The following is a 66,010-nucleotide window of genomic DNA, read 5'->3' on the forward strand; positions in this document are numbered from 1 at the left end:
TTACTCGGCCCTCACCAACTAAATTGACACAATAAAACCCCTCATTTTTGGAAAGAATCCAAGGGGACATCTGTGGGCCTATACATCCTCTTTGTGGTCCATTTCGCTATTTCTTAGTCTTAATTGATGCCTCATCGCGATGGTCACACGTGAGTCTTTTAGCTACTCGAAATGTAGCGTTTTCCCGACTATTAGCACAAATCATACAGTTGAGAGCTCATTTCCCTGAAAATCCAATTAAAACCATACGAGTGGATAATGCAAGAGAATTCACATCCCAGGCTTTTAACGATTATTGTATGTCGATTGGGATAAAGGTTGAACATCCAGTGGCTCATGTTCATACACAAAATGGTTTAGCTGAATCATTAATTAAACGATTACAAATAATCGCTAGATCTCTCCTGATGAGATGCAAATTGCCATCTTCTGCATGGGGACATGCTATTTTACATGCCGCTGCACTAATCCGATTAAGACCAACTGCCGATCATGAATATTCCCCATTACAACTGGTCTCCGGAAGAGAACCAAATCTGTCCCACCTCAAAATATTTGGTTGTGCGGTATATGTACCGATATCGCCACCACAACGTACCATAATGGGACCACAGAGAAGACTGGGCATTTACATTGGTTTTAATTCCCCTTCTATTATTAAATATTTAGAACCATTAACGGGTGACATGTTTACAGCACGCTTTGCTGACTGTCAGTTTAATGAGACAGTATTCCCAGTCTTAGGGGGAGATAAGACTAAAGAAAGACTGGTAACACAAGAGTTAACATGGAATGCATCATTATTATCGAATCTCGACCCCCGAAGTGGTCAATGTGAATCTGAAGTCCAAAAGATTATACATTTGCAAATAATCGCAAATGAATTACCAAATGCATTCACGGACACAAATATGGTGACAAAGTCACATATACCAGCATCAAATGCACCTGCTCGAATTGAAGCACTCCCAGAAGCGATTACCATACAAAGAAAGCGTGGGAGACCAATAGGTTCCAAAGATAAGAACCCACGTAAACGGAAAGAGCAGAATAAATCAGTTGGTGAAAACTTAGTAATTGAAACCCTAGAAGAGGTAATTGTCCTAGAAGAGACAAATATAATTCCAGAGGAGAATGAAAATCCAGAAAACGCACTGGTACCAAACGAAAACGAGATCTCTATCAATTATGTACAAAATAGTACAATATGGAACCGAAATGAAACACGTGTTAATGATATATTTGCATATGCTATAGCAACAGATGTAATCAATGAAAATGATTACATACCTAAAACTCTAGAAGAGTGCATGCACAGAATTGATTGGCCAAAATGGCAAGAGGCTGTAAAGGCTGAGTTAGATTCACTTGAAAAGCGAAATGTTTTCGGACCTGTAGTCCGAACACCCATAGACGTCAAACCAGTAGGTTATAAATGGGTGTTTGCTATAAAAAGAAATGAAAAGAATGAGATTGTACGATACAAGGCACGTCTTGTAGCACAAGGGTTTTCCCAAATCCCAGGAGTTGATTATGAGGAAACGTATTCCCCTGTAGTGGATGCGATAACCCTTAGATTTCTAATTGGCCTTGCAATCTCAGAAGGACTTCAAATGAGACTTATGGATGTCGTCACTGCATACTTGTACGGGACACTTGAAAATGATATCTACATGAAAATACCTAAAGGGTTAAAAATGCCCGAAGCATTAAAATCAATACCTCGAGACATGTGTGCTATAAAGCTAAAAAGATCTTTATATGGTCTTAAACAATCTGGCCGCATGTGGTACAATCGGCTCAGTGAATATCTCGAAAAAGAAGGATACAAGTCTGATGTAATCAGTCCATGTGTTTTTATAAAAAGATCACTCTCAAAATTCACTATTGTAGCAGTCTACGTTGATGATATAAACATCATCGGAGCTCCTGAAGAGATAGAAAAAACTACTAATATATTAAAGAGAGAATTTGAGATGAAAGACCTTGGCACAACAAAATTATGTCTCGGCCTGCAGTTTGAGCATTTACGAAACGGTACATTCGTCCATCTGTCAAACTACATCCAAAAGATGTTAGTACGTTTTAATATGGACAAAGCTCATCCGTTTAGCATACCCATGGTTGTCCGACCGCTAGATCCTCAAAAGGATCCTTACCGCCCTCAAGAAGAAGGCGAAGAAGTACTTGGTCCAGAAGTACCATACTTAAGTGCGATCGGTGCTCTTATGTATCTTGCAAATAACACGAGACCCGATATTGCATTCTCGGTACATGTACTAGCAAGATATAGTTCAAACCCAACACGTAGACACTGGAATGGAATAAAACACATATTCCGATATATTTGCGGGACACAAGACTTAGGTCTTTTCTACCAGAAAGATCAAAAGTCCCAGCTTGTTGGGTTTGCCGATGCTGGATATCTATCAGATCCACATAAAGCAAAATCTCAAACAGGTTATGTATTCACATATGGTGGCACAGCAATTTCTTGGAAGTTAACTAAGCAAACACTTACAGCAACGTCATCAAATCATGCCGAACTAATTGCACTATATGAAGCTGGTCGAGAATGCGTGTGGTTGAGATCAATGATTACTCACATACCAGAAGCATGTGGATTAGAACAGATCAAGAAGGAGCCGATGATTATTTATGAAGACAATGCTGCTTGCATAGCTCAGATCAAAGAAGGTTATATCAAGGGTGATCGAACAAAGCACATTTCACCAAAATTCTTCTCAACATATGACTTGCAGAAAGAAGGGGAAATTGATGTTTGCCAAATCAAGTCAAGTGAAAAATTTAGCGGACCTATTCACAAAATCTTTACCAAGAAACAGTTTCGAGCAACTATCACACAAGATCGGTCTCCGTAGATTGAAAGATGTTTGTTGAATTCAGGGGGAGAATTATACACGTTGTACTCTTTTCCTTGACTAAGTTTTGTCCCATTGGGTTTTCTTAGTAAGGTTTTTAACGAGGCAGTATAACTGGTCCTGCAGTATTAGTTTATCTCATAGGTCCTGAAGTATCGTTTTAACATCATCCTGAAGCATGATGTTAACAGTGTATAATGAACAAGTAATGTATATCTGAGGGGGAGTGTTATGAATCAGATATACATACATAATACTCCTTATGGGTTTATCTCCCACTAACCGTTTTGGCTTCACAATAATGTTTGGCAGTTACATTGACTGTAATATAAATATACTTGTACTCTTGATACAAATGCCTATGAGATATAGAGTGAATATGAAATACATTCTCTGAATAGATTCTACAGAATTTTACCATTGTTTTATATCAGAATCTAATATTTATTAACTTTCTTTAGTCACGTGCAAGGCATATGCTAATGCCCCCCATCAATTTAAAACATACATAACTTTTTCATACGATATTTGTTATATAAAAATAAAATTAAAAAACATTTATTTTTACTGGGTTTTCTTTGTATTGTGTTAAAGGTTCTGGTCATTGTGTCTTTCATCTGGTTTTTGGTCTTTATTTTTTTTTTCTAAGATTTCTATACATTATGTTATTATTAAAACTTATAACACAATGTTAATTTGGGTTATGTCCATTACGTTCTTGTCAGAACCTATGACACCATGTATGACACAATGAAGATAGTGTTTTGAAGTAGATTTTTAGATTATTGAGTTTTGAAATCGTAAATAATCAGTTTTGAGTGTTTGGGTAAAGAAATTAAAAAATTGATTATTTGCGTTTAGAAAGTTACAAAACGCAGTTTTCAAAAACAGCTCCCCTCTACTGCAACAAAACGCAGTTTTCCAAAAATTGATTATTTGCGTTTACAAAAGGATTTTCACTTGTTTATTTTTTAAATATATATTTGCCAAACACTCAAATAGTTGATTATCTAATTATTGTGATATCAAGTAAAATAATCAAATCCAAACACTATCTTTCAACATCACGTTTTGTTACAGTTAATTATCTAAATCTGATTATTCAAAACGCATAATCTATTTTCAACTCAACCCCAAACACCGTCTAAGCGGCCATAACCTCTTTCATGTGTTGATATTAAAAAAAATACCATATAAATGAGTCTTTTATTTCCTTTAATTGATTAATTTAGGGAAATTGGCCTGTAATAATCATACCTAGACCTTATTGGCCATTAATAATCCCACCTCAGAATATCCCCCCCACCGGTCCCACCTTTCACCTATTTTTCCTACAATGGTCCCCCGTTAAAAAAACTTAACGGAGTTAAGCTTTTTCTCAAATTACAAACAGATTTTTTAGGGCTTTTGATTAGAACGACGATACGAGTCCATTGATGTAAAACTTGCCTCGAAACGGTGCTCCAAACGATGAAAACGACGCTTCAATTCGGGTGTTTAAATTTCCAATTAACCAAAATCAAGTCACTTGGAGCACCATTTCGATGTAAGTTTTACATCAATGGACTCGTATCATCGTACTGATCAAAAGCCCTGAAAAATTTGTTTGTAATTTGGAAAAAAGCTTAACTCCGTTAAGTTTTTTTAACGGGGGACCATTGTAGGAAAAATAGGTGAAAGGTGGGACTGGTGGGGGGAATATTCTGAGGTGGGATTATTAATGACCAATAAGGTCTAGGTGGGATTATTACAGGCCAATTCCCCATTAATTTATGATTAGCAGTGTCCGTATTATTCACAGCATCACGCGAACACCCAGTAGTAAAGTAGCAGAAAATGTAGTTAGGTGAAACTCAAAATCTCAAACTTGTGAGTTGTGAGGTAGGTTTGATCATTGATGATACTCAAGCTTCTAGAATTGGTGAGATCATATTGGCATACTATGATGACAAGAAACCCAATAATATAAAAGCCACCAATCAGGCCCGAATTAAATGTGGTCATGTACCTGAAATCATTTAATGGTTGCAATGCCAAATTTGAAGGGACATTTCATGCCTCCAAGAAAGCACATCTAACCCATCAAGTTTGATTTTGTTAATAGTGTTCCAAACAAGTATGAACATAATTTTTGTCTAAAGGTTCATCAACCAAAATCTACATCACATCATTTCAATTCGCACAATGCTTGATTACATATGGCATGACGAAGACTAGACTAGAAGAGACGTTACATAATTGATTATAGACGCTTTATGTAACATCGATAGTGAAAGTTGTCATTTAGATTTAGAATACATGATGTGGTCTGCGATACTTGCGTTTATGATGAATTGCTTGCAAGAAATAATATCCACATCTTAGATTCAGAACAAGTCAAATGGAACATTGCTAGTAAGTGATATTATACTTAGAACATGAAGTTTTAACAACCACATGGGCCAAGATTTTTCATATATGTTTTATTTTAGATTAATGATCATACTAAGAGAAATACACCAAAATTTGATGGTTGGTATTAAATGTGGTTTAGATAGAAAGATTCTAGAATCTAATCTTTAGCTTGTAAAAAGCGCTAAACAAAGAGCGATCGATCACAAAAGTATGTGTTAGAAGCATTTTTAGTGTATGTTTCTTTAATCACATTTTAGCATCCATTTATATTGCATTTCGTGTATCATTTTGTAAAATAGGTGTTTTGGTAGAATAGAATTGACTTTGGTTTGTTTTTGGTTGTTATAGGGATGGGAAGATTGCGGAGGATAATCGAGAGGTTTGGAAGGATTCATGATGATACAAGAAGCTCGGAACATGATTTTGGGATGTTGGGTCGAAGTTATCTAATGTTAGACTAGAAACTTATTTAGCCTATCCAGTTGTGCGGTGTGCCGATGATTTGTTTATACAGAAATAAGAGATTAAACGATGTGGTTATTTGGAACACGAGACATTGAATTGATAACGACCGATTAGTGAATTTCAACTAACCTTTATATATTATCAGTCCTTTTCTAATTAAGGTTGAATTACAACAGACCTTTATATATATTATGATTATCAATCCTTAAAAGGGTGATGATGATAATAATACATATGGTTTATTATTTACTAATAACCAATTACAGCAACAATAAGAATTATTATTGTTGGTAAAGTTGGATACGTAGCAACAGTAAAGAAAAAAGAAGTTGATTTAGAACCCTGATTTATACTTGTATCAACATTTCGGTTTGATAGGTTAAAAAAAAAAAAAAAACAATTAACTATTAAGTTAGACGTACTTAGGCCTAGTTTATTTAATGTTTCTTTATTCAATCCCAGACACCCCCAGAAATCGATTCCTACACAAAACCTAGAACAAAGTATAGGCCATGGCTGCAGCAAGAAAATGTCAACTTACTTAGCGTACGTTAAACCCTGATATTGAAATGAATGGCATCAGCCTTCATGCGAGAGCTCCTACGCTACACAAGAAATCAAGGGTTACTCATAAACCCCAAAAGAACCCACTTCTATTCATCTCAATCACCATCTGATTATTCATTCAAAGATAGCATACTCAATCTCTTACACAAATGCCACAACTTGACCCGATTCTACCAGATCCAGACCCGATTCGTAACCTCCGGATTGCTCCAAAACCCATCAATTGCTGGCCGAATTTTGAAGCTTTCTTTAACCTTTTGCGACATTCATTACACTTTACTTCTGTTCAAATGTATTGAATTTCCAGATACTTATTGTGTGAATACTGTAATCAAGGGCTATTGTTGCTCTTTGCCTCATAAAGTTGTTAACTTTTATTGTGAAATGGTTAGAGATGATGGGGTTTTGTTTAAACCTAATAGTTTTACTTTTCCACCTTTGATTAGTGTGTGTGGGAAATCAGGGGATTTGTTGTTGGGTCAGGAGTGGCATGGGCAGGCTGTGAAGGTTGGGGTTGATAGAAGTTTACATGTGGAGAATGCTTTGATTCATATGTATGCAGGTTGTGGGTTGAATGATGTTGCGTGGAAGGTGTTTGATGAAATGTCTGTGAGAGATTTGGTGTCTTGGAACTCTATGGTTGATGGGTATGTGAAAGTCGGTGATATGGGTAGTGCTCATGAGTTGTTTGATCGAATGCCGGAGCGGAATGTGGTGTCGTGGAATGTGTTGATGAAGGGTTATTTGGACGGGAAGAATCCAGGGCTTGTGTTGAAGTTGTTTAGGACGATGGTTAGGACGGGTGTTATATGGAATGATACGACGGTTGTGAGTGTGGTTACGGCTTGTGGCAGGTCGTGTAGGTTGAAAGAGGGGAGGTCGGTTCATGGTTCGCTGATTCGGATGTCGGTGAATGCGAGTTTGATTATTGGCACGGCTTTAATCGATATGTATAGTAAATGCGGGATACCAGACGTTGCTCAGGTTATTTTTAACAGAATGTTAGTTAAGAATTTAGTATGTTGGAATGCGATGATTTCAGGGCAGTCGATATATGGAAACGCGAAACACGGGCTTCGGTTATTCGATAAAATGGTAGAGCGAGGCAAATTCATTCCGGATGAAGCCTCTTATGTAGGAGTACTATGTGGTTGTGCGCGATTAGGCTTGTTGGCAGACGCCAAAAACCATTTTCTTGAAATGACCAATGTTTTTAACGTAAAACCCAATTTCGCACACTATTGGTGCATGGCTAATCTCTATGCTAGCCACGGTTTAGTTGATGACGCGATTAAATTCTTGAAGAATATGCCAGTCGACGTTAACATGTCACCGCAATCGTCAACGTGGGCTGGTTTACTAGGATCGTGTCGGTTTAACGGTAACATGACTGTAGGAGAACGAATTGCAGAAGCTTTGATTAAGGATGACCCATTGAATCATTCGTATCATGTGCTGCTTATCGTAATCTATGCGGTAGCGGGGCGGTGGGAAGATGTATCTAGGATGAAGTGTTTGATGATGGAGAGAGGATTTAGTGTACCGGGTTTTAGTCTTGTAGAATTGACTCAAATAGTTAACGGTCTTGAAGTTGGAGATAAATGGGAAGATAGCATATCTAAGCTCTACGAGCATGGATAATCTGAGGGTTTGTTTGGTTAGTTTGACCCCTCTTTGTTCCATGGTTTAGTAACGGTCTCACGGATACTCCGCTTGATGGAAAACGGTGCGAGCGTTGTTGAATTATCCTAGTTTTGGTCCAGTTGGAACGGCTAACCGGTGTATGCATCAGAGGGACGTGACAAAGATGGTTGTGCAGTCTCTTTTAGGTATTTGTTATACATATATATTCAATTGACAATAGCTCTTTTTCAAAAAAGAAGTTGATTTGAGGCCCGTTTGGGCTAATATTGAGCTGTGTTATGCGGAGTTAGTCTAGCTGTTTTTTGCATGTACTTCATATAATGAATGACTATGAAGTCTGTTATTTTGATCCGGTGACTGCATGTTATCATATTTATCGAGGTTCAACTTTTACAACATATTTGACTGGCTTGAGCATTATGTTTGGTCAAATCAAACAAAGTGATTTAAGGTAGATATTTTACTGTTTTCGCAATTATGGTTAAGATTTTAGTTATTTCTAGAAATTATGTGAAAATGGAAAGAATTGTGTTTGCAGCTCAACCCAGCCAGTCTTGACCCATACTTGTAAAACGGACTTGTTTGACCCGTTATCCAACCCGTCTAACCAGCTCATCTTGTTAGCTCTTCGTAAATTATTTACGTTACACTGAAAATAAGATACTCGAATTGCATAATGCCCTTCTTTGTAAATTAATACTGTTTTCGCAATTATGGTTAAGTAGTTATTTATTGGAAATTTTGAAAAAATGGACAGTATTGTGTTTGCATGCAGCTCAACCCATACTTTTAAAACTGACTTGTTTCAATCTAAGCCTGTTTGACCCGTTATTCAACCCGTCCAACCAACTCATCTTGTTAACTCTTCATAATCAATTTATCCCCGTGAATGATTTGCTCTTGTTACCCTGAAATAATAACACTGGGATCGCATCAAAGACAACTTGCCTTCACTATATTATTGTGATTCATATTACTGTTTTGTGAATGATAACATTGGTTTCAGGTAGAGGTGGCAATCTTGACCCAAAGGCTTTCAAGTGGGTTTGTTTGGGTAAGATATTTTAACTAAACGGGTCACAACGGGTCAATTGAAATTCCATCTTGTTATTTTCGGGTCAAAACGGGTCGACAATTTTAAAGAAATGGGTCGATGTGGGTTAGCACCTTAAATAAACGGGACATGTTTCGGATCAGAATGGGTTTTGGCACGGGGTGGGTTTTGGATCAGAACGGGTCGGTTTGGATCAGGTTCGGGTCGACACGGGTTTCCGCACGGGACGGGTTTCAGATCGCAACGGGTTTTAGGTCGACACGAGTTTCCGCATGGGACGGGTTTCGGATCGCAACTGGTTTTAGGCCGACACGAGTTTCCGCACGGGACGCGTTTCGGGTCGGGACGGGTTTCAGTTTGGTTTCGTTTTTTGTTTCGGTTTGGTCGGTTTTTTCGGTTTCGTTTCGAATCGGTTTCAATATTTTCAGTTTTTTTTTGTTTCGTTTCGGTTTCGATTTTTTGTTTCCGTTTGGTCGGTTTATTCGGTTTCGTTTCGGTTGAGTTTTGATTTTTAGTTTCGTTTTAATCGGATTTTTTTGTTTCGTTTCGAATCGGTTTTGATCTTTTCAGTTTTTTGTTTCGTTTCAGTTCGGTGAGCCATAAACCGTTGTCTTCGGCTAGCGAGACTGCAACATTAGAATTGGCAAAGAGTCCAATGGTGCCAATGCCTGATGCTAGTCTTCTTGTTGGTTTTAATGTGTAGTCTACACTTTCATCCTGGGCCAAATTGGCGGCAGCCACATCTGTGCGTTTGTCACTGGAGAGCTTCGGGATGGCCAGAAAAGTGCTGAAAATTTGGTTCAACTTTGTCACTGGAGCCATGGTTGTTATGGTTATGGTGTTGAGTTGATAAGAGTATTATGGGTTTTGATTTTTTATTTCGTTTTGATCGATTTTTTTGGTTTCGTTTCGGATTGCTTTCAATTTTGTCAGTATTTTTATTTCATTTCGGATCGGTTTCGATCTTTTTAGTTTTTGTGTTTCGTTTCGTTTCGGTTTTTTTGTTTCTGTTTGGTCGTTTATTCGGTTTCGTTTTAGTTCGGTTTTGATTTTTTGTTTCGTTTTGATGGTTTTTCCGGTTTCGTTTCGGATCGGTCAATCCTTTCAGTTTTTTTTGTTTCGTTTCAGTTTTTGTTTCGTTTCAATCCTTTCAGTTTTCGGTTTTGTTTCGGATCGGTTTCAATCTCTCATTTTTTTAAAGAAAGCAATTTTTAACCAACCCGACCCGAAACCCGTTCTGACCCGGACCCGTTTCAACCCGAACCCGTTCTGACCCGAACCCGTTCCGACCCGAACCCGTTTCGACCCGAACCAAAACAACCCTTTTTTGTAATTGACCCGTTTTGACCCGAACCTGTTTTGGCCCGAACCCATTTTGACCCATGACCCGACCCGAACCGACCCGTTTGCCAGGTCTAGTTTCAGGTAGGGGGGGCAATTCTGACCCAAATGCATAAACATGGGTCATTTTGGACCCTAATCTAATTATTATGGGTTAAATTGGGTCTCCTTGCAATAATTCGCGGGTCCAATTGGGTCAGAACTAAACTGGAGAAATAAGTTGAAGGGTCAATTTGGGTTTAGAAGGAAAAAGGGACGGGTTGAACGGGTTATGAGAAGAAAAAAGGAACGGGTTCTATAGGGTTTCTTCTAAGTTCTACTCACAAGTCAAAAGCAGCGGGCGACGACCTCCGCCATCTCCTCCGCCACAGACCTCCGCCGTCTCCTCCGCCACAAACCCACATCGTCTTCGACGTCTCCTCCGGCACAAACCCCCACCGTCTCCGCCATCATCTCCTCCGATCGTCGCCTCCATCAGGTATGTATTTGTCTCGTCATTCTTTCTCTCTACCGATGTCCCGAGACACCAATCGATCCCCCGGTGACAACACACCCGAACCAACCCACATCCTCAGCTAACCGGCTAACCCAGACACCGATTTAAGTCGAACCCCTGTTGATTCAATGTGCCTTTTTTTTCTGAGCACCAAGTGCTTGATGAAATTCCCCAATGAGAGTAAAGTTTCAAAAAATGACACTTTCATGTATGGTTTTCAGTATATTCTTTTTGCATAATTTGTTAATTGATTTGATGTCTTGCTGTTTTAGTTTACAAATTTCACTGTTTTATTGAATCAAGAGTTGTGCTTGTTGACAGAATATGCTATGCTAGTACGTTGCATTGCTTTGTAATTATAAATGATTGTAGGCTTGATGCCATACATTTAGGTTGCATCCTGGTTCTTACAACTAAACTGGACATACATCTGGTGGTCATGTATCACAGTTTTTCTTCAATTTTATTACTTTCATGCCCATTAGACCATGTGTAGTCATAAAGCCCCTTAGGGGGCGTTATGCGACAAGTGGCGAAACACGTAAGAGAGGTTATATATGTATGGAGCTTTATATATATGTATGTATATATATGTGTGTGAGTTAGTATATGAAATAACCCCCCCCCCCCCCCCCCCCCCTCACGCCGCTATGATTTTCTCATGATATGTTCAGTTTTACCTTTTTTTATTCTTGATTTAAGATATCTTCTTGTTGTGTTAGTCCGAAGATTTTTATCTATTGGTGGCTTGAAGAAACTGATTATATTCATCAGTTCATATGGTCTGCAGTGATGTCGTCTATAAGGGTATATGATCCATTTACATAAAGCATTGTTTGTTGGGAGATCCTAAAAGATGTGTCTCACTTGAACCTCATGAAATAACTAACAATCTACTAATCTTATCTTGGTCTCAAGGTAAGTTCAGATACCCTTAGAGGATATGATTTCTAGGTGATCAACAATCTTTAGCATATTTTTTTTTGTTATATTTGATCAAAGTTTCTTGAATGTAGACTTGTATTTTTGAATCTTGAGAATAGAATTTGTTATATCAGTGACAAAAACTCTCTCAAGCATATCTATCACATCATTCTTTCATGTAATTATAACCCAAGCTTAAAGGAGTATAATTAGTCATTCTGCTAAACATGAGTAACATTGAATCTAAGTACCAGACTACCAGCTATATAAATTTATTCTAGCAACAATAAGCTTCAGGAAAAAAAAAAAAAAAACTGACCCGACCCGACCCGAAACCCGTTCTGACCCGGACCCGTTCTGACCCGGACCCGTTTCGACCCGAACCAAATCAACCCTTTTTTATAATTGACCCGATTTGACTCTAACCCGTTTTGACCCATGACCCAAACCGACCCGACCCGACCCGTTTGCCAGGTCTAGTTTCAGGAGTCAATATGTGGTGCTTATATCTCTAATGAGTCGGGTCAAGTCGGCGAAAGTGTATCAACCTTCTAAATTCTTTTATCAAACGGGTCAAAAGTCTTTGAAAGTGTATTAATGTATTAAACCTCCTAAATCATTTTATCAAACAAATAGATTATTATTGGTATAATATTAACTTTGTAATCATAGTAGACACTATTTATTATAAAAAAATTATTTTTACAAGGGTTTAAACTTTAAAATCACCCCAACCTGACTCCCCTGGACCCATTTTGACGTGGGTCGCGTTACCTGACTTGCCTATTTTACGACCTCTGCTTAGAAGTAGAAGACATAGCACAGCCATGAATGGTTTGATGTCAGGAAAATGAAAAAAATAGATGAATAAAGGTTACACTGCAAGTCATACGCATCAAAAGGCTCATAACAACAGCCAACCTTCCTCTCAAGAAACCTATATTTTGGTATAATTTGTATGCAGAAGCTACCAACATATTGACTTCGGCTCGAGCTAGGCTCATCGATTTTATTAGTTTAAATCATATGAGCCTAAGTTGAAACCGACTTGGGCTTTTTAGGATTAGGTTATAATCATCATTATCATTATAATTAATCAACTATTCGAAATTTTCGATAGTTGATAGCCGAAAATTTCGAAATCTGTCCTGTTATTATAATAATTGGTAGCCGCGGTTTCCCCCAACACGTGCCCCTAAGACTAAGACAAGGGTTTCCCAAGCTCTCATTAGCATCAGGAAACACATGAAGTCACTCCCTGTGCTGAAAAGATATCAACAATAAGAAGTCACTCCCTGTGCTGAAAAGATTTAAACATCTTACCAAGCTGAGGTATAGAAACACGAAGAGCACCCCGACAAGAATTGAAGTGATGGCGATCAATTTAAACATGAGAGCTTGGGTCTTATCAAACTGAGGTATACAAACACCAAAGTCGTATCCAAAATGTTGGAGACGGATTCGGATAGTTAAAAGGTTATCCGAAAATGTGTAAAAATGTTTTAGTATTTAATCATTCCTAAAAAAATATTTAATATTAAAAAAGTGTTTTGGTTACCCGATTTATCCATCCGAAACTTTTAAGAAATATATTCGAAATATACAAAATAAAAAAAAAAAAAAACAGTTAACAATTATTATTTGCAACTAGATGTTTTTACCCGCCCCGCGTTGCGGGGGCGAAAATTTAGGTAATTCAAGTGCGATTTGTTTTATTATATGACGATAACTAAAAATAATTAAAAAAAACCACTCAGCAATGTGTCAACAAAATAGACACGGCTACAACAGGTTAAGAACTTACGGCGCCAACCCGCTAATCAAAAAACCCCTTCGAGTATTCCTTTTACTCTCGATTTGAACCCAATGAACCCATTTTCATCGGACCATTGATCTGTTTCTTTTGTTCTACTTCCACCTTTCACTACAAAAAGAAAACGCCCTTACACAATACGATTAACACCAAATGAAGAATTGGAAAATAATATTATCTTGAACAGCCAAGTTGAGCATCTTTCAAACCAAAATCCATTCTAGCTTGTTGATGCTCATATATGGTTATGCACCCCTTCCATCCATCAAAAAGGTTAGTTGAGTTGTAAGAAAAGATAATAAACTTGATAATCGTAATGAAAAGTAAAAAATCACTGCTTGTATTGGGTTACCATATTATTGTAAGTACACCACGGAAAGGAAAAATAGATGATTTTAGAACAATCTCTTAAAGTGACCTATGTATGTTATATCAACATAGCATTACAGAATTTACTAAAAACTAATAAAAAATGCAAACTGAAGTTAAAGAAAAAAACTATATATTCAATTGACAATAGCTCTTTTTCAAAAAAGAAGTTGATTTGAGGCCCATTTGGGCTAATATTGAGCTGTGTTATGCGGAGTTAGTCTAGCTGTTTTTTGCATGTACTTCAACTAATGAATGACAATGAAGTCTGTTATTTTGATCCGGTGACTGCATGTTATCATATTTATCGAGGTTCAACTTTTACATGATTGTGCACATATTTGACTGGCTTGAGCATTATGTTTGGTCAAATCAAACAAAGTGATTGTGTATTTACCGTCATTTTGCGCTTTCAAATGATCGCTCCTTTAAGGTTTTACAAGTAACACTTGTTGCTAGGTGGGTTGATACTTAGACTCGGTGGGTTAGTTGCTTCAGGTATTTCAGTGGCGAGTTAGTTTTGTGATGCTGCTCTCTAGTCTGTAGATCACAACATATATTAGGAAATCATGGGGTTAAATGTGGCTGTGTGAAGGCTTTATTACTTCTTATTGAGATTTGAATATACACACTTTTATAAATAAATTAAAGAAACAAGTATTAGAGTCATTTCCTCCTGAGTATTTTATCCTCTCTGATTAGTAATTTGTGTACTTGTTCTCATTTTGGGCTCACTTCCCTTTATATTATTAATGTAATGTAATAATACTGTTTTCGCAATTATGGTTAAGATATTAGTTATTTATAGAAATTATGTGATAATGGACAGAATTGTGTTTGCAGCTCAACCCAGCCAGCCAGTCTTGACCCATACTTGTAAAACGGACTTGTTTCAACCTAATAAGACTGTTTGACCCGTTATCCAACCCGTCTAACCAGCTCATCTTGTTAGCTCTTCGTAAGTTATTTACGTTACACTGAAAATAAGATACTCGAATTGCATAATGCCCTTCTTTGTAAATTAATACCGTTTTCGCAATTATGGTTAAGATATTAGTTATTTATTGGAAATTTTGAAAAAATGGACAGTATTGTGTTTGCAGCTCAACCCATACTTTTAAAACTGACTTGTTTCAATCTAAGCCTGTTTGACCTGTTATTCAACCCCTCCAACCAACTCATCTTGTTAACTCTTCATAATAAATTTATCCTCGTTCATAATGACTTTCGACAGCAAAAACCCGTACGCTAACAATAAGATACGTGACTAGAACTCTTTCAACTCCATGTCAATGTGCTCGTTGAAAACTTAAATCTCAAGGTATATAAATTAATCTTCAGTACGTGTCTTTTTAGAAACATTATTGAACACTAGTGGGAGACCCGCGCGTTGCGGCGGAGTCGATAATATAGGGCATGAATATATGACCAAGTGATGATCCCGAATTTGACCAAAACATTTGAAATATTAATAAGTATCCTTGCAACCCAAAGGATCCGTAAATTTAAGAATCTGCTGGCGACAGATGATTTTCAACTTTGGCACCTAATAACCAACAGAATTGAAAGCAATCAAAAGCAATATAAACAAGTTATGAATTATGATCAATATAACCAACCATAAGTGTCATAGCAAAAAAAAGGTGTTACCAGCTGATGGATCCTCCACTTTAGAAGTGATACCGGGTACTCTGGGTCCAGCCCATTTGTGTATTCTATCAAGTACAAATATATAAATTTTTCAGCAGAAACATAATAAAAAATTATACTAAGAGAAACAAAAAGATTTTGGGTCAAGACCCCTCTATATCTTAATATCCTTTAGAACCCAACCAAACAAGTGTTTACCAAAGGCAGCATCATCATCAGCAGTTTCTGATGGTTGATCCACACAGGGGCGCTTTCCACCTATTAATTAACAAAACAAGATTAATTAACCCAAATATCTTGACTAACGGTCAGACAAAATCACTTCATGGAACTTGTTCACCATACAAGCTAGGAACATTGTTGGTAACAGACACACGCGCGAGCACACCCCGCGCCGGCCGCGGGGGGGGGGGGGGGGGGGGGGGGGCTCAGCGCCTCGAGTAATTACAAGAAGTGCCAAAAAGGTGTGGTTTATTGGGATTTTTCTGGGCTTTTTGGCCTGAGGCGTGCGCCTCTCGTACCTGAGGTGTGTTTTGCATCTAACTGTTGTACCTTACGTTTTTTATAAAAATAAAGTTGGCATTCATCGTTAGTTGGGTTGTTGTAAATTTATAAAAATAAAGTTACAAACTCGGATCGACAGCTTCAACACCACCTTGCAAGCCCAACCATCGATCGTCTCCTGATGCACCACTAAACCCAAAACAGCCTACACCATGGTCAAATTGGTCAATAAGAGACTAAGAGGGACACAAATTTATCGCATACGCGCATAAAGAGTTACTTTAAATACTTTATTTGGCGGACATGAACAAAAACATTACCTGATAACCTTATACTGAAGCGGATGAATGCCAAGAATATATAATGTGACTTCTCTGTTGCATTAATAGAGCATATCATCAAAAGAGGGGATATAGCCCTGAATCCAAGAAGACTTCCCATGACCATCAATACCATAAACAGCAGATCCTGCCTTCACAAGCCTTAATGCAACCCCTGTTCAAATTTCAGTTAATCCAATTAATTTCACAGGGTTTATTAGAAATTGGACGGCTTGACTGTATATCTATAATACTATATAAAGTGAAACCTGAGTCTTTCGTTTTGAAACTCACGTAAGGTGTAAAAGAGACATTGCATCCCATGCCATAGCCACGGTTAAGAAAGATCAAAACTTCCGGCTCGGTACAACGGGCTGCTATTGAGACATAAAAAACTGTATTGCTTTCGAGTTCACAATAAAATCCTGAAATTATACCAAAAAGTTACCAGTTTTGACCCATTACCCAAACCACCCAACCTCCTTGCTTTCCCACTCAACCAACAAGAAAGAAATAAGAGGGTGAACAGAGCTCGGGATCTGCCATAATTATAGAAATAATAAGAAATGAAATAGGTGTTGTTTATTTTTTTCATATCTTATAAACTGAATATAATAAGAGATATAGCATTGGTTATTTAACCTCAGATACTGCCTCCATTGCAATATCGTAAACCCTTGAGACACCACTTTGGAATTATACTCTGACATTCACAGGTTGAATCCGGAGAACAACAAATGCTATAAGGCTGCAGAGTGTGGGGCTCGTCCCATGCCCATCGACCTCCGGCTTGGACAAGCAAAACCGCCCCCTTGGGCTCGTCATCCCCACACCCTAGGCCCATCCCTTTAGGCTCATCCCCCATACCCGCTGATGTGAACGCCTACGTGGCAGATTATCCACAAGGGACTACCCTCATCCACACTCTTTAGCCTAAAAAATGAGCATATTGATGAATGTTGCAACAGCGGTATCCCCAGTTGTGGCCATCCATAAATTTTCTTCCTGTTTTAAATAAATGAAACCAAATACTATCCAATTTGACCCACCCTAGGATCCAAACAAACACAACACAACTCCAAAAAAAACCTAATTTGCATACGAAAACAAAATTCATTGTCTGACAAAAACGGATGTTTACAATAACCAGTAAAAGTATCAAAGAAAAGAACTCACTCTGCTTTAGGCAGCCATTGGAAGAAAGGAAAGTGAAAATCCAAGTTAAAGATATAAGATGAGAAAAACCCAAGCTTCAGAATTTCTATGATCTACTCATCAAACAGATGTTATAAACTTAAGTTAGTTTAACATCCTACGTAACCATTAAAATAAAAACAGTTACCTATTTTTTTAGTTCCAGCCATTGAGCTGCTGAATAACTTTACATAATATTTCATCCTACAGGTGAAGAAACATTGCATCAACTTATAAAATGCCCTTTAAACATATATAATGGCATATGAGAAAACAATACATCATACATGAAGAGGTATAGATAATTAGATAGTGAAATTATGCTACAAGGTATGTAACAACACAAATTTTATGGCATACCTCTTTTGCAGATCACTGCCCCTTTGTTAAAGGGCTTGTAGGCCGACTTGTCCTCTTATAAACAATAGCATAGTTGTACACATATAAGTAAATCATTATTTCAGAAGTGGCATACCCATTTAGAGATCACATTTTCTAGAACCATTATCTACAAAAACGAAAAATGAAAGGTAAACTTAAAACCCTAACTACAAAATCCGTGATCTGGAGTGATAATTATCTGCAATAACATCTATTAGTAAACCCCCAAAACGTTACCTGAGTGCACATCGTCATCGTCGTCCCCGTTTCTTGTTTCTTCTCGGCTTCAAACATCATCAGGAGTTTTAAATTGGAATGGAAGGAGGAAATGGCGATGAAAGCATTAAGCAGATATACTACTGTAGGGTTTCAAGAGATAAACGGCGAATCACCAATTCAGGGGAAATCAAGAGACGCCAGTTTGATCCTCAAATTATTACACGCTTTTATTAGAATTCCATGTGAAATCCCAAGATTAACCCTACAGTGTCTTAAAACTTTGAAGAACAATGGTCTTGTACATGTTGTTTTAAAATTGATACATGTGGCAAAATTACCATCTTGTACATCACTTCTCCTTTTTATAGTATTATAGATAAGTATCTCATATCGAACTTATACATTACTCTATATGTGATTATGGCATAGGATGATCTAGTCAACTTATACATGACTATACATGTTAAGGCATCCTCATAGGCCACACCATGATTTAAATTAGGGGTGTAAACAAGCCAGCCTGAGCCCGACTAGGTTCAAGCTCGGCTCGTCATATTTTTCTATGAAGATCAAGCTTGGTTCGCAAGTAAAACCCAAAGATCGAGCTCAGCCCGAGCTATTTTGAGAACAATCTCAAACAAGCTAAAATCTCGGCTCGAGCGATTCGATATCGCTTAAACAAGCCAAAACTCGGCTCATCGATGTTATTAGTTTAAATCATATGGGCCTAAGTTGAAACCGACTTGGGCTTTTTAGGATTGGGTTATAAACTTATAATCATCATTATCACTATAATTAATCAACTATTCGAAATTTTTGAAATCCGTCTTGTTATTATAATAATTGGTAGCCGCGGTTTCCCCCAACACGTGCCCCTAAGACAAGGGTTTCCCAAGCTCTCATTAGCATCAGGAAACACATGAACAAAACCCGTGGCTAACATAACACCGGTTGCAAAGATAACAATAATAATAAGAAGTCACTCCCTGTGCTGAAAAACTTTTAACATCTTACCAAACTGAGGTATACAAACACGAAGAGCACCCCGACAAGAATTGAAGCGACCAGTGGCGAAGCTAGATATTTCCGACCGGGGGTCAAAAACGTATATACCAAAATATTTCTATAAACCAGGGGGTCAAAAACGTATATACCCAAAAATTTCTATATGAAAACTACATACTCTCCACTATTGAATGAAAAGTTCGGGGGGTCGGCCGCCCCCTCCCGCCCCTATTATCCTACGCCCATGGAAGCGACGTCGATCAATTTAAACATGAGAGCTTGGGGTCTTATCAAACTGAGGTATACAAACACCAAAGTCGTATCCAAAATGTTGGAGACGGATTCGGATAGTTAATAAGGATATCCGAAAATGTGTAAAATTGTTTATTAGTTAATCATTCCTAAAAAAAAATTTAATATTAAAAAACTGTTTTGGTTACCCGATTTATCCATCCGAAACTTTTAAGAAATATATTCGAAATATATACCGGGGCTACTAAATGTAGCCCTTACCCTTTCCTTAAGTTTCTTAGTAATATAATTATAACCTTTTTGTTTCTTTTGTTATGTTTTATCTTATATTGTTATTTTATTAAAGTCTTTTATTTTATATTTTAGATAACTTTTTCTTAAATGTATTTTTTTATTTTAAGAATTTCTTTTAGGTTACTTTTTTAAAGTTTTGAAAAACGTTTTTTTACTATTTAAATATTTTTTTGCTTATTTAAGAAAACATTATTTTTTTAAACCCCTGTGGTTTTGGTCATTTTGACAGTTTAGTCCAAATGTTTTATTTTTCGCATGTGGTCCAAAAAGGTTTCACTATTGCCATTTTAGTCAACTGGGTTAATTTATCCATTTTTTATGTCAACGAGAAAGGCAATTCGGTCATTTTATATGTAATTCTGTTAATTAGAAGGGTAATTCCACCATATAAAATGACAGAATTGTCCTTTTCGTTAACAGAAAAAATGGATGAAGTTAGGCTAGTGGACTAAAATGGCAACGGTGAAACCTTTTTGGACCCACGGGTGAAAAATGAAACCTTTGGACTAAACTGGCAAAATGACTCAAACCACAGAGACTTAAATGACATTTAGCTCTAATTTCTTTGTCAGCTTGGGAGTTGGGATTTAAGAGACGAAAAGTTTGATATTTACAGTTTTTTTTTTTCTTTTAGCATTGAGGTGATTCTCGAATGGAGACAAAAAAGAAAAGAAGAAAGAAGACTATATGTATAGTCCACCAGCTATATGCGAGGTATTTACATAAGTTTTAGTTTTCTTTTAGAAAGAATAAAAATTTATATTTTATTTAACATTTTAATTAGCAGATATAAATGATTAAATTAGACCGTTAACGATTTGGCATAAAAGATAAAAGTGATATTATACAAAGACCATGCTCCTAATCACCTCAATGCAATTGAGGAGTTTAATATCACTCATGGTGTCATGTTGTATGAATTCTTATCACATGTATATTATATATTTTTGTTTTTGAGTTCTTGGTTATATATATATATATATTTCATATTTGCATGTCTTGTTCTTCGTTCATGACAATTGGATTCAGTTGTTGACACACTGTGTGTAAACAAAGAATATTAATTTGAAAAATAATTATATAACGTGGTTTTGTTTATGCTGTTAAAAAAATATTTCTTCAAAGGGGAAGAAGTGACAAGTTTTGATTTTATGTTTCTAGAGAGGGGGTATAACAAGTAAGTGAGGGGGTATGTTTAACCAATCCCTATACAAAATATCAAAAAAAAAAAAAAAAAAAAAGCAGTTAACAATTATTATTTGCAATTTAAGAAGTAATATATTGGATAATTCGGAAATACCCAAGATATCCAGAGATTTTAAAAATTCCTACTAGAATTCGAATCCAAAAATTTCTGATTCAGAATTTAACTAATTCGGGTTTGGATTCAGATTTTTTACACACTTCTGGATTCTACCTCATATAAAATACTTTAAAATACAATGTTTTAAATTAACTCAAGCACATTTGGCCAAAAGAGACATGCAACCTAAGACTGCGGGGTATGGGCGGGAGTTTGGGCGTGGGTAGGGGGAAAACGACTAAGCCATCACCCCGGGTGGGCATGGGTTTCGGCGTGGCCCTTGGGGCATGGGTTTCAAGCCGGGCGTAGGATGGTCTGGCCAAGCTGACATGGCGGGTTGTGAATAGCCAAACCAGGCTAGCCGTTGGTCTATTTAAAAAAAAAAATTCTTCCTTTATAAATACTTTACAATATTTATCATTTTTCTCACACAAAATCAAACACATAAAACACAATCTCGCCATGAGTTCTTCAAGTTATACTGAATCGTCATCATCATCTGACGATGGGGCGGAAATATTTCTACAAACGATCGCGACGGTGGTGAAAGTTATCGTTGAAAACGAAGAGGAGGAGGAAGAGAGTCAACAACCTAAACGCAGAAGAAGGTACATCGCTCGTGAACGGGTTACCGCTAACGTAACAGACCAAGATAAAGCGGTTAATGAATTTTGGATCAAGTCAAGGGATATACATCACAACCTTCGATCTGATTTGGTGGAACATGTTTCAACGATTCCTGGGTTTGAAACCGACGAAGACGACGAAAAATGATTGTTTTTTATTTTAATAATTATTATGTTTGTTTATGTTTTAAAAAAAATATGTTTTTTTTATGTTTTTAATTAATTTAAATATATATTAAAAAAATGGTGATGTGGCTAGGCCACGCCGGCCCAACCCACGCCCAACCCAAGCCCCACCATACCCCATTAAAACTTGGGTTTGGGTTAACATCCACGTGTCAGCAATTGCCCCAACCCATGCCCAACCCAAGCCCCACCATACCCCGCAGTCTAACCCTAAAAGAACAGAAATAAATGTTACAAGTTGAAACTTACACTAGTAGAAAATTAGTTTTTTTAGGCGTTTTGTGAATGTATTTTGGGTGGTTCATTTTATAAAACCGCCCAGAATCTTTATTATATATTTTTTTTACTATAAAACCGCCCAGATTATATGTAAAAGCGCCCAAAAAACCTTTTTTATTATTTTTGATTGTTTATTGAATCATTTTTGGGCGGTTAACACTACAAAACCGCCTAGAATATGTGTAAAATCGCCCAAAAAACGTTTTATCATTTTTTATTGTTTACTTTAGGCGAATTTACAACAAACTACCTACGAATCTTACTCTCCACCTCCCACTTTCAAACAAAATATCAAAATCAGGTGCCCTAATTTCTTCCTCTCATCATTTTCTTTTTCTCTGTTCAATCCTCCATCAATATCAAGGTATAGTTACATATATTTATTATTCATATCTATACATGTATATATATTGTTGATTTATAATATATTAATTGGTTATATTTTTGTTATTTGTAGATATAACTGAATTATTCTGACCTTTTTTGTTCATCATTCAAAGAAGTAAAGGTAAAAAAAAGTTATATTCATGTATTCTATTTTTATAAGATTATTTATATGCATGTATTACGGGTGTTCATGATTTGGTTTAAAACCGTGAAACCACCCAAACCGTAAGTAGCGGTCTGGTTTTAAATTTCAACAGTTTGGATTTTGATTTTCATAAACCGTTACTAACGGTTTCGCTCACGATTTGACCTAAAAACCGTCAAAACCGGACCGTGAAGACCCCTAGTATGTTGGATATTTTTGTGCGAGTGTGTGTGCATATATGAATACCTATGCATTTGAAGATAACCTTGTAGAGTATACCCGTCCAAAATTTATCTAATAGAGATAAATTTTGGATTGTCCCCGTTGGGACTGCTTTTTGAATATTCTATCTCATTAGGACATGTGTACATTTAACGTGTTGACTATTTAAGGAAAGAATCGACAGTTGTTTCCCCTACTCCTTCGGGTTTGCGGTTTAACTGCATACTTGGGGAGTTAAGGGGAAACGCTGCCGATTTTTTTCTTAAATAGTTAACTCGTTAAAATGTATACATATGAGATAGAATATTCAAAAAGTGGGTTAGGATCCACCGCCTTAGAGTACCTATTAACAACTTGTACATAAACTGGATATCACTTATTTGATTATTTTAATTTTCAGATGGAAGATAGAGAATATTGGATGTACAAAAGTGGGCGTCCTTCTGAAATATATACGCAAGGCGTTTTTACTTTTCTTAGGGTTGCTGAAGCTCATCGAAGAAATGTTGGCTCTAAATGGATTTGGTGTCCTTGTATGATTTGTAAAACCTTTCAAAAAACCGAAAATATTAGAGATATAGAATATCATTTGCTTGCAAATGGTTTTATGCCTAGTTACACTTGTTGGTCAAAGCATGGGGAATCACGGGTTGATGGTGCCACGACATCGGTTAATTTAGACAATGAGGAATATGAAAATTTCCAATACGAGGACAATTTAAATGATGACGATTTAAATGAGGACATTTCAAATGATAACAATTTAGATGACATGTTTAATGATTTAGAGAATGATATCGGCGATAAAGGAAAATTACAACAATTACTTGAAGATGCAGATAAACCATTATATAGCGATTCTAATATTTCAAAACTTGAAGCTGTGTTAAAGTTGTTTAACTTGAAGGCAAAAAATAGATGGAGTGATACAAGTTTCACAGATCTATTAGTTGTTTTGCAAGACATTCTTCCAAAAGATAATGAGTTACCAATTTCGTTTTACCAAGCAAAAAAAATGATGAATCCAATGGGATTGGAAGTTGAAAGAATACATGCATGTCCGAATGATTGCATCTTGTATAGAAATGAGTACAAGAACAGTCATAAATGTGTTATGTGTGGTGAATCTAGGTACAAGCGAAAAAGTAAAACTGGTGAATACGATAACGATGTGACAAAAAATGGACCACCAGCTAAATTAATATGGTATTTTCCAATTCTACCGAGACTAAAACGATTATTTTCAAACGAGAAAGAAGCAAAATTATTACGATGGCATTCAGACGAGCGTATAAATGATGGGAAATTAAGACATGTGGCAGATTCACTTCAATGGAAGAATTTTGATAGGAAATATCCAGAATTTAGTAATGAGGTTAGAAACATAAGGTTTGGGCTTAGTTCTGATGGAATCAATCCTTTCAGAAATGCTAGCAGTCGTCACAGTACGTGGCCGGTTCTTCTTTGCATTTATAATCTTCCACCATGGCTATGCATGAAACGAAAATACATAATGATGTCGTTGTTGATTCCGGGTCCGAAACAACCTGGTAATAAGATTGATGTTTATCTGTCCCCTTTGATCGATGATCTAAATCTTCTATGGAATACTGGTGAAAATGTGTATGATGCTTATAAGAAGGAATATTTTAGATTGAGTGCCATGATTTTTTGCACCATAAATGATTTCCCAGCGTATGGTAATTTGTCCGGATACACTACCAAAGGTAAAAAAGCTTGTCCAGTTTGTGAAGCCGATACAAGTTCGGTGTATTTAAACAACTGCAGAAAGATGGTATACATGGGACACCGAAGATTCCTTCCGCAGGGTCATAGTTATCGGAATAACATGACGAACTTTAATGGAAATACCGAGACTGGAAAAGCACCGAAGAGTTTTGATGCATTTTCACGAGTTAAAAATCTAGATACTGTTTTGGGAAAAAGAACTCGTGTTGATAAAGATGGCATTTGGAAAAAAAGGTCAATCTTTTGGGACTTACCATATTGGAGGCATTTACAAGTTAGACATTGTCTAGATGTTATGCATATTGAAAAGAATGTATGTGATAGCCTGATCGGCTTATTATTAGACATTCCTGGAAAAACTAAAGATGGTATCAATGCTCGTAAAGACATGGAAGAAATGGGTATACGTAAAGAGCTTGCCCCCCAAGAAAAAGGTAATCGTATTTATCTGCCACCTGCGTGTTATACAATGTCAAAGGCAGAGAAAACAAAGTTTTGTAATTGTTTACATGATATTAAAGTTCCATCTTGCTATTCTGCAAACATTAAAAGGTTGGTGTCGTTGAAAGACCGTAAACTAATTGGTATGAAGTCTCATGATTGTCATGTTTTGATGACACATATGATTCCTATTGCTATCCGTGGATTGTTACCAGAGAGCACACGACACACAATCACAAAACTTTGTTTGTTTTTTAACATGATTCACTCAAAAGTTATTGATCCCGAGGAACTAGATGTATGGCAAAAAGAAATTACCATCACACTATGTGAGCTAGAGATGTACTTCCCGCCGTCCTTTTTTGATGTTATGGTTCACCTGGTGATTCACATCGTTGGAGAAATCAAGGCTTGTGGTCCTGTATTTTTGCGTTATATGTACCCTTTTGAAAGATATATGGGTGTCTTAAAATCTTTTGTAAGAAATTATAATCGGCCTGATGGAAGTATTGTTACAGGATATGCTTACGAGGAGGTGATTGAATTTTGTACAAGTTATTTGGAAGGTGTCAAAAGTATTGGTCACCCACAATCTCGTCACTCCGGTAAACTACAAGGGGTAGGAGGCGTGGGTATGAAAATATTGAACCCAAGTAAGGAAGATTTAGAACTTGCACATTTTTCTGTCTTAAATCATATGACTTGTCTTGCTCCGTATGTTAATGAACACTTGAAGTTAATACAATCAACCTACCCACACAAGAGCAAAATGTGGCATGAAATTAAGCATAACAAAGAGTTTTGGGCATTTAAGGTAGGCTGCCATCTTTGATATATGATGAGTTTGTATCTGCCCTTTTCTAGATATGTTTGATACATCTCCCTTTGAACTTGAACACTTCATTCTTGCGGCCTTGTACGTTCTATGATACAGCTGTTTATAGATTACTATTTGTGTACTGTTTTGTAAGTCTATTTGTCAAAAAAGTATGAGACCGATGCCTTTAGGTTCTAAAGGCAAAGGCACGAGGCGCTAATATCGCGTACACCTGGCATTGCTATATGTACAACAAAACAAGTTCTATTTACAAGTAGATTCGTCTCACTCATTTGTTTTACATATTAACCTTTTCATTAACAAAACAATTTATAATTTCTTTATCCCTTAGGTTGTTAAAATACTAATGAGTTTGTTAATTTCTTTTTTGTTGTATAATTTATCAAAGATGTCAAATCGTGGGAAGGGTGGGAAACGTGGGGCAGCCACATTTTCCAAGAAGGATTGTGAGTTCACAATTGAACTCAATCAGCTAATGCAACCAATTGGCAGAAATGCCAATGACTTCACTTCATGGTTAGGAGTGAAATTGAAAGCTGAATTTTCTTATCACATCCCGTCTGGTAAATTTGGAAAGGAAAAATGGGAAGAACTTTGGCTAGATATCAAGGTATATAAATTTATATTTTGTTAGATATATGAATTATAATTGTTAATCTTTTGTTTTATAAATATGCAGAGACAATGGCATATTGGTAGCGAAGCTCCTAAAAAATTCATACTAAAAAATGCTAAAAAACGTCATACAAATTGGCGGAGTTACCTTACAACAGAATTCGTAAGGAAAGGCTTAACTCCTTTTGAGACGTATAAGAATCTCGATTCAGAGCATTGGAAGGAATTCGTCACCCAAAGGAGTGGGAAGGAATTTGAGGTATATGTGAGTTACATATAATATTATGATTTATAACTAGTGTTATATATATGTAACTATAACATAATAACAATTTGTTTATTAATGTGAAGAAAAAAAGTCGAAAAGCAAGAGCAAGTGCGAAGGCAAACAAAAACCCAACTCGCTTAGGACGCACCGGGTTTGCGGCTTTGAGTCCTCGCCTTGAGAAAATATGGTCGCAACTTGTACCTGTGTATTCTTTCCTTAAAAATGTTCAAGACTATCGCTCCAAAAGGTATATTGTTAGTAGAGCAAAACGAAATCGGAAAACTAAGTTGTATTCACTATGTGCAAGCACGCGAGCAGAGTCAATTAAACTAGTAAGTAATGTTTATTTGTTTAATAATATATATTAATGTCAAATGTTCTAATAATTGTATATATGTTTTGTAGGCTGTTTTCGAAAGAAAAATGATTGATGATGGTAGTTATTTTTCTAACAAGGAGGATCCACTAACCAGGTTACTAGGACCTGAGCACGGAGGCCGGTCGCGTACGATTTCTAATATTATAGGTAATTTTATTTGTGATATAATGATTGTATTATATAATAGCTAAATGTTCATATTTGACTTTATAATCTGGCTGATTGGACGTCATATACATTTAGATATTATTTTTAACATTATATTATGGTTAATAGCATCTGAACTTATGTCTATAGCAGTAAATATAAAAACACAACTTGTTTTTTATGTCTATAATTTGTTCTCAACATGTTTGAATATATGTTTTAGTCACTTGATTGGAATATTATTCCCATTTCATACTTAGGTGTTTATATCGATTACAGGACGTACACAGGTTCGGGAAGGCTTGTTTCAAGGCGGTAGACAACAACATCAAGATAACATGCCTTCCAATCAAACAAGAAGCTACAGTGGGTTGGACTCTAGCCCTAATAGTTGTGGCGAGAATGATACATCTAGTGGATGTCATATTCAATATCCATTAATTGAGGTGATTATATTTGTATGATGTTTAGTATACAAAATGGTTTATATATAATATTTCTTTTAAAAATGTAATGTCGTTTTGCAGGAGCCAACATTATGTGAATTGTTACACCCATCCCCTTCTAAAAGAGAACAAATAGTCGGGACGGCGTATCTTCATCCTAGTCCAAGTAGGACTATACATACGGGACCTATGGCCGAGGGCTACGTGAAAATACAAGTAGTTGAAATCTATCAGTTGTACAAGAAAACGTCTCTTCCTGAACTTTCACGCTATGATGCACTTAAATATATAGGTGATGCTATTGGTTGGTTTATTCAGTGGCCACTTTCTTTGGTAAAGGTATTGTTGTATACAAATTATATAATAGTTTGTTTCTATTCTTAGTAAGACTTTTCTAATATGTTTGTTAAATTGTAGCTTTCAAGCACTGAAGCAACTTCTCAGAATCCAGCATTGAAGCAACCAGCTCAGGACAACACATGTTATCGGCCTGAGGTTAGGATCCTTGTTTGGTGTTGGGTTGGGTTTCTCGGGTCCGGGTAGTAGATAATTTCTAATAATTTTGGTTTATAATATAACAATTTTAATGGCTCTTATAGTTGGAGGTTCCCATTGAACAAGACGAAAGTCATGAATGTTATCAAATTGATGCGACTATGATTGAAAGTTTTGGTGATGAGGTAATCATGTACTAATAATCTGTTTCATAACTCTCTCTCTTTCTCTCAATATGTATCTATGTGTGTGTATATATATAAAAGAATCAATGTAGTAATAATTTATTTTTTTTAACTAATGTAGTTTCTATTTGGCGCACATGATGTTTCCACTCAACATGATGTTGACGGATCAGAAGAGGAACTGGATGAGATGGTATTCAAAAACTGATATATCATACGTATATATGTATTGTTTTTTTTTTCTGAAAATTTGTTTTTCAAATAATGTAGTTTTCCCAGCATGAGGTTCTTGTTGAACAACCTCAAGCTCCTACATTGTCAAAGCTTGAACAAGACATAAAAACCGCCTTGTGGAATATCGAGAATTTGCGCCCTCAAAGTATGATTTCATTGGCTACCCGATTAACAAAACACTATGACGGCGATATGAGCATTGAGATTAATTGGCCTCATGGGATGTACCCAGAAACCGAGTTCAGTCCTCGAGTTGAGAACGTTGAATATGAGGGTATGTTGCAATTTCTAGCGAACGGGTTGCTTGATGCCAGCTTTATACATTGGTGTCAAATGTAAGTTACTATTATTATTATTATTATTATTATTATTATTATTATTATTATTATTATTATTATTATTATTATTATTATTATTTTTATCTTGCAACTTAATAATATTTTTATCTCACAACTTAATAATATTTACTTTATTGATATTAGGTTTTTGTTCGGCCATCGTCTAAAAAATGCTACTCAAGTCGCCTACTTCAATACTCAACGAATTACCGGGAAAGAGTGTGAGGAAAATTTGCCTAGTGTTAAAGAACACTTGGTCGAGGTTTACAAACTTCATGAGGGAAAGAAATATTTTCTTGCTCCATTCTTATATAGGTAATATATAATTTTATTTTAATGTATAATAATTAATTTTCCTATTTTATTACTGATTTTTTTGCAATGACCGTATCTTTCTTCTTTGAAGTCGTCATTGGGTGTTGTTTATCGTCTCCCCTTCGGAACGTAAAGGTTGGATTTTGGATTCAACTTATTTGAGGGGCAAGAAGAATAAAAGTCATTATTCTCTAACAAATGCAATAGAAACTTCATTTGGAGGCCGTTTTACTTGGAAGATGGTTAAAGTATGTTATTCATAATTCATTTTATAAAATTAAGTGTTATTTTATTAATTGATTTTTCTTTTAATTTAATGTAGTGTAAGCAGCAAGAAGGATCATGGGAGTGTGGATTCTTAGTAGTTAGAAACATGTTCGAGTTTGTTATTTCAAGGCAGTTCGGTTTTCCAAACAATGTAAGTTTTCTATTTTTTTTACGTTCTTTGACTTAGGCGTGTTGTTCGTGTTAATTAGGTTTACAATTGTATTATTTGACTTAGAGAAGAAACAACATCATCAGATTTCCATTGTGCTTAACTGGTTATGGTATAGTTGTTTGGCTGTTCTTATGTATGAGCACTTTTTAAATGGAAAATATTTTTATGGCATTCTAATTCAGACGCGAAAGCCCGATAAAGGAAAAGAAATGGTATTTAAAGGGGGATTCTTTGTATGTGCTATTTTGTTTTTGTTATGCAAAATAGACCTGTCCTTGTGATTCAAAACCGTGATCTTCCAGTCACTAAATGACAGAATTTAAATTACACGTTTAATAGATTTATGTTAAGCTTAAAGGAGAAATAATAGTGTGAGATTTGGGTTTACAATGTGAATCGATATTGCAATGTGAATTTAAATCCTTTTATATTCTTCCGGTTACGCGGGTTTGGATGTTAGCAGATTTAGGTTTAATATATATCGACTTTGTTACTCTCTCTCTCTCTCTATATATATATATATATTTGTATGTATCTCACTTATTTTTTATTTGTCTTTTTAGATGTGGAACGACACAACAGAGATAACTGGAGTGGAAATCGACAAGCTGGTTGAAAACATCATGTGTCGGTTTTTTGCAGCTGTGTTTAATGATAAAAGCAAGAATTAGAGACTACCTTAGTATTGTAGTTTGAACAATTTTTGTAAACTAAGTATGAGACTCATGTTGGTGTTTGGCTGCATTTTCTGTAAACTGAGTATGAGACTCATGTTGGTGTTTGGCTGCATTTATATATTTTAAGTTATATTTGGGATTCTTCATTTTTTATTTATTTTTTTCAGATTAATTATTTTGAATTGTGCTTGAGGTAATGCTGGATTATTAATATTATTTAGCTGTATAATAAAATTATTTTGGTCAGTCAATTATTTTGGTCAGTCTAGGCGGTTTTGGCTTCGTTTGGGCGATACTTATTTTGAGCGGTTTAAATTGATTTTGGGCGGTTTCAGGGAGCGCCCAGAATACATTATATTGACTTTAGGCGGTTTTAGGGAGAGCCCAAAATACATTTTACCTTTTTCCAGCGATACCTTTCTGGGCGTTTCTAAAACCCCCTAAAATGTTGTTTACACCGCCCAAAATCAATTGATTTTGTACTAGTGTTAGAGTTCTTTTGAACCTTCGCTTTCATTAAATCAATAAGTATCCACACTAAATCACAATTCTTAGTTTTTAGTTGTTAACTAGAACTTTGACCCGCGCGCGTTGCGCCGCGACCAACAAAATTGACATGCTGTTGATTAGATTAACATTTACAATGTGTTAAAGATGTTTTTGTCGGTTAAGTCTGTATTACTATCTTATACAAATAAGCTCAATACAATTAATGGTATCATAATTACTACGTTACATGACTTGTATCCATATAAATAACCTATCGTATTAAGCTCCCCCGCGCTGCAGCGTGGGCTAAAACCATAACAAATCGCACCAATGCCACACTATAACCAAGGACCACCAACATTGAAGTTGCGGCGTTTTAACGTGGACAAATTAGACCGACATATAAAACATAGAAAATAAAAACTAACTCGATTTAGGACTCATGCGTTGTGACGAACTGATTAAACGGGAAAAATAGACGACGTAAACACACTGAACCACAGACGTAGCGTGCATGTGAGGTTCAACGTTTTTGCTATATTTTTTCATATTTGACAGACCCGTCGCAACGCGTCTACTTTTTCCCTTTTGAAAAGTTCGCCGCAACAGGAAGGTCGTAGATCGACTAAGTTATTATTTTCTACGTTTTACCTTTCTGGTTAATTTCTTCGCATTTAGACACTGTAACGGGTGTGCGTGGTTCAACGATTTTAGTCTGCTTTTCGTTCAGTGTATTTTTTTATCATTTTATCTATTTTATTTTTACGATGTTGAGATACGATGTGGTTGTGGCATTGGTGCTACTTGGCACGGTTTTACAAACGTTTTTAACCTATTAAATCTTTTACTAATTTTTTGTTTCAATTTACCCCTATACTTCCTTTATTTAAAAACTATTTTTTTACGTGCATATTTTATGTACGGGTATGTGTAAATATGACGCATTGCGGTGGGGGCGAACACCAACGTCACACTACTATCAGCGACAACCAACACTGAAGTTGCAGCGTGTTAATGCGAAAAAATTAAATCGAAACATAAAACATATAAAAAATAACTAAGTCGATCTAGGACCCGAGCGTTACGATGAACCTGTGAAACGGGAAAAAAATAGACGACGTAGAAACTTAAAAACTATTTCTTACGTGCATATTTTATGTACGGGTATGTGTAAATATGACGCGTTGCGGTGGGGGCGAACACCAACGTCACACTACTATCAGCGACAACCAACACTAAAGTTGCAGCGTGTTAATGCGAAAAAATTAAATCGAAACATGAAACATATAAAAAAATAACTAAGTCGATCTAGGACCCGAGCGTTACGATAAACCTATGAAACGGGAAAAAATAGACGACGTAGAAACATCTAACCACATGTTGCGCCATGTTAACTCGGAAGATTGTTTATAGTGTTTAAATAAAATAACAATTTGTCTTTAGTGGTACAAGTAACCAAGCATTATGTTACAAACAATAATGCTAAGAATTGTTGCAAATTAATATATATATAATATAATATAATATTATAACAAAGAACTATTGGCCTAGGCCAATAGTTATTTGGTTACTACTCCTACTACTTATTTATTTTCCATATTATATGAATACAAAATTGTTAAATAATATTTTTTTTAAATAAAAGGTTCTGTAGAGTTGCCAATCATTTAATCAATTTTATGATGCATTAACTTCGTTTAAAGCCGATACAGTGAATCAACTCTTCTAATATTTTAGTAACAGTACGAAGTTACTGAGAGGATGGATAAAAAGGTACTAAAACAATTCAACCATATTCAACACAAACATGTATGTAACATCAAATATCAAGCCTTAGAAATTATCTTTTTCGGTTAGGGTTTTAAATACGTTTTTTCTTGTCGAATCTTTTGTGTTTTTGTTTCATAATCAGAAGTTTTTCACCATCAAACATCATGAACCATCTTGTTACATCTATTATGAATTTAAACAGCCCTCATGGCCAAAAGATTAGGTTTCATGGACCAAGAACACCTTTCTTTTTGTTAAAACACTTTTAACACAAAAAAAAAGGACATCAAAATTCACTTCGAAAGGCTACGATACCTTACGTTCTTGCTTGGAAATTGTGATGTTCGTGAAAATCCAGGTAAACCGTAAAACGAAACATTGTGTTTACATGACTAATGAAACAAAACCCTATGTTTAAATTATCATAAACATGTTGCAAACACGTTAAATGAAGTAGTTTCTGCCTAACGGAACGCTTTCGATTTTAACGCGCACTGTATCATCCGAACATGCATTGCATCATCCGTCAAGCCTAAAAAGACTTATAAAGCAATAATTTAAGATATTTAAGCAAATATGTAAAAGTGTTCGGGTTTTCGTTAACGCAGGGTCTGTTTTTTTAAACGTAAAAACCGCAGGAAAACCCGCTCTTTTCGCGACCGTTTACCGAACTTGTGCTATCCGACATTTTTAGGTTAACTCCGTTAACACAACTCCACTATCATGAACATTCATTATTGTATTACACTTGATTAGGGCTAACTAAGTGTATCAGATAGTACACGAACTCCCAGACAACGGTAATTCGTTGAATTAACTGAATTACCAAACCACACACAAGCCTGTCCCCAAACGTTGTGATGAAGTGAAATAAAAATTTCGGAAAAATTAAATAAATATAAATCATGTGAATTTATATGTTTTTCGGTACTTATGTGCACTGTGTGTATTTGCATGAACTTTTGTGAAATCGTGTGCTTTTACGCGTAAATACCTGGTTTGATGTTTTGCTACATTGTGAGAATTTTAGAAAAATTTAACTTTGTGGAATTCTAACTAAAATGTACTTTATTAAAAAGGGACTCATGGGTGTCCAAAAAGCCCATCTTGAAACCATGGAGCCCATAAGTGAGTTTTTAACAAATAAACAAAACATTACCCAACCCTAATCCCACCCTAACACCTCACGGCCACAAACTCCATCACATTTTCGAAAACTGTGCCATCAAACACTAGACCATATTGTTTTATTGCTTAAATATTGTTTAGTAAATCACGGTCCAAATAACACCGAATTTCACATGACACAGCTTTTTATCTTTAATTTGGATACCACATTGTTAAATAAAATATGAAAACAAAAAAACCTAAAAAATTGTGTTGTATGTCTATGTTGTATAACATTTTTGTGTTGGATTTTTTGTATTAGATTTTTGTGTTACATTTTTGCACTGGATTTTTTGTATTAGATTTTTTAATGGATTTTTGTGCTACTTTGACCAAGACTAGCTTGGAGGTGGGTCCCACTAGTCAGGGATGGTCATGCATGGGGGGGGGGGGGGGGAGGGGGGGTCTTGCATGGTTAGGTTATACCTTGCATTTAGGGGTTGTAAGTGTTTTGAGAAGTTTAGTGATTTGCGTTAGCTGTGTAATGTCAAAACATTGTTAACTAGCTTGTATGCTATGTCTAGTTTGTAGTTTGGACACTTGATGGGTGCTAGTTTCATTAATGGATCCTTAAAAGATCAACTTGCATAATATGTATAAGGTGATGTGTTTAGGTACTTAGATGATCATTCCAACATTCTTTCATGTAGCTTTCGATGTTCAACATCATCTTTGGATCTTGTATAAATTACCAAATGCTGAATTTTGCGGACAATTTGTTAGTTATGGTCCAAATCAGACATTTTTAGTGCTAGTGTATTTTCCGGAAGATGTTAGTGCATATCCTTGTTTCCTCACTTTGGATTTAATATAACATTAGTGTTGGACCTAATTCTAGGTCCTAAATCTGTCGTTTAGTTGAGTATCAGAACTTTGCTGACACAGCTAGTCTAACCGGTAAGTCTACTAGTTGTTTTGTGCACTGCTTAAAACTGTTTCATAACGTGACAAATAAAATGTATGATATGCATAATTAAAATGTATCGTGCGAGATTCCTAGATGTATGACATGTAAACATGCAGTATTGACGTTTATAACACATAGTTGCATAATATGAATAGTTGTTAAATGTACGGAAGTTACTAGAAAGTGTCGGTTGTCACATAGAGTGTCTAGTTTAGGGATAAAATCAATTAGTTTTTATAGGTCATATTTAGCACATTAGTACTTTACTCCATAAATTTTGTTTTAAATACCTTGCACAATGATGTCTATAGCTCTGTGGTTACTGTTATTCATTTAGAAGTGGTTGCATGCGTTTTGACCGTGTTCGATTCTAGAAAAAAAAGCTTTTTTAGGCGATTTCTACCCATTTTCCCCTAGTTGATTGTGCCACTTAATTTCTTTTTATTGTTATTGTTGTTTTCTTTTTATTTGAATCTGAGGTACTGAAATAAATTATTATTTACTTTTTTTGTTATTTAAATTAAATATATATTAACTAAATAATTTTTGAAATGGTTTTATTGTTTTATTATATAAAAAACAAGTGAGGCGAACACGTTTTAGGCATATTACGACTATAGTATTTTGGATTTTCTGTTTTGTTTATTATAGAGAGTGCATCGAAACACACAAAGTTTTCTCTTGGCGCAACGGGCGGGTTTAATCCCACAATATATATTTTTTATATTTAAAAAATCACATTTTACGGCTCATTTCTTCATTTATTCTTATGTTTTCTAGTACATAAATATGCACTAATTCAAATATAATTTTTTTGAACCGCTATTCAAAATGCATTTATCTTTTCTTTTTAAAATTAAGTTATTATCTTTATACGACAATAGTCTTTTTTTTTTGCTCGCTCAGGGCCCTAAATCTTTTCCAGGATTATCGGGGAATACCATGGTATGTGTGTAAGGTTGACCGACTTTTTAAGAAAGTGTGAAGAATTTGAATGACAAAGCAATTGAAAAATTAGTGAATCCGTGAATGGCAATGAATTTGAAAAATCAATTGAAAGGGGAATTAATGATAAATTAAGATGATGACTGGGGAGTTGAATTCTAAACATCGACCCCCGCCACGACCGAAAAACTTAAACCCCTACCCCCTCGGCAAACAAAAAAAAATGGTGGGTGATGGGGGAGGGGGTGGGTGGGGGTTTAGGTTTTTGGGTGGTGATGAATGTTTAAGTTTTTTTTTGTTTAGTGGGTTTTTTTAGGAGCTTTTGTACCATTATTACAATTAGTGCCTTTGTCTTTGATCCTAATCCTTTAACTTATAATTATTATAAATGGTTACACTTTGCAAAGAAATGAAATGGCATCTGAAAAATATTAGAGTAGATATAGGAGGGAAAAAGGTATCAAAATGGTGACAAAAAGCAAAAAACAAAAACGGTAGCAAAATGATGGCAAAAGGCTATAGCAAAACGGAGTTAAACTAACGGTAGCAAAAAGCGGTTGCAAAGCGGTGACAAACTAGCGGTAGCAAAACAGTAGCAAATAAGTGGCAACAGGGCAATTGCCACATGTGTTTTTCCTACTGAGTTTTTGGTGGCAAAAGGGAAATTGCCACCGTTTTGCGACCGAAAGTGTAACACCTCGAAATTTTGTGTCCAATAATGTGTTGACACGTGTCATGAGTTTACACGTGGTATTAAATACTAAATAAAGGACTAAAGTTGACAAACCTTGAAAGTATGTAAATTCGAGGGTTAAAAATATCAACAAAGAGTAAATATACTGTATAGTAACCCTAAACAATGCTCGTACCTTCAAACGAATAAATCATGGATCGTACGGAGCGAAACGCGGAAGAAAGTGAGAGATTACAAGCTACAGGGGTTAATTGTGTCAACATGTTTAATTTATACCTCTGAGTGACCCTTTGACGAACCCGAGGCTTTGTAACTGTAAAATACGCTCACTAGAATATACGATATAAATTTCGCGAAGTTCCGTTTTAAAACGAGAAAGTTATGATCAAATTCGTATGCGAGGGGTTAAAAGCGTCAACAATAAAAGTTAAGGCTTTTCGGGTAGTAATTAAACTAACCGGGGACTTAACAATGCGGGTAAATGTCACGAGGCCCTTAATTGTAAATAATCGAGGGCCAAATCGCAAAGTTACCCCTTCGAAACCGAAAGGTCAGGTTAATGATTACAAAAGATTTGAAAATCTTGAAAATCAAGTCCAATGCGGGCCGCGTGATTGAAACCATCAAGATGATGCGGGCCGCGCGCCACCTGCAGATTTGTTTTCTGACTTAAAGATTCAGGCGGCCTGCGTGTGAGTTGCTTGAATCTTAAAGCGGGCCGCGTAAGGCCTACAGATGCAGAAAGTTTGGACAGATTCAATGTTTGAGCTTGTGAACGATCATTGATGCATTAATTGAAGCATGGGCGCCCTCTACATGCCCCCTAGCACTCAGGGACACCTGCTGATCATCCATTAGCAATTGTAGGGTGAGTTGTAATGATCTTATGCCAAATTTTCACTATAAAAGGCAATGCATTGCACACAATTGAAACACACCTCAAACCTGCTTTCTTGATCACCTCTGGAGCTCTCAAGCATTCTTCTAACATCCCTAGTCGTGCACCAAGCTTCTGTAAGTATGCCCAACCCTTTGTGGCTTAGTTTTTGCATAGTTTAGCTTAAAAGTCAATCCGTCATAATTAACGATTGACTTTGCGATAAATCACAAATGGTCCAGTGGTTTGCCGAATCAAAGATAGTTATATGTTGGTAATCATGTGGGCTTTAAACCCCTAAAAGGGCACCCTCTGATTTCCACTCTAACTAGTCCGAATGTCGAGTCAAACGTGCTTAGAAAAAGTCAACATAAATGCTATTTTGCGATTTCTTACATAATCAGTAATGTAGATGATATGTAACCTGTTTAAACACTCATAAAGCATGATAATAAGTATATTAACTAATCTAAGCTTGTTTGATCCGACCATTTACTATTTTGACCCGGTTCGGAGCCGAAAGTCGTAAAACTTTGACTTTTGCTTTGACTTCAGTTCTGACCCGTTAAAGTATGATTTAGATATGCCTTAGGACTCTCTTAGGACCAGGTTACATGATGGTATGACCCTCTGTGACCGGTTCGTTGTTTGTCCGAGTCTTTTACACATTTCCGCTAAATGCTTAAAAGTTGACCGTAACGCCATTTTAAATTTAAAACGAGAATTTCGGACATGTGAAAGAACCATAACTTAGTTACTGATTTCTAAGCATGTCCCTAAAATTTCACGTCAATCCGAGGTCCGGAATAGGAGTTATGCTAAATAGCGCAAATTACGGAAACTTTGTAATTAAATAAGCGTAATTAGCATAACGCCTATCTAAACCCAGATTTAGACGCCAACCCTTTTACACACTGATGTAAAATAATAATTTGGGATTTTTAAAGATTTCTAATTATTTTTAACCTGCTCATAACCTGCGGTTATGGCAACGGTTCGGTAAATACCGAATATACCCTTTTCGGCCATAACTTGAGTTCTACAAGGTCTTTTGACCCGATTCCAGTTGCTACTGATTTTAAATAATAAATAAAGTATTTTGGACTTTATAAACTATTCGGGAAACTCAGATTTCCTGTAGAACTCAGAAACCTCCTTTATAATCTTTAAAAAGACCGAAATACCCCTACGGGGCATAATATGAACTTAAACTCGTACGGGCATTATGGAAGGTATCCTACTGATACCACAACCTCTTTAAAGTATATTGACTTAGGAAACCAGTGTAGGACTCTTACGGTTACCCGTTGCGCCTTTTGCGCGCACGGTTCGGCTTATGTAACTAGTTTACATGAACTAGCCGAAACGGGTCAAACCATATTGTTTTGACCCCAAAATCCAGAGTGTGGTTATTATACCCATATAAAACAAGTCTTCAAACTTGTTGGGTCCAAATCACATTCCATTCACGGTTTTCGCCTTTCACGCGATTAAACCGTAACTATGCTTTGAAACTGACCGGTCTAAGCTACGGCTAAATTAAAGACCCGTTAGGATTCTAATAGGTTATTTTAAACCTCCGTTCCAGAATAGGAGACCAGTAAAAGCTATCTGCAATTTATTTCGATTTAAGGATTTATACTTGCAAAGGTAAATACTTTTAACTTATTTTCCGTTATACGGGCTTGGGTTACGGTATTTAAAATACCGCTTGGTCGGGAAATTGACCCCAACTCATTAGTAGTTGGGTATTATCAATGTGACCCGTTTAAAAATTTGTTTTGTTGGCTTTACGCCTTTGGGGGCTTAATGACCATGTCCCGGATATCCTTGGCAGCATTTTACGAAATGGCCACGACCTTGACATCCGGGTGTAGGCGTACACCCGACATTATGTCCATGATTATAAAGGTATAGCCGTTGGTTTTCCCGCCACGGTTTTATACTATGTGGTGTGTCTATTAAACTTTAACCCGACACGACCCGGGCGACCGAACGCATAGTAAACATGTAATTCTTTACAAGATTTAATTATAAATTATCCCAAGTTATAAAGAGTTTGTCCCCTGTGCATCCAAATCAATTTCATTAAACATTTTACCAAAGTGTCGGTTGAATGTATTTACCAGTGTAAACTGATGTATTTTCCCAAAAAGATTAAATGCAGGTACTAAGCGTAATTGGCTGGCTATTTCTCCTTAGCATCAATAAAGAGTCTCACAAGCTTAAGATGCCTACGTCTGTTGAACAATACTTATATTTTATTTATCCCCTGTGGATACATTTTCGACTATTCGTAATACATTGATATTGCAAGCAATGGTTGAAATATAATTATCTTTATGCTTCCGCTGTGCATTCATATATTGTGTGGTTTGACTATATTGTTGCCAACTACGTCACGATAATCCCCCACCGGGCCCACCGGTGAGACACGTGGAAATCGGGGTGTGACAGGTTGGTATCAGAGCCAACATTGAGTGAATTAAACACTACCCTTAAGTGTTTAATCTCAATGACACAATTGCACATACTTGAGTCTAGACAAGAACATAGGACAAATTCGAATTGTTATTCCAGTTTGTCTTTTATTGTTTATTGCGATTTAAAGTTTTGAAAGCAGGAGTATGCCACCAGCAATTAGAAGAGGAAGAGGAGGAAGAGGCAAAGTACAGATCATTACTCACAATGATCACGAGGCTGGACCTTCGAACATGCGAGCTCCTTCCAGTACAAGAAGTGAGGAACCACAGAGGCGAAGAATGAACCTCTTTGAACCTGCAAGACATTCTACCTCGCATAGCTCAACACCCTCATACCGTCATTCTTATGGACCAAACTTAGAAAATGACCCCAATAACCCTCAACCATCGTTCATACCTCTCCAGCGATCTGCTTCGCACCGTTCTTATGGCGATCCTTCACCTTTCTTCGTAGGACAGTTTAACCCGGCCGATTATGTCCAAGAACCAATAGGGTATAACCCTTTAGGACCAGAGGATCACTTTTCTGAAGATAATGCAGTGGATATGGACGAGGATACAGACCTCGTCGAGCCTGCAAGAGGTACTCCCAATCATCCTATCGAGATCTCTGATGGGTCATCCTTCCATGGAACACCCTATCAAGGTCCCGATAGTTATCAGGCGAGGTTTGACCAATGTAATTGGTACTTCACACCATCTCATCACTTCTCGCCTCATGATCAACAGTAGCAACAGGATCCTTCTGAGGATTCGCGGTTTGTGGCAGTTACGCCACCGCCTGCGCCACCAGTTCAACCAGTAATTCCAGATCCGCCAAGGCGTAGAAGATCAGGCGCGCGGATGTCCACCCGAGGAGGGGAATTCCATTTCAGCACCCCTCGCCACTCGAGTGCGAGTCACTTTCCGTCAGTGCCTGAAGAAGAACCACAATTAGGTGAACCTTCGGGTCACCCTGTAGAGGTGAATTCTGCACCAGTTGCACCACCTCCGCCACCTTTCGGCTACGATAACCCTATACCAGCATATGGCGGTTCCACCGCGTACAATCCGTTTGAGCAGCCGACTCACACGCACTACAACTATAACTATGATGCCGATCCATATGTGGTAGCGGCTAATTATAATGCCCTCCATGGAACCTCTTGGAGACCAGATTACTCAGCTCATGGGTATCCTATACCTCCTAGACCTCTGGTTCAGCAACCGTCGCAGCAGCCACGTTTTTCTCCACCGGAGCAAGAAGAAATCCTACACCGATTAAACCGTGTAGAACGAGACTTAGAACAAGAACGTAAGAGTAATCGTGGATTCCTCAAGGGCCTAGCAAACCTATTAAAAGGAAGGAAGAAACGAGATCATTAGTCTCCTTATGCATTGTTATATTTACTATTACAATTTAGTCCCTGCGTGGACATTTATCGTGTTTAGTCCCTACGCGGACAATTACTTTCAGTCCCTGCGTGGACTTATCTTTTAGTCCCTGCGCAGACATCTATCTATGTATTTGGTCCCTGCGTGGACTTGTTTCCTGTAAACCTCTGCGTAGGTATTTATTTATTTAAAAGTCCCATTTAGGGCAGTGTGTACCATTATCATGATTAATGGAATATATTATAAATTTCATTTTGATATTATGTAGGAAATAAATCATCTTTTTTTTGATTAATCTGCCTAAATAAAGAATCTTAAGAGTGAAACCTAGTCAGGTGTCAATATAAGAACCGGCCAAGATGGTAAGACCTGATTAAAAGATTCAGATTCCCAGTTAACCTCCGTAAACATGTTAACATTCATGGTAGATGTGATTCGTTAAAATCGCACGCGTCATTCATATATAAGAATCCTTCTAAGGATTCCAAAGCCCAAATAATGATTTTGTAAATCATGGGTTAAATCATCAAAGAAGATGGTCATTTATTAAACATCCATTAGCGATGTAGTGCCTACGGGCCAAATTTATTAAACATCCATTAGCGATGTAGTGCCTACGGGCCAAACTTGTTAAACATCCATTAGTGATGTAGCGCCTACGGGCCATACTTATTGTCATATAAGACAAAAGGCAGTTGTAGTCTATGACTCCCTGTCAGAAAAGGTAAAAGACTACGGTTCAAACCTTCATGCCTCGATTCTCTGTAATCCCGGCTTATATTATAAAAACGTCCTTGTGACTAGGCTTTTGTGCCACTAACAATATTGTTTGTAATTAGGATAAGTTATATTTAAATCCTAAATTAAAGTGAGTAACAAATTAACCAGATATGGTCTCTGTTACCATGGTTAATGAATTGCCATAAAAGACAATTCCATAATAAACTCCTAAATAAAACTTTGTCATCATCTTCTGTAGCAGATTTAAGTTACAATGGCTGATCCCATTGAAGTGAATAGTCACTCCAAAGAAGATGAAAATGATAATGCCCAGATTCATTTGACGGGCGCGGAATTAAAAGCTCTTGTCGACGGTGCTGTTAAGGCAGCCTTGGATCGACAATACGAAGAGTACACCGAGTCCCGGAGCAGAACCATATCTAAACCACACTCAAAGCCGAAAACCCACTCAAAATCTCACAGCAAACCACCGTCTAAGCCCAAAAAGGACGATGATAAACACTCATCCAATGAAAAAGTGTCGGTCCTAAGGAAAAAGTGTTTACTGATGCATCTCGCGCCAGGGGTTGCACCTACAAGTATTTCGTATATTGCAAACCCCGAGATTTCACTGGGGAGAAGGGCGCGGTAGATTGTATGACTTGGTTAGACGAGATGGACACCGTGGTGGACATCAGTGGTTGTGCAGAGAAAGATGTGGTAAAGTTTGTTTCGCAATCATTCAAGGGCGAAGCCCTGGCTTGGTGGAGGTCACTGGTTCAGGCCTCGGGGAAGACTTTTTTATACAGCATGACGTGGGAGGAATTCATTTCTCTCATCAAGGAAAATTTCTGCCCTCAACACGAGGTTGAAAAGATCGAGTCCGACTTCCTGTCGTTGGTTATGACGAACCTTGACTGTCAAGCTTACCTCACGAGCTTCAACACAATGTCCCGGTTGGTTCCGTATTTGGTAACCCCGGAACCAAAGAGAATAGCTCGTTTTATCGGTGGTTTAGCCCCCGAGATAAAGGCAAGCGTAAAGGCCTCTCGGCCAGCGACTTTTAGATCTGTAGCCGACATATCTTTGTCCCTCACTCTGGATGCGGTCAGACAAAGATCGCTGAGGAACAAAGAGGCTGAGAAGAGGAAGCATGAAGATGATACTTCACGAAGGTCGAGCAAGAAGCACCGTGGGAACGGTGACAACAAGAGAGGGTCTGAGTCAAGGAAGGATGGGCAACAATCTGGTGAGAAGCCCAAGTGAAAGAATTGCAAGAGACATCACTTTGGAAAGTGTAGACTCGAATGGAACTCGCAGACTCAGTCGAAGTCATTTGCATGCGGGTTATGCAAGTCCAGGGACCACAAGACCTTGGATTGCAAAAAGATAAGGGATGCAACCTGCTACGGTTGCAACGAGAAAGGGCACATTAAAAGAAACTGCCCTAAATACGCCAAGAAGCCTGAAGAAACCAAGAAGACCAATGCAAGAGTCTTCAGGATGGATGCGAAAGAAGCAGTGCTAGATGATAACGTGATCACAGGTACTTTCCTCGTAAATGATATCTTTGCAAGAGTACTTTTTGATTCAGGCGCTGATAAGTCTTTCGTAGATCATAAATTTTGCAAATTGCTGAATATGCCTGTCAAAACCTTAAATGTGAATTATGAGGTAGAGCTAGCAGATGGCACCATAGAAACCGTCTCCACTGTGTTAGATGGATGTATGATATCCATTAAGAACCACTCTTTTCCTCTATCTCTACTTCCCTTTAAATTGGCCGATTTTGACATAGTATTGGGTATGGACTGGTTATCTCACAACCAGGCCCAAATCGTCTGCAACAGAAAGCAAGTGGTGTTAAAGACTCCGTCTGGTGAATCGCTTACCATTCGGGGAGATACCCAATATGGATTGCCTGAGCAAGTGACTATGCTCAAAGCTTCAAAGTGTTTAAAGAAGGGTTGTGTCATCTACATGGCACAAGTGATTATTGAAGAGCCAAAACCAAAGATAGAAGACATTCCCGTCATTTCGGAATACCCAGAAGTTTTCCCTGAAGATCTACCTGGTTTGCCACCAGATAGACAAGTGGAATTCAGGATTGATATCATCCCTGGAGCAGCACCTATTGCTAGAGCACCTTACAGGTTAGCATCAACCGAAATGAAGGAGTTGAGGACCCAACTGGATGAACTGCTAGCTAAAGGTTTCATCAAACCTAGTTCGTCTCCTTGGGGAACACCTGTCCTGTTTGTCAAAAAGAATGATGGATCGATGCGTCTGTGCATCGATTATCGCGAGCTTAATAAAGTCACGATAAAGAATAGGTATCCTTTGCCGAGGATCGACGATTTGTTCGATCAGCTACAAGGGGCAAGTTATTTCTCGAAGATTGACTTGAGATCAGGCTACCATCAACTGAAAGTCAGAGATGAAGACGTACATAAATTGTTGGGATCTAAAGGCTGTCTGTGATTGTGTTTGTTTGCATAAAACGAATAAATGCAGCGGAAATGAGTAGCAAACTTTGTAAACACAAACAAAGGAAAGTATAGATTGATAAACAATTGCTTTTCATTGAGTCAAAAGATTTACATAAAAGCAAAAGATTACAGTGCAGGCTTACAATCTAAACTCCCCCTCAGCCTGATACACCAGAGTTGGTTGCACAAGATGAAAGGATGAAATGAGGAGAAAAACTCACTCAAAACGATCAAGTGTAACAGTACAGAGTACTGTCATACTTATAGGCAAACCAAACTACTGATATGCTTCAACTGACGTCACCATGATAGTGACATCTAACGACCTAACAAACTATAAATACTGTTCTATACAAACTACTGTTATGTAACATCTGATAATCACTAAAGTACAAAACATAAGGAAACTACTGCTTCACGTTCCACTGCTGTAGCCTTAGCACAGATGTTGAGTCTTCAGTGCTTTCTTCAAAGGTGATCAGTCTTTGAGAGGGCAGTGCATGAGTCTTCAGCAGTACTTAGGGCACAGCAGTAGATAGAGCAACAGAGTTTGTCTTCAGCAGTTGTTAGATAATCATCAGAGTTTGGTTTATCAGTTGTTGTAGTTGAGCAGCACTTAACATCCATCAGCTGTTAGATAACCACTGTCAAAGGGAGAGATTAGAGTAAACTGCTGCTTATTAAGTGTCCACTGATGGGATCCGGTTTTGGCTTTACATTATCTGTTCCTTTGTTAGGGTTCAATCCCAACAATCTCCCCCCTGGAACAGATAATGCCAAAACCATTCCTTATTCAGGACCTTTATTACTCATCAAGAGTGCCCTAGCTTGTTCCTTAAATTCAACTTCAAATTCTTTGGCACTCTGGTCATCTTCATCCCTGCACAGTGAAAGCTCAAGGAGATCCTGCAAATCTTGAACACTAAGGCCTAGTGCTTCTTTCCTTGATATATGCTTCACCTCACCATTGGCTCTGACCAGGGTCAATACGTGGGTCTTTTGATCAGACATCCACTTTAGTATTTTAAAGCCTAATGGGTTTCTTGGGAGAGATTTATCTTCTGATGAGTTGAGGGATAATGACCTTGAAAACACATGCAAACTCTCAGACATTCTTTTGAAAGCTTCTTCTATGACTTTGTTTGCTGCAGCTATGTCTTCTGCAGTTTCTTGTCTAGTAAGCTCTTGTTTTTCATTGTCTATCATGTCTGTTGCAGTGTTTGAGGATGCAGGGCTGTTTAATAACTTCACAACAAGGCTTTGAAGCTTTGATGAGCTATCTTCTTTCAGACCCATTTTCTTGATGGTGTCTTTGAAGAACTCTGCTTCTTTTTCCTTGACCTCTTCTTCAGTCAGCTGTTTGCCTTCATCTTGTTTTGACCCAAGTGTAGGACTGTCTACTGATTTTAGCATTGTCTTGAGGTTTTCAATTTGTTGTTCCATCTTCATCATTTGTTCTTTCTTCTTCCTTTTCTTCAGCCTCTCATAGGCATCATCAGTTTGCTGCCTGGACCATTTTGATATAGCTTCAGCAGTGTCTACTTTAGCATCCACTAACTCCTTCTTCTTTCCTTTATATTCAGCAGTGAGATCAGCAATGAGTCTTTTGTACTTACTCCAGTTTGGAGCAGTCTTCTTCTTTGTAGGATCATTCTTGATTTTTTGGATCCTTTCAGCCTCATGCTTCAAAGTTACTAAAGGCCATTCTTTAAATTGGGATTCTTCAGCAAGATAGAACTTTTCTTTCATGATGAAGGCTAGAAGCTGTTCTCTCAATTTCTTCTTTTGATCTGCCTTCTCTTTTTCTAGCTCTTGTGCAAATTCTTCCATCTGCTTAACCTTTGCAAGGTAGAACTCCAGTCTATTAGCAATGCCTACTTCGCTTAGTCTTTCCTTTTCACTGTCAACCTTAGCTTTAACTTTAGCTTGCCTAGCCTTTAACTTGAGATAATCAGTTATATCTTCTGGAGCTATGTAGCCAATGAGTGAGGAAATTTTCTTTTTGAAGGATCTGTTTCTGTATAAAACTGCCTCATCTCATTTTTGATGGCTTCAAGCTCTAGTGGATATTTTTCAGCATTTGGATCATGTATCCCTTCATCGGCAGTAATAGGCTTTCTTTTTCTGCTAAAGAGCCTTGGTTGAGATATAGGAAAGGATAGAGCAGTGGTGGGTGGTTGACTAACAACTGTTGAAATAACTGGTGTCTCAACTGCTGCTGTCATTACAACTGCTGATGTATCAGCAAATGTCTTCTGCTTTTGAGCAGGGAATGAAGGATGTGATGGTGGTGATGGTGGTGGTGACTCATCATCAGGAATGAAAGCCCTTCTCCTTTTTAATGGAGGGGAGGCTGATGATGTTTTGGGTGGATCAGTGGTTTGTGACTGTGACTGTGACTGACTGACAGTAGTTGAGACAACTGGTGTTTCAACCACTGTTGTCATTACAACAGATGTTATAACATCTGCTGTCTTCTGCTTTATGGCAGGAGACAGTGGTGGTGATGTGATTGGAGATGATGATAGTGGTGGTTTTTGTGTTATAGACACAGATGGTGATGGAGGTGGAGCAGTAGTTGTGGTGATGTGTGTTGAAACAGTAGTTGTGTGTGTTGGAGGTGTGTGTGTTGATGTAATGGCAGCTGTTTGGCTACTGACAGCAGTTTTTGTAACTACTGTTGTATCAGCTATTGAAGTTTTTGTGGTTTTGGGTTTTTCTGGTTCAAAGTGCATCCCATCTTCTATACCTTTCTTTTTCAACCTGATTTTCTCCCCCTTTTTGGCATTATCTGCCAGGGGTGTATCCATGAAGAAAATGGTAGATGGGCCTTTCTCACTTTGAGCATTCTGTTGTATGCTGGCCTTTATAGCCTTGATGTTGATGCGTGTCAGTGTGTATATATTTTTGATGTATATTTAAGCCCTTTTTACACTTTTAGCCAAGTTTTAAATTTATAAAACACGATATTCACTAACACTAAACACACATATGGGCAAGTGCACCCATCGTGGACGTAGTATAGTGTTGGTAAGATACCGAGGTCGTCCAAGGACACAAGAGCTTTTAATACCGGTTTATCCTCAACGTCTAATCAAATCAAAAAGTTAGAAAAATGTTTTAAACTAAGAAAAATAAAAACTAACTAAATGCTGAAAATAAAAATAAAATAAAAACAGATAGACAAGATGAATCACTTGGTTCCGACACGTGTATTAGTATAACCTTTGATTATTTTCGCACTTTTGCACTTGTTTAAGAGATTATCTTAGTTATTGTAGTAGGCCCCTCTTTTGAAGGCGACATTACCCTCAACCCAGTAGTTTGAGTCAGCAAGGATACAATCCTAAAGGGTCGGATTATTGAAAGATAATGAATTAAGTTATTAATGCAAATTGTGGTAGGCCCCGCTTCTGGCGGTGACGTTACCCTCGGCTAAGTAGTCTGAGTCAGCAGGGATACAGTCCTAAATAGCCGGGTTATAGTATTAATAGTAGTTAACTTATGAGGGGGTCAAAGAGTTTGGATCCCCGCCATCCAATACCTATGGGCATTGAAGGAGATCCTACTAAATTTGACCCAGGTCCCAAGCAGGACCTCTAAACGCTGAACAAGGGCAAGACCCTTACCAAACCGTTCCCTTAACCCCCGACCAGGTAGCCAACATACCTCCATATAGACCGTGGAGATATGAATGGTGAAAATCTTTTATTTTATATAGACAGTAAAATAATGCCAAGACACCACGGACAAACGATAAGGAAAGATCACCTTCAACATAAGTAACTAGTTATTAAAGTCATTAATACAAAACCAAATAAAAAGTGCAAAAGATTAAAAATAAAAAGTATTATACTAAACACTTGTCTTCACCAAGTGATGTAAGAGACTTAGGCAAACATGGCCTTGATTGTCAAGAACTCTTACGATCAATCTTGGATCCCGAGACGACTCACACACTCTACGATGGACAATGGATGATGGTGGTGGATGATGGTGTTATGGTGGTGGTGGGTGGTGGATGAGGTGTGAGAGAGGTGGTGTGCCAAGGGATGAGAGAGAATGAAGCCAAGCTCCTCTATTTATAGGCTGAACAGAAGGCTGGACACGGCCCCGTGTCCGCTGGACACGGCCCCGTGCCCGCCTGACACTCTCTCTCCTCATTAATTGTAATTGCGAATTACAATTAATGCGCCTGCTGTACTTTCACCACGCCCCCGTGCTCGCTGGACACGGCCCCGTGGTGGGCAATGGAAGCTTCTACTGGTTTGTCTTTTCTGCTGCTTCCTGGGCACGCCCCCGTGTTCGCTGGACACGGGGCGTGTTCAGACTCTGTTTCTTCTTTTTTGCTTTGGGAGGTGCCGTTGAGGGTCCGGGCAGTCTGCTTTTGTTCCTTTTCTTGTATTTATGGTAGAATTAGTGGTCTTTTTGCTTCTTTTGTGATTTTGAGCTCATTTTATCCTGAAAATACAAAAGGAAGACAAAAACACTCTTTTTCCAACATTAGTACTTAAAAAGGGTTAGTTTTATGCCTTAATTGATGTGATTTATATGTTGCATTTTACACACATCAATGTCTGCTTGAGTGTCTTTGAACCGAGACTCCACCATGTTGGTCAGCATTTGTACTTGATTTGCGTGCTGTTTAGCAGCCATTTGTTGCTTTCAAGCAATGGTTGGAGAATATTCCATAGCTCATTTGCAGCAAATGCTTGTGGAGCAGGTGCTTGAGCAGGAGGAGCAGAAGATTGGGCTATTTGAGCTTCTAACAGCTGCTGCACCATATCTTTTATTTCGGCAATAGAAGATTCTTGATTTTCAACTCTGGCCGTCAATTCATTGTATTTTGAATCATCACCTGAATTAACAGGATCATCTGAATCCCCACCAGCAGTGGTTGTATCAATGTGTGACTTAGGAGCTGTAGCCCAAAAATCATCCATTGATGCCCCTTTTTCTTGGTACTGGGGACTTCTTTCTTCGGCACTCGATAATCCTTTGATGTTACCAGCAGTTAAAGATAACTCACTGGTGGTTACCGATGTTGCCATGGAAGAAATTGCCTTCAAGGGAGTCTTAGTTATGTAACAACTGTCCAACTGAAGATCTGTTGATCCATCAGTTGTAGTTGCTGCTCCACTTGAACTACCACTGAGAGTTACTTGTAACTTAGGGGGTGTAACCTCCTCAGCTGTTGCTGGGATAGCAGAGGTAAGTGCATCAGACCCAGTCACTTGTGGAGGTATACTCTCAGTAATGGGTGATAGAGAGGAACTGGTTTTTGTCTGTGCCATATCAACTGCATGCAACAGGGGTATTATTGATTGTGGCATTATTATTGGTGAGGGTATGGGTGTTGAAAGAGACATGTCCTTGGGATCAGGACTGTGGAAGATGGATCCGAGTGGATACAGAGCTTCATAATGTAGTGTCCCTGTGCTTACAACTTGATCCTTTGTGAGGATGCAAGAAGAGTTTGAGGCTGGGGTTGAGATCTTTCTACCAACTGCTGTGAGGAAGTAGCAGCAGTGGTTTCTGGTGACTTTTGTGTTGTCACTGGCAGTTGCTCTGGGATCTCATCTTCCAGAGTTGCCTTTGTTTTGGGTTTGGTGGGTTTTCTGGATGGTTTTCTTTTGGTCTTTTTGGTAGTGGCAGGTGTGGGTTTCAGAGCAGTGGGTGTGCTACTCTGATCACCTGGAGCAGTGGGCTCAGCAGTGGTTTCTTGAGGGTCAGTGGCAGTTTCTAAAACCTGCTCTGCCTCTTTTGTTTTTAATTTTATTGGTGCCATCATTCTTGAAAAAGTTTCTATTGTTAAACTGTTTATTTTGAATGAGACACCTTGTTTGGGCACTTCTGCCTCTTTCTCGACAAATTTTTGTTCAAAATAGTAACTTAGAAACCTCGGAAAGAGCAGAAATGCCTTATTATCAACGTTCTTTACCAAATCATCAAATATTTCCTGGGAGTAGTTATAGTTTTCATTGTTCAAAATTGCATACCCCAGGCATTGGATTTTTGTTGGTATCTCATTGAAGGACGTTGTTTTATTTGAAACACACATGAGCAGTGTGTGGAATAAAAATCTGGGTGCAGAAGGGAAGTAACCCTTTTGTAGGGTGTCCCTGTTTGGTTGTTCTGCATATCCCTTTTTCATGAAATCCTTTACCAACTCGTCTTTTATAAAAGAGGTTTTTCCATTTAAATCATCGAGTTTAAAGGTTTCAGAGATGGATTTTGGTGAGATGTTTACCTTCTTACCCTGTATCGAGGAGTTGATGGCAGCGATGATATCTCCTTGTTTTTCAAGGGTGGCATTTTTCCAGAACTCTCTCTGGGTGTCAAGGTAAATATGAGCGTCTGCTGTTATCAAAGTTTTGTACTTTGATGCAGAAAGGATGTCAAGGATGGAATCGAATGTGTGATTATCGGTAGGTTTTGTGAGTATACCTACATAGTTGTGTGGAGATTTGTAGCGAATCTCCAGTGTTTCAGCAGCCATTTGAGTGGCATCTGCTGTTGTGGAACAAGATGTTGGTTTTGATTTTGACTTCGATTTTGGTTTCGTCATTTTGGATGAAGAAGATCGAAGAAGTTTTTGGAGTTATGAGAGGGAAACTGTTATGAGAAGAGAACTTTTAGAATTCAATTCGACAGTAAAACCCTGTTTGGATTTAATCAGGGTTTTATTTAGGGAAAAAGTGATTGCTGATGTGGCAGCGGTTATTTTGATCTGAAGGCTAAAAACTGACCACGTGTCAAACATCTGATGGAATGGTAAATGATGGAGGACAGTCATTTTGACAACTACTGATGGATCAAGTATCAGTAGTTACAACGGTAATAAAATGAAATGGTGGTTGTAACAGTGGATGGAACAAAGATTTTAAACATCAGTGTTTTTGAAGAGCAGAGGTTGACACTATAGCAGTGGACAGACTTTAGAGAGCAGATGTTATGGCACAACAGCATTTTAGGAACAACAGTGGATAAAAACCAATGAGGATCATATGTTTAACAACTGTTTGTGCGGCAGTGTTTTGACTTTTGACAAATTCTTTTAGCACCTGTTTGTTCAGATGTAGAAAATGATTTGTTCTTGTAAAAGCACAATCTCTTGTCTATCATCTGTTGAGTACTAGAAATGCTATTCTTAACAATACACATTTTAGATGCATAATATCAAGATTAAATTGTCAGCAGTGATTCTCAGAAATTTTGTTCAAGGTTTTGCCATCTGTCTATTTTTCAGACAGTGGTTTAGCATCCCAGATGATGAAGACATTCTACTTGAGCTGCTCATTTTGTGTCCAATTACAGGAACTAGAACATGAGTATCTCAGTAGTCTAAGTCAATTTGCAATCAATTTATGATCAGTGGAAACCTAACTTGAGCTTAATATGATCTCGATATGTGTGCCATTTCCTTTTGATTAAATTTAAGGATAGTATTTGTAGGATCGAATGTTGACCCAAACGAGTCGTTCAGAGGTTAACTCTTGCGTTTCAGATGCGGAATAATAAGAAATGCAAGTAGATATAGCTTGTTCTTCCTCCTAACTGCTTGTTTTACTGATTTGAAATGATTTACAGCTCGATCTTCACACCGGCAAAGCTTCGGCGTGGAATACAAGTACTAACTCCTAAGGATCGCTCTTACTCACCTATATATAGACCTCTGGGACCGCTCATGTGACACTTGTCCATATGAGCGATCCAGACTTGTTCACATAAGCGGCCCACATGTGCCAAATAAGCGACCCAAGCCTCTAAAGACCCTATGAGCGATCCATGCTCCTAAAACCTATATAGACTCCTGTTTTCTCGTAAAACGTGCCCTATGCTATACAATACAATGCAAGACCTGATCCTAGACACCTATACGGAATCAACAGATGTAGTGCACCAACAGACTCCCCCTCAGATGTTGATGGAGTCGACTATCGAGCACCGTCTTCACATCTTTAATCTTGATCAGTCTCTGGGCTTTCTTTTTCTCTCTATTTTCAGACTCCCCCTCTCGATTTACTGGCATTCTTTTGTTCTTCAGTAACATCTTCAGGATCAATGCCTGGCTATAAAACTCTCTAATTCTCTTGATCAGATCTCTTGATTCCTTAAGTTCATCAGCATCAACAGTTGACATGATCTTTAGAATCATAAACTGATCTTCACAAGCTTTCAGAATCTATCAATCTGACTCTAACAGAAATCTTCAGAATTGATTTCCAGGATCGAAACTTGGCTACCTGCACAATCTCAACCTAGAAATAAATTTCTTTCACTAACATTTCAAATCACTATATACTAACACATAACTCTCCTCAAAACAATTTATGATGAACCACTTGAAGAAGATTAGAATTAATGAAAACAATTAGATTTACACAAACACTCCCCCTCAAATTCTGCTCATCATGTTCAGCATTTGGAATTTTGAAAATCAATTTTCCAAAGTCAGTTGTCGAAAATCTTTTTGACTTTTTCAAAATTTAAGCTAAAACACACTAAAATTTTTTTGAGAAATTATCCGACATCACTTATAAACAAAACATACAGAAATGTGATATTTACAAACAATATTTTTGTGAGTTCGTGCAAGAGGATCATATCAGTTTTGAGACAAATCACCAACACCGTTAAGATTGATTTCATTTTAAGTTTTAAACAATTTACCTAGATTGTCAGTATGTTTGTCCTCTTAAATTTTCAACACAAATTTCAATTGGATTGAGATACGAAATTAAAGTTTTAGAAACTTTAAACTTAATTGTGTATCACTCCACTTGAATATACTCCCGTATCCAGATCTCAATATTCTGATTTACAGGTAAATATACTGCAACTGATATCTGTATATAAATTAGGGGATATGCGAGGGCTGAGGGATCTCAGGTCGATACTTCCGTATGCGCAGAGAGATATCAGCTTCGACTTTTCGGTGTGTTCCCTTTAGGAGATCTTTTAGCTACAACAACTGATTATCAATTTTATTGTCTAATCAGCTGAGGGCTTAATGCTGTGTTTCAAGCATTTTGCAGCAAGTATTATCCAAGGACTAGGTCAGAACTTCCATTCAGCAGAAGTCCCGGGATAATACCCCAGATATCACAGAGTATACAAACCTAGTATATCAGAACAAGAAACCTTTCAAACGAGATTTCAGGGGTTACCTATATATCCAAGAATAGTTACCCACAAATTAAGCAAGTTTGAATTAGGTTTATATCTCGTTTCAACTTACTAAATGTGCGAAAATCTACTGACACATCTTCAGTAATATTGTTTAACACTTTTAAAACTTTTTAATTCTTTAGCATGCCGTGATAGTCCACTGATGTACTATCATTTCCTCTTTTTCGCAACCAAAACTCATTTTGGAATTTTATCATGTTTTTGTATTTTTTTTCAAATTTTCAAATGTTTTTTGAATTTTCTGAAATTTCCCTACTCCCCCTAAAATGCAAACACATTTTAAGGAAAATTTGAAAACTTCTAGATTCTTGACCTACTAAAAACATAAAAACAAACTGTACAGAAACTTGACAACTGACACTGAATCACATCAAAACGCCATTCACTATGCATAAACAATCTGAACTCCCCCTTTCACAAATCATTTTCTCATTTAGATTTCAAAACACTTAAGTTTGTTTTAATCAAAATGATTTTTCCGGAAAATGAATTTGTGTTGATAAAACCAATTTTAGGTCTATCATTTTTAAAAACGGGAATGTGGTTCATCATCTTGTCTATCTTTCATCATGAATAGTAATCAAGTACAAATTAATGTCACTGATTTACCATTTGCATCTTAGACTCTTCTGTACCACTTGTAAATGTAAACATCTCAAACCATAACCACTAATATCACTTGTAATATCAAGGTTACCACTTGTAGGAATGTTACGTTACATCACCATTTTACCAATCAGAATGCCGATTCCTGCTTCGCACTTACCGACCTGGAAGCTCCGGCATAGTCCTTCAACCTGCAAACATCCAAACATTTCAAAATTTTACAAACAAACTTCTCAAATACTAGAAAGATGCCTGATGTGTGTTGGTGTATATATAATTTATATGTATAATTAAGCCCTTTTTACACCTTTAGCCAAGTTTTAAATTTATAAAAACACGATATTCACTAACACTAAACACACATATGGGCAAGTGCACCCATCATGGACGTAGTATAGTGTTGGTAAGATACCGAGGTCGTCCAAGGACACAAGAGCTTTTAATACCGGTTTATCCTCAACGTCTAATCAAATCAAAAAGTGAGAAAAATGTTTTTAAACTAAGAAAATAGAAACTAACTAAATGCTGAAAAATAAAATAAAATAAAAAACAGATAGACAAGATGAATCACTTGGATCCGACACGTGTATTAGTATAACCTTTGATTATTTTCGCACTTTTGCACTTGTTTAAGAGATTATCTTAGTTATTGTAGTAGGCCCCTCTTTTGAAGGCGACGTTACCCTCAACCCAGTAGTTTGAGTCAGCAAGGATACAATCCTAAAGGGTCGGATTATTGAAAGATAATGAATTAAGTTATTAATGCAAATTGTGGTAGGCCCCGCTTTCGGCGGTGACGTTACCCTCGGCTAAGTAGTCTGAGTCAGCAGGGATACAGTCCTAAATAGCCGGGTTATAGTATTAATAGTAGTTAACTTATGAGGGGGTCAAAGAGTTTGGATCCCCGCCATCCAATACCTATGGGCATTGAAGGAGATCCTACTAAATTTGACCCAGGTCCCAAGCAGGACCTCTAAACGCTGAACAAGGGCAAGACCTTTACCAAACCGTTCCCTTAACCCCCGACCAGGTAGCCAACATACCTCCATATAGACCGTGGAGATATGAATGGTGAAAATCTTTTATTTTATATAGACAGTAAAATAATGCCAAGACACCACGGACAAACGATAAGGAAAGATCACCTTCAACATAAGCAACTAGTTATTAAAGTCATTAATACAAAACCAAATAAAAAGTGCAAAAGATTAAAAATAAAAGGTATTATACTAAACACTTGTCTTCACCAAGTGATGTAAGAGACTTAGGCAAACATGGCCTTGATTGTCAAGAACTCTTACGATCAATCTTGGATCCCGAGACGACTCACACACTCTACGATGGACAATGGATGATGGTGGTGGATGATGGTGTTATGGTGGTGGTGGGTGGTGGATGAAGTGTGAGAGAGGTGGTGTGCCAAGGGATGAGTTGAAATGAAGCCAAGCACTCAAATTTATAGGCTGAACAGAAGCCTGGGCACGGCCCCGTGTCCGCTGGACACGCCCCCGTGCCCGTCTGACACTCTCTCTCTTCATTAATTGTAATTCGCAATTACAATAAATGCACCTGCAGCACTCTGACCACGCCCCCGTGTCCGCTGGGCACGGCCCCGTGGTGGGCAATAGAAGCTTCTACCACTTTGTCTTTTGTGACAGGGCTGACCATCCTGGACACTGCCCCGTGCTCGCTGAGCACGGCCCCGTGTAGAGCTGGACACGCCCCGTGTTCAGCTGGGCACAGCCCCATGCTCAGCTGGGCACAGCCCCATGCTCAGCTTTCTTCTTGTTTTTTTGCTTTGGGAGATGCTGTCGAGGAGTCGGGCATGCCACGTTTCTTCCTTTTCTTTGTATTTATGTTGGATTTGGCTGCATTTTTGCTTCTTTTGTTCACTTAAGCTCTTTTAACCCTGAAAATACAAAAGGAAGACAAAAGCACACTTTTTCCAACATTAGTACTTAAAAAGGGTTAGTTTTATGCCTCATTTGATGTAATTTATATGTTGCATTTTACACACATCAAATACCCCCACACTTGAATCTTTGCTTGTCCTCAAGCAAAACTCTTTAATATGTGGCTTACACTCCCAAATGGAATGGGTAGAAGAGAAGGTTTTGGGCTTGTCTTTGAGTGTCGGGAATCCAAGATCTTTATTGGGTTTTATTTTTATACTATTTACAATCCTATTCGTTATGATTTATTTAGAACGTTTCATAGGATAAATTACTTATTTGGGCATAACATGCCTTTTTAAAATTCCATTTATATACAAGTTCACATACCTCACGGGAGAAATCACTCAACACTCGGCCGAAGGTGTATTTTTTTTAGTGAATCACTCGAGAGCGGCATGGAACTTATTCCTACCATAAGCTTGCCAAGCAATCAATCCTCCTCCTTTTTAACATTATACCATTGTAAATATCAAGAGGACTTTTTGGGTGAAGGGTTAGGCTTGGGCTAAAGGTGGGTGGTTGGGTTAGTGGTTAGTAAAAGGGCGAAAAGCGTAAAAAGCGTCGGTTTTCGTAAAACACTTTGTTTTTTTTTTCTTCACTTTTTTTATTCTAATGAAGCATTTTTAAAACAAGGTTTCTTTTGATGAGCTTGTTTATTTATTGCTAACTTCATCTCTTTTTTTTTCTTTTTTTTCTTTTTTTTTTGTGTCACAAGAAAACCGAGCTTTGTTACTAAAATAAAGGGTTTAAAATGAAAAAGGTTTTGGTGGGTAAAGGGTGTTTGTTTTGGGGAAAGAAACGAAAAGGTTTAGGCTCAAAGGGGTTAACTAGGGGGATTTTTGGGTAGGTGGTTAAAAAAAAGAAAATTAATGGTGTAGAAATAAAAAGGGGTTAGTCCTAATGCCTCCATCATTTACTTACTCGGGTTTAAGTTGGTAAGGACCGGGAATGTATCGTCGTGGCAAGTTCTTGAGTCGTAAGAACCAAGCGGCTATTCACACAAGAAACGAAAAATGAGCATTTAGTTTAAAGATGTATATTTGTATGCTCAATAAAGGCTCAAAACTCACTTTTGTGGGAATGGGTTTTTATGTGATCAAGTATATATAATCAAATTTTAACTAAGATTGTCATGCCGTTTCATAATCTTCTTATTTGGTTCTTTTTATCACGACGCTATCGGTTGTAAATTTATAAAAATATAACCTTTTTAGAACTTGTTATTCCCAAATTAAACCAAGACAAGTAAAAAAAAATGAAAAGTTTTTGAAAAAATTTGGGGTGATTAGCGGTTCAAATAGAGTTTTGTGTAAGGCTTGTTATTAGGACTTGCAAAGTTCAAGGTTTTAGCATCCCCCCCACACTTAAATTACACATTGTCCTCAATGTGTTCCAAAAATAAGATTTTCGGTTGATTAGAATGTGTAAAAGTGGGTTAAAAACAAGATTTTATGGTACTGGGTAGCTGAACACGGGGTGGTGTTGGCTGAGCACGGCCCCATGTCCAGAGTGCCAGTACCAAAAGTAAACAGAAGGCTGGGCACGGGGGCATGTTCAGTGAGCACGGCCCCGTGTCCAGATACCTGAACTGGGCATTTCTGCAGAGTTTTGGGCACCGGGGCGTGTTGGGTGAGCACGGCCCCGTGCTGAACTTGCTGTAATGAAGAAAAATCGTCGGAAGGCTCTGTTTTTATGTATGGGGTGTTGGTTCAGCTTCCCTTAGCATCCTTCACCATCCCGAGTGTGTTTTATTCCTGAAAATTAAAAACTAAACTAGAAAACATAAAAGTTAATCTAAACTAAACTACGGATAGTTCCGCGGAATGCCTCCGTGGTGCGCCACGTTTATAAGGGTCCTTGGCTAGACCCACCTTATCAGGTGGCTTTGGCTCATCTTCAATTAGGGGGTCGTCATTGCCAAAAGGATATTTCATTGAGCGCTCAAGATCTATGCTCCTTTTGAATGCCCCTAATTGAAGAGGTAGATTGTTGTACTTCCGGTTTTTCAAAGCTTCATGAGTTTTTACAAAAGGTCGTCCCAACACTAGAGGAGCGTCATCAAGGATGACAAAGTCGGTTGGGATTACCATTTGATTTGTTTGAACCAAGATATCCTCAACTACACCGATTGATTTTATTATTTTCCGATTAGATAGAAAAATGGGTATTTGAAGTGGAGAAAAATCACTAATACTTAATTTTTCGAAAATGTAGTTAGGCATTATGTTAACACAATGATCTTTATCAATGGTGATATTACTAATAAATGAATTTTGAAAGAAACATGGAACCGGTGTAATGTTAATTTCAAAAGGGTCTTCTTTTATTAGTGAAGTTTGATCATTAGTTAACTTAACACTCACTATTTCTTTGATTTTAGCACTAGTGTTTAACTCTTTTAAAAACTTTGCATGAGGGGTTACTAAACAATGATTTTCTAAAGTAGGTGACAAGAGGTTAATTTCTTCAAAATTAGACTCTTCTTGTATTTTGACATTATCGGACTCACCTTTTTCGTTGTTTAACTCATGTGTCGGTTTTTCACTTTCTTGTTCTTCCATTTTTACACTTTCAACTATCTCTACGTTATTATTACAATTTAATTCTTCTCTTGCGCGGGACTCCTCTTCCCTTGCGCGAGATTCTTTCATGTAACGTTCGATAGTTTTAATGTGTTCTAATATCCTATTGGTCACTTCGGTGAGAGAAAAAGAATTTGGATCCTCAAAGCTTGAATCCGGTTGTTCGATCCTTGGCTCCTCATAGTACTCATATGAAGTAGATGGTTCACACCATTGTTCTTCATTGTAAGTATATGATGGATAAGGGTCGAAACTTTGTTCTTCATAGTACTCATATGGGGTGGGTTGTTCACGCCATGGTTCCTCATAATAAGTATATGAAGGTGGTGGTTCATATCTTGAGTCCTCAAAGTATGAATATGAAGGTTCATACCTTGGTTCCTCAAAATATGAGTATGAGGGAGGAGGTTCATACCTTTGGTCTCCATAGGATGTGTATGAAGTTGATGGCTCGTACCTGGGCTCCTCATAATGGTTGTATGAATTGGATGGTTGATATGAGTTATTATATTGAACCGAGCGTGTGTTATGACAATTAGTGCAATAATTACCCCTATAATCATCCTCATCATAGGTGTAGTTGTAGCCTCTTGAGTATTGATCCATAAGAATCACTCAACAGACCACAACTGAGTCTCGGGACCAGAAAATAAAAATAAAGACGGAAACAGAAGCTGGACACGGCCCCGTGTTCAGTGGACACGGCCCCGTGTTCAGGGTCTGTATCTGGGCGTTTTAATTAAAGTTACTGGTCACGTTGGACACGGGGGCGTGTTCAATGAGCACGGCCCCGTGTTCAGACTCTGTATCTGGGTATCTAACTAAAAATATGCAGCACGGGGGCGTGTTCAGCGAGCACGGCCCCGTGTTCAGGCTACTGTAAAAGCAAACTAAACTAAAATGCAGAAAAATGTGCGCACGTTTTAAAAAGGTTTTGAAAAACTGATTAGGCCGTCGATTTTAAGCTTTCTTAAAATCCTTTTGTCCCCAGCAACGGCGCCGAAAACTTGATGCGTGTGTAGTGTAATATATTTTTTAGATGTATAATTAAGCCCTTTTTACACCTTTAGCCAAGTTTTAAATTTATAAAAACACGATATTCACTAACACTAAACACACATATGGGCAAGTGCACCCATCGTGGACGTAGTATAGTGTTGGTAAGATACCGAGGTCGTCCAAGGACACAAGAGCTTTTAATACCGGTTTATCCTCAACGTCTAATCAAATCAAAAAGTGAGAAAAATGTTTTTAAACTAAGAAAATAAAAACTAACTAAATGCTGAAAAATAAAATAAAATAAAAAACAGATAGACAAGATGAATCACTTGGATCCGACACGTGTATTAGTATAACCTTTGATTATTTTCGCACTTTTGCACTTGTTTAAGAGATTATCTTAGTTATTGTAGTAGGCCCCTCTTTTGAAGGCGACGTTACCCTCAACCCAGTAGTTTGAGTCAGCAAGGATACAATCCTAAAGGGTCGGATTATTGAAAGATAATGAATTAAGTTATTAATGCAAATTGTGGTAGGCCCCGCTTTCGGCGGTGACGTTACCCTCGGCTAAGTAGTCTGAGTCAGCAGGGAAACAGTCCTAAATAGCCGGGTTATAGTATTAATAGTAGTTAACTTATGAGGGGGTCAAAGAGTTTGGATCCCCGTCATCCCATACCTATGGGCATTGAAGGAGATCCTACTAAATTTGACCCAGGTCCCAAGCAGGACCTCTAAACGCTGAACAAGGGCAAGACCTTTACCAAACCGTTCCCTTAACCCCCGACCAGGTAGCCAACATACCTCCATATAGACCGTGGAGATATGAATGGTGAAAATCTTTTATTTTATATAGACAGTAAAATAATGCCAAGACACCACGGACAAACGATAAGGAAAGATCACCTTCAACATAAGCAACTAGTTATTAAAGTCATTAATACAAAACCAAATAAAAAGTGCAAGAGATTAAAAATAAAAAGTATTATACTAAACACTTGTCTTCACCAAGTGATGTAAGAGACTTAGGCAAACATGGCCTTGATTGTCAAGAACTCTTACGATCAATCTTGGATCCCGAGACGACTCACACACTCTACGATGGACAATGGATGATGGTGGTGGATGATGGTGTTATGGTGGTGGTGGGTGGTGGATGAAGTGTGAGAGAGGTGGTGTGCCAAGGGATGAGTTGAAATGAAGCCAAACACTCCTATTTATAGGCTGAACAGAAGCCTGGGCACGGCCCCGTGTCCGCTGGACACGCCCCCGTGCCCGTCTGACACTCTCTCTCTTCATTAATTGTAATTCGCAATTACAATAAATGCACCTGCAGCACTCTGACCACGCCCCCGTGTCCGCTGGGCACGGCCCCGTGGTGGGCAATAGAAGCTTCTACCACTTTGTCTTTTGTGACAGGGCTGACCATCCTGGACACTGCCCCGTGCTCGCTGAGCACGGCCCCGTGTAGAGCTGGACACGCCCCGTGTTCAGCTGGGCACAGCCCCATGCTCAGCTGGGCACAGCCCCATGCTTAGCTTTCTTCTTGTTTTTTTGCTTTGGGAGATGCTGTCGAGGAGTCGGGCATGCCACGTTTCTTCCTTTTCTTTGTATTTATGTTGGATTTGGCTGCATTTTTGCTTCTTTTGTTCACTTAAGCTCTTTTAACCCTGAAAATACAAAAGGAAGACAAAAGCACACTTTTTCCAACATTAGTACTTAAAAAGGGTTAGTTTTATGCCTCATTTGATGTAATTTATATGTTGCATTTTACACACATCAATGCCGATTCCTGATCCACGATATAAACTTGGGATCTCCGGCATAGTCCTTCAACCTGCAAACATCCAAACATTTCAAAATTTTACAAACAAACTTCTCAACTACTAGAAAGATGCCGATTCCTGATCCACGATATAAACTTGGGATCTCCGGCATAGTCCTTCAACCTGCAAACATCCAAATACAGATTTAAAAAGATGCCGATCTTCACACCGGCAAAGCTTCGGCGTGGAATACAAGTACTAACTCCTAAGGATCGCTCTTACTCACCTATATATAGACCTCTGGGACCGCTCATGTGACACTTGTCCATATGAGCGATCCAGACTTGTTCACATAAGCGACCCACATGTGCCAAATAAGCAACCCAAGCCTCTAAAGACCCTATGAGCGATCCATGCTCCTAAAACCTATATAGACTCCTGTTTTCTCGTAAAAGGTGCCCTATGCTATACAATACAATGCAAGACCTGATCCTAGACACCTAGACGGAATCAACAGATGTAGTGCACCAACAGTATTTACACACAAAAATAAGGTAATTACATCCAGACCAGAGATGAACTTTTACTATAAAAAATGAGTAAAAAGATCATAATATATTTTAAAATAAATAAAATACATCTGGTTTTTATTATAGAAGAAAACACCTTAACAAAAATCAAAGGAAGTTTTGAAAAAAAAATCAAAAGGATCCGACAATTTTCCAGTAAATTCATGATCATATTATTCTCAAGTTATTTTGACCATTGTTTGGGTCATTTTCTTGTCAATTGATTTGTAAATCCATTTTAAGCACAATCACTTGAGATGCCATTGTTACCAGAACAATTTCTATATTGATAAATGCACACAGTTGCATGATGACCACTGATGACCTAACTTTAACCTCAAAAGTGTTTTCTGCTTATGCTATTTTCTTTTGATTTCAAAAGTTTTGAGATAGCTACACTTTGAGAGTTGTTCATTTTCCCCTTTTACCCTGTTTATTTACATGTTTAGAAATGCTCACTAGGAGATTATATTTTGAACATGCTTTGTCCATAATCACTTTGAAGCAATGTTTTGAGAGATCTGACCATATTTGATCATGTTTCATTACAGATCTCACATTACCTATGATTAGGACTGTTTTGACACCTTATTTTCTCAATGTGTTTATACAAAGTCGATTTGGTCCTTTTGAAGGTACTCAACTTGCCTTTGAGCACATGAGAGATTTTGACCAAAGTGTTATTCCATCCTTTCCTTTTCAGCAGTATTCTAGTGTTTTAGATGAACATAAGTTTTTGCTGAACTGAGGTACATACTTTAGTTGTTTATTGAAAACATCACAAATATCAAAACAACAATTGAAATCAATTTTGAAAGCATCGAACGATCCCATAATTTATCAGATATTTTACAGGTCTGAAAACTATGAGTGACATATGCATGAAAACACTTGTTGTGTGAGATTTGTGTGTCATATGACATCTTGGTTGATTTACAGAGTTTTTGAATAACCATTTTGACCATGATTCACTCGTTACTCTGTTTTTCAACTGGATACAACCAACCCTTTAGTATCAATAACTTTTGAGCTGAACTGTTATGTCAAATTGATTGTAAGATCGAATTTGACTGTCCAGGCTCTGATACCAATTGTTGGGATCTAAAGGCTGTCTGTGATTGTGTTTGTTTGCATAAAACGAATAAATGCAGCGGAAATGAGTAGCAAACTTTTTAAACACAAACAAAGGAAAGTATAGATTGATAAACAATTGCTTTTCATTGAGTCAAAAGATTTACATAAAAGCAAAAGATTACAGTGCAGGCTTATAATCTAAACTCCCCCTCAGCCTGATACACCAGAGTTGGTTGCACAAGATGAAAGGATGAAATAAGGAGAAAAACTCACTCAAAACGATCAAGTGTAACAGTACAGAGTACTGTTATACTTATAGGCAAACCAAACTACTGATATGCTTCAGCTGACGTCACCATGATAGTGACAACGACCTAACAAACTATAAATACTGTTCTATACAAACTACTGTTATGTAACATCTGATAATCACTAAAGTACAAAACATAAGGAAACTACTGCTTCACGTTCCACTGCTGTAGCCTTAGCACAGATGTTGAGTCTTCAGTGCTTTCTTCAAAGGTGATCAGTCTTTGAGAGGGCAGTGCATGAGTCTTCAGCAGTACTTAGGGCACAGCAGTAGATAGAGCAACAGAGTTTGTCTTCAGCAGTTGTTAGATAATCATCAGAGTTTGGTTTATCAGTTGTTGTAGTTGAGCAGCACTTAACATCCATCAGCTGTTAGATAACCACTGTCAAGGGGAGAGATTAGAGTAAACTGCTGCTTATTAAGTGTCCACTGATGGGATCCGGTTTTGGCTTTACATTATCTGTTCCTTTGTTAGGGTTCAATCCCAACAAACCGCATTTAGGACTCGTTATGGTCACTATGAGTTCCTAGTGATGCCTTTTGGGCTCACTAATGCACCGGCTGCGTTCATGGATCTCATGAATCGCGTTTGCAAGCCGTACTTAGAAAAATTCGTCATCGTTTTCATTAACGATATTTTTATCTACTCGAAGAACCAAGCTGACCATGAGAAACACCTTCGCTGTATTCTCAAACTCCTGCATCATGAGAAACTCTATGCCAAATTCTCTAAGTGCGAATTCTGGCTTCGTGAAGTCTAATTTCTAGGACATGTTGTCAGCGAGCGTGGTATCCAAGTGGATCCCGCTAAAGTAGAAGCTGTAATGAATTGGCAAGAGCCAAAGACGCCTACAGAGATTCGTAGTTTCCTGGGGTTAGCAGGATATTACAGGCGTTTCATTGAAAAATTTTCAAGGATTGCTGCGCCCCTAACTTCTTTGACCAAGAAGAAAGTAAAGTTCATTTGGGGCCCTAAGCAGCAAGAGTCCTTCGATATTCTGAAACAAAAGTTGAGCAACGCTCCTGTACTGACATTGCCTGAAGGTACCGAAGAGTTCGTAGTTTACTGCGATGCATCACACACTGGAATGGGATGTGTGCTTATGCAGAAAGGCAAAGTTATTGCCTATGCTTCAAGATAGTTAAAGGTGCATGAAAAGAATTACACCACCTATGACTTGGAATTGGGTGCCGTTGTGTTCGCACTAAAACTGTGGAGGCATTATCTGTATGGTATCAAGTTTGTGATCTATTCGGATCACAAGAGCCTTCAACATCTGTTTAATCAGAAGGAATTAAACATGAGGCAACGCCGTTGGATGGAGACTCTAAATGATTATGATTGTGAAATCAGATATCATCCCGGCAAGGCGAATGTAGTCGCTGATGCCTTAAGTAGAAAGGAAAGGGTGAAACCCATCCGAATCAATGCCAAGAGCATTGAAGTGAAGAATAATTTGATTGAAAGGTTGTTAGCTGTACAGAGAGAAGCTGTGTTGGAAGCTAACTATCCTAAAGAAAAGTTAGGAGTAACTGAGGAGCAGTTAACTCTTAGCAAGGACAGAATTTTACGATTAAATGGACGAATATGGGTTCCAATTTACGGAGGACTTCGAGAGGTCATTCTCCAGGAAGCCCATAGTTCTAAATATTCTGTCCATCCTGGAGCAGATAAAATGTACCAGGATCTAAAGGCAAATTATTGGTGGATAGGCTTGAAAAAGTCTGTAGCCGCTTATGTAGCCAAATGCTTGACTTGTGCGCAAGTCAAAGCTGAGCATCAAAAGCCGTCAGGCTTGCTACAACAGCCTGAACTTCCCGAATGGAAGTGGGAATGTGTAACTATGGATTTTATTACCAAGTTACCCAAGACGAGGAAAGGAAATGATACAATATGGGTTATAGTTGATCGACTGACTAAGTCAGCACATTTCTTACCCATCAAGGAGACTTATAGCTCCGACATGTTAGCCCAGTTATACGTTGATAAGATTGTAGCCTTACATGGCATACCTGTGTCTATTATCTTTGACCGAGATACTAGATACACGTCTCATTTTTGGAAAAGCTTCCAGCAATCTTTGGGTACACGTTTGAATTTTAGTACGGCTTACCATCCTCAGACAGACGGTCAGAGTGAGCGTACTATTCAGACGTTGGAGAGCATGCTACGTGCATGTGCAATCGATTTGGGTGGTAGTTGGGATAAGAACCTACCACTAATCGAATTCTCCTACAACAATAGCTACCACTCCAGCATTAAGGCTGCGCCCTTCGAGGCATTATACGGTAGAAAGTGTAGATCGCCTGTTTGTTGGGCGGAAGTTGGAGATGTCCAATTATCAGGACCAGAGATAGTCTTCGAAACAACGGACAAGATTGTCCAGATTTGAGACCGTCTCAAAGCTGCCCGAGATAGGCAGAAAAGTTACGCAGATCCAAAGCGTAAAGATTTTCACTTCGAAGTAGGTGAAAAAGTGTTGCTTAAAGTATCACCCTGGAAGGGGGTGATGCGTTTCGGTAAGAAAGGCAAACTAAGCCCGAGATACATAAGACCTTTCGA

General features: G+C 37.7%; 3 protein-coding genes and 2 long non-coding RNA genes across 20 annotated transcripts; 4 read left to right on the forward strand and 1 right to left on the reverse strand.

Moving 5' to 3' along the window:
• Positions 1–6,200: 6,200 nt before the first annotated feature.
• LOC110912249 (pentatricopeptide repeat-containing protein At3g51320) lies at positions 6,201–9,426 on the forward strand. Its single transcript, XM_022156925.2, has 2 exons — positions 6,201–8,137; positions 8,959–9,426. The coding sequence occupies exon 1, from the start codon at positions 6,315–6,317 to the stop codon at positions 7,947–7,949; it is 1,635 nt and encodes a 544-aa protein (XP_022012617.1). The 5' UTR covers positions 6,201–6,314; the 3' UTR covers positions 7,950–8,137; positions 8,959–9,426.
• An 897-nt stretch (positions 9,427–10,323) lies between these two features.
• LOC118487665 lies at positions 10,324–12,081 on the forward strand. Its single transcript, XR_004882551.1, has 2 exons — positions 10,324–10,825; positions 11,566–12,081. It is a non-coding gene; the product is annotated as an uncharacterized LOC118487665 (long non-coding RNA).
• A 3,151-nt stretch (positions 12,082–15,232) lies between these two features.
• Positions 15,233–18,509, reverse strand: LOC110912250. 16 transcript variants are annotated; one of them, XR_004882550.1, is made up of 10 exons: positions 18,236–18,509; positions 17,978–18,125; positions 17,766–17,821; positions 17,066–17,691; positions 16,872–16,962; positions 16,718–16,800; positions 16,424–16,598; positions 15,798–16,308; positions 15,600–15,664; positions 15,233–15,495 (listed from the first exon to the last, which is right to left on the reverse strand). XR_004882550.1 is itself a non-coding variant. In XM_022156930.2 (10 exons), the coding sequence occupies exons 6-10, from the start codon at positions 16,557–16,559 to the stop codon at positions 15,418–15,420; spliced, it is 417 nt and encodes a 138-aa protein (XP_022012622.1). In that variant the 5' UTR covers positions 16,560–16,598; positions 16,718–16,797; positions 17,600–17,691; positions 17,766–17,821; positions 17,978–18,125; positions 18,236–18,509; the 3' UTR covers positions 15,233–15,417. The 16 variants fall into 16 exon arrangements, 7 of the variants coding, with proteins under 7 accessions (XP_022012622.1, XP_022012621.1, XP_035840685.1 ...); XM_022156930.2 differs by lacking the exon at positions 16,872–16,962 and having other exon boundaries at positions 15,798–15,857; positions 16,231–16,308; positions 16,718–16,797; positions 17,600–17,691; XM_022156929.2 differs by lacking the exon at positions 16,872–16,962 and having other exon boundaries at positions 15,798–15,857; positions 16,231–16,308; positions 17,600–17,691.
• Positions 18,510–22,137: 3,628 nt separating this feature from the next.
• Positions 22,138–23,408, forward strand: LOC110910131. The gene is made up of 3 exons (XR_002575879.2): positions 22,138–22,526; positions 22,620–22,670; positions 23,317–23,408. It is a non-coding gene; the product is annotated as an uncharacterized LOC110910131 (long non-coding RNA).
• Positions 23,409–27,984: 4,576 nt separating this feature from the next.
• Positions 27,985–30,609, forward strand: LOC118487666. The gene is made up of 9 exons (XM_035984793.1): positions 27,985–28,138; positions 28,217–28,294; positions 28,399–28,479; positions 28,601–28,672; positions 28,750–29,048; positions 29,196–29,366; positions 29,458–29,614; positions 29,689–29,784; positions 30,369–30,609. Exons 1-9 carry the CDS (start codon positions 27,989–27,991, stop codon positions 30,474–30,476), a joined length of 1,212 nt encoding a protein of 403 aa, XP_035840686.1. The 5' UTR covers positions 27,985–27,988; the 3' UTR covers positions 30,477–30,609.
• The last annotated feature ends 35,401 nt before the right edge of the window (positions 30,610–66,010 follow it).

Source organism: Helianthus annuus, chromosome 15 (assembly GCF_002127325.2).
Source record: "Helianthus annuus cultivar XRQ/B chromosome 15, HanXRQr2.0-SUNRISE, whole genome shotgun sequence".
Lineage (NCBI taxonomy): Eukaryota > Viridiplantae > Streptophyta > Magnoliopsida > Asterales > Asteraceae > Helianthus > Helianthus annuus.

What these genes read in the sequence shown, in the direction of transcription:
- LOC110912250 (XM_035984791.1), bottom strand. Translation starts at nt 16,559, where the DNA reads ATGGTATTGATGGTCATGGGAAGTCTTCTTGGATTCAGGGCTATATCC. An exon ending in TGATGATGATGCTGCCTTTG is followed by an intron (nt 15,665 to 15,797) that starts GTAAACACTTGT and finishes TGTACTTGATAG; the next exon opens with AATACACAAATGGGCTGGAC. An exon ending in AGTGGAGGATCCATCAGCTG is followed by an intron (nt 15,496 to 15,599) that starts GTAACACCTTTT and finishes GTTGGTTATTAG; the next exon opens with GTGCCAAAGTTGAAAATCAT.
- LOC110912249 (XM_022156925.2), top strand. Translation starts at nt 6,315, where the DNA reads ATGGCATCAGCCTTCATGCGAGAGCTCCTACGCTACACAAGAAATCAA.
- LOC118487666 (XM_035984793.1), top strand. Translation starts at nt 27,989, where the DNA reads ATGGCCGAGGGCTACGTGAAAATACAAGTAGTTGAAATCTATCAGTTG. An exon ending in AAGAGGAACTGGATGAGATG is followed by an intron (nt 28,673 to 28,749) that starts GTATTCAAAAAC and finishes CAAATAATGTAG; the next exon opens with TTTTCCCAGCATGAGGTTCT. An exon ending in TTTATACATTGGTGTCAAAT is followed by an intron (nt 29,049 to 29,195) that starts GTAAGTTACTAT and finishes TATTGATATTAG; the next exon opens with GTTTTTGTTCGGCCATCGTC.